At 40.9% G+C, this 68766-nt stretch overlaps 2 long non-coding RNA genes across 2 annotated transcripts; one reads left to right on the top strand and one right to left on the bottom strand.

The window, feature by feature from the left end:
• Positions 1-6941: 6941 nt before the first annotated feature.
• LOC141571892 (uncharacterized) lies at positions 6942-16331 on the bottom strand. The gene is made up of 3 exons (XR_012496946.2): positions 16180-16331; positions 10184-10347; positions 6942-8629 (listed from the first exon to the last, which is right to left on the bottom strand). It is a non-coding gene; the product is annotated as an uncharacterized LOC141571892 (long non-coding RNA).
• An 18410-nt stretch (positions 16332-34741) lies between these two features.
• LOC148758772 (uncharacterized) lies at positions 34742-68408 on the top strand. The gene is made up of 3 exons (XR_016019727.1): positions 34742-35141; positions 35517-35630; positions 68352-68408. It is a non-coding gene; the product is annotated as an uncharacterized LOC148758772 (long non-coding RNA).
• Positions 68409-68766: the final 358 nt, after the last annotated feature.

The raw sequence follows: 68766 nt of genomic DNA, 5'->3' as shown, positions 1-68766 counted from the left end.
AACAAATGTTTGTTGAATCACAAAAGGAATGAAAGAAGCAAAACTGTTGGACTCCCATACTTGGTTGCACTCCACGGAGGACTTCTCTTTCGGAATCATAGCACAAATCTTAGAGAGAGAAACTCTTTCTCTGCTGCCCCTGGAAGCATGGCTCAGCCTGCTCGCCACCAGTCCCTCTCTTGCCAGCATGGAATGGTAGATGTGGTCAGGCTGGTATCTAATTCTCCACTTGTCTTTTCTCCTCCTCCCTTCCTCTGGGACTCATCAGCCCCAGCCTTTCCCTCTCGGTCCCAAAGTTATTTTTGTAGGCACTCTGCAGAGCAGATGTCCCTGAATGGGCATCTGACTTCTCTTACTATAATGTCTTTTACTCAAACAGCCAATTATGTTGCTGACGTCCCTTGACTCCAAAGCTGGAAGAGGGAAAAAGATGAATCAGTGTAATGGGAGAATTCTGCCTCTCAGACATCACATGCTTCTCTTTCCTGTTAAATCCCCTCAGGTTCTTCCTCCCCATTGTCAACACTGACATCTGTCAGTTGGTGGCCAGACACTTGAAGAGACTTTGCCAATTGAGAAGTCACAGCTCTTGGTTGGCAAGCACATTATTGTACCTGGGCCCCTAGCAGGGAGCCATCTGGCTTTTGGGCAAAGGATTTGCCAGAGAGGAACAAGGGAGTATCCCTGATGGCAATTCCATGGGAGTTGTCACATGGGAGGCCCTCCTCTGAACGCTCCAGTCAGGTAAAGATGCAAGATGAGCTGTCTTTTTTCCTCAGGTTCAGTTTGAAGCTATTGTTGCTCCATGTCCAATCATCTTGCTTCATTCAAGGAGAGGGTACACTGAATTTGTCTTGGCAGCATTAAAACCATTCTGTTGTTATTTATTTCTCTCCATTTTCCCCCTCCCACTCCCTTCTTCTGTGAACTCTGAGTTTTGCCATGCTATACTGGGTAAACTTAACAATACTTATTATTTGAAAATAGTAACGTCTTACAGTTGCAAAGAGTTTTGCAAAGCCCTCTTCCCTCCCCAGGGTAATTCTGAATGCATTAGGAAAAGTAGGTCATTGTTCCCATTTTAGGGATAAAGACCCTGAGTTCCAGGAGAATTAAGTAATCGGTCTGCCACATGCTGGAGAAGAAGGCTGGATCGAGAACCTGGATTTTATTCCTGGTAGTCTGCAGGCTGGCTGTGTATCCTGGTCACTCACCCTCTTGGCACCAACGCTCTCATCCTCAATGCAAGGGAAAAAATAATCCCTGAGGTTTTGTTGGGCTCCAAGAGGCTTTATTTCCAAAGTCAAGCAGTTTCTAAGTGACCTAAATGGTATTCAATTACCACACACGGCAGTGTCCTGCCACAGAAATCGATCCTTAAGTGAGTTCATTTCCCCCCTTGATTTTAACAATGGAATATTTTCAAACACACACAAAAATAGAGAGAATAGTATAATGAACCCTCATAACCCATCCACCAGCTTCAACACCAACCAACATTTATTTGCCCATCTTGTTTCCTCTAGTCTTCTTTAAAAAGAAAAAATCTGCAGTATTTTAAAAGTAAAACCCAGATATCTTATTATTTCACCAGTACAAATTTTAGCATGCATTTCTAAATGATAGGGATGTTTTTAAAAAACAAAACCACCACGCCATTATCCCACCTGACGAAATTCATCAGCACTCCTTAATAGTATGTTTTATCCTTACATATTCAAATTTGCTGATTGCCTCAAAGATGTCTTTTTATAGTTGGTTCATTCGAATCGGAATGTGAACAAGTTCCACACAATGTATTTGGTTGTTAAGTCTCTTCTAAGGCTCTGCCATCTCACTTATTCCTCTTTTTTTCTTCTATTGCTTTGTGGGAGAAAACAAGTCGTTTTGTTTTGTAGAATGTCCACTATTCTGGATTTAGTTAATTGCTTCCCTATGGTGTCATTTAATTTGTACCTCTGTCCTCTATATTTCCTCTAAATGGGTAAGTCTAGAGGCTTGATCAGATCCATGTTCAATTTTTTAATTCTTTGGTGGTGCAAGGTAGGTTCTATTGTACATTTTGAGGCATGTGAGGTCTGATTGGCCATTTTTTGTGTGATTCTGAGACTGAGATCAATTACAGGGTTCAGATACTATCAAAGAGATCCCTCCATTATAAATGAACTCATTTTTTATTTGTATTCTTCTTTAGCCTACATATTAACAGAGCCATCAAATTTAGAAAAATGTATCTGTCTTTACCCTATTCTCTTTCATCTTTTCAGCCTTTTCCTATTTCCCATGGTAGTTACTTATTTTCTTCCTCTTCTACCACTGAAAAATGTAAGAAAAATAATAAGCAGTATTTTAAAAACAAAAAACCCAACAAACCCCCAAATGTTTGATCTGGTGATAGAACAATGTCCTGCTCATTCTAATAGTTATTGATACAAATGAATTTTGCATTGCAGTGTAGGAAGGCTCTCAGTGAAAATTCTTAAAAGTAATTGAAAATTTATACTTAGGTAAGTTATATAAATGAAGGGCCTGGAGAAAATTATCAATAACACTTTTAGGAATGCAGCTAAGAATTTTTTTTTTTCTTCATTTAAGGGTTTTTAAAATGTCCTTTTGCTCAGCCAGCATGTTTCTGCTTTTGTTTGCTCTTCACACTAAGAACATTCCTTGGGGGGGCAGCAGTCCAGAGGCAGGCAGGCCCCTCTGGACAGGAGTTCCTTCTTACTGGGGAGCATTGCTGCTCTCACCTGCAGTGGAAGCACACACATGAACGGCACAAAATGGCATCTGAGTGGTAGTTATCACATGTGCATTTATATTCATTTAGATCAAGGACACTGATAAATGTCATAGGGCATGTTATTATAAAGCAACAGGAACCTGTTAGAGTTATTTCTAGATCTCTGTAATTACAGTGGGTCTAACATGCAGTCCCATACATTTACACCCCTACAGAAAGGCAACACACTTTTTAAAGAAAGTCCATTACAATAATAGATAGTTGAAGTTGGCTTTTAAAATATAATACTGTCTTTTGTGTTGTCCTGCCAAACTGGTTCCCTACCTGTCACCCTTTTCTTTACTCCCCTCTTCCTTCTTTTCTTCTTTGTTTTTAAGCCTGGCTTCACCCCGTAACAAATAGTGTGGGACTTTGTGTGAGGCACAAAAACAAACACTTGGAATCTCGGTTGCCTGTCCCCTTCCAAAGGCGTTAATAATACCTACCTGGGGAACAATTGTAAGAATTAATCGTCAGATGGAGTAGTATCTTTGAAGGCCTGGCCAAGTGGGTAACACTATACATTCAAATGGTACCTGAATTCTGCCAAAACTTTGGAGTTGAAAACCCTTTGGTGGTTCCCCCTTGCTCTTGATGTAGCACAAATTCTTTAAAGGTGTCCCAAGGTCTGCAGAATCCAGCCTCTCTTTCCTCTCCAACCTTATCTCTCCCCACTGTGGACTCTCTCAATCCAAATCTCCAGAACTTCCTGAGCTTTATTCTGAACACTTGAATGTGCTGTGTTTTCTTGTCTTCCTGCTTCTTCACAGGCTATTTCCTTAGCTTAGATCATTGTCCCCCACCGCTTCCTCTTTGCTGGGCTAATGCCACCCCAACGTTTAGATATTTCTTTGTCTAGGAAGGTTTCCCTAATCTCCAAAAATTGTAGGGCACTATCAAAGAGCACTTATTACCCACGCTGTAGTTCTTTTGTTTACTCTCTGTTAAACTACATTTTTTTGAGGACAGAAATCATTGCTAAGACATTTGTTTTTGTAGCTCAATTTGCTAGCTCGGTATATAGCACATATTTGGTACTCAAATTATTTTTGTTGTTGTGTAGATAAATAAAGCACTGAGTTCCAACTCTACTTTCTTTTTGGAAACTTGATGTCTTTCTTCTCCAGCTTGTTTTCTGTACTTTAGAATTATCATCTCATTGTGCACAGTCTTGTTGCCTGTAGTATATAGTTTAGCACCTTATTCTCTATGTTTTTATTCTGTAATTTGTGTTTGTATCTGCCTTTAACCTATTGTATTATCTATTGCTATGCAACAAGTTTCCCCACATTTAGCAGCTTAAAACAACAAGCATTGTCTCACACAGTTTCCATGTGTCAGGAATCTAGACGCATCTTAGCTGGGTGGTTCTGGCTCAGAGTCTTTCAGGGTGTTGCAGTCAAGATGTCAGCCAAGACTGCAGTCATCTGAAGGGTCTGTTCTCAGGGTTTATCCACTCGGCTGTTGGCTGGAGGCCTCCATTCCTTACCATGTGTGCCTCTCCATAGGGCTTCTCAGGTATCCTTACAACATGGCAGCTGGCTTACTCCAGAGAGAACACAGGATGTCGCAGTGCCTTATGTGACCTAGTCTTCAAAGACTCACACCATCACTTTTGCTTTTCCCCCCCTGTTTTTTAGAAATGAGTCATTAAATCCAGTCCACACTCAAGAGGAAGGGAATTGTCTGTGAATATGGTTTGGATGGTTTCAGTCCTTTGAAATTTCATGAGACTTCTTTAACGGCCTATTATGTGTTCAATTTTGTAACTACTCCTCCTGTGCACTTAAAAAGACAGCTATTGGGTTCAGTGTTCTATGTGTGGGTTTCCCAATTGCTTGTTCAAATCTTATATGTGTTTATTAAATTATTTGTTTGCTTGATCTATTGAGTACTGAGAGAATTGTGTTAAAATCTCCTACAATGACTGTAAATGTGTCTATTTTTCCATGTAATTCTATCAATTTTTCTTTGTATACTTTAAGATAGTATTATTAGGTATACATTTAGAATTGTTATAGTTCTAGGTGAACTTAACCTTTTTTACTATACAGTGCTTTTCTTCATATTTAATTGTGCTTTTGCCTTCATGAATATTTTGGTGATGTGAACAGCACAGCTTTCTTTTGATTATAATTTGCCTGGCATACATTTTCATTCCTTTGCTTTCGACATTTTTGTATGCTTATATTTTAGAGGCATCTCTTCTTAGATTTTTAAAAATTGGGTCTGACTACTTTTGTCTTTTTATTGAAACATTTGATTTAATATAATTATTGATATACTTGGACTTATTAATCTTATATACTTTATAGTGTCTCTTTTTTTCTATGTTTCTTTTTCTCTTCTTTCTTGCCTTCTTTTAGATTGATTTTTTTTTTTTTCTCATCCATTCTCCCCCTATGAATTTGGAAGCTAAACACTGTATTTCTATTATTTTGGCACTTACCCTGGAAACTTTAACATATATATTTAACTAATTAAATTTGGTGTTCTGTAGTTTCAGTGTTTATTTCTAAGTGCATGTTTTTTATTTATTCTGCCTAGGTTTCATTGGGGCTCTTGAATAAGTAGTGTATTTTATTAATTCTGAAAACCCTCAGCTATTTTCTCTTCAAATATTACCTGTCCCACCATTGTCAATCAATCTCTTTTTCATTCTCCTTTTGATTACATATATGTTAGACATTATTACTGTATTTTCCATACTCAACCTTTTTTTTCTGTATTTTCCATCTCTTTATATCCCTGAGCTTCATTCTAGATAATTTATTTTGCTTCCAGTTCTCTAATTCTCTCTTTAACTTTCTCTTTTCTGCTATTAACCCTATCCATTGAATTTACAATTTCAGTTATTATACTTTTATTTTGAGAAATTCTATTTATTTATTTTAATTTTCTTGGTTATTTTAATAACCTCTTGCTTCAGTTTCAGTTTAAGGATCATCAGACTACCTTGGTAGTGTGAATTGGGGTTAAAAATCTAGGTGAGAATCAGATTGTAGCATGAATTCTCAGGGAGTAGTCCCTCATTTTAATCTGTGCGAAGTTTGAAACAGGTAATTTTCCTCTTAGTGTCCTGTATCAAGGGTGGGGGGATGAGTATATTTCTGGTTAAGCCTGACTGACACTGAAATTATTATCTATTTCCCAAAGACTTCCAGGCAACAAAAATTGAAGAAGAGGTTGATTGGTTTAACAGAAAAGAGAGAGAGAGAGAGAGAGAGAGAGAGAGAGAGAGAGAGAGAGAGAGAGAGAGAAAAGATGAACCTTCAAGACACTTTTTAAAAAAGAGCAATACACCAACTAGTTTAAGTGAGTAACAGTGCATATATTTAAATGCAGTAAAGTAATGCAGGGCAAAACACCACAGAAAACAAAAATTGCAATGCAGAAATTTCAGATGGCCAAGAATGATAATCAGGAAGTTTTTTTTTTTTAAAGACAGCTGCCAGCATTTATTGCAGCAACCAAGTTTCTCTTAGAAAGACGGACATGACAAGGCTAGTTTTAGATAAAGGGCTCAACAAATGAGAAATCATAAAGTAAATGATTCTGACCCCTCAAGCTTTTTATAATGTGACTGCTTCTATCAACAGAGACTATTTCTGTTTGATCAGTTCTTTTTGGAATTGCAAACCTGAGCATGTCATGTGATTTGGGTGGGGCTAAACACTCATAGAGCACAGGGGTCATTATGTTGGCTCTTCTAGAGACATTCATGAAGGAAACTTTCACTCAGCAGAGGCAGGGGTACCCAACCAAGCCCAGAGCTGCAGCACCCATGTGAGGGGCCCAGGTACGGTGGTGGGATCCAGGGATATGCCAGCAAGCTCCTCACTAGCAGATCTTGTGTGTGTATTTCCCATGGTTATACCACATTTCCCCGAAAATAAGACCTAGCCAACAAGCAGCTCTAATGCGTCCTTTAAAGCAAAATTAATATAAGACCCAGTATATATTATATTATATTATATTATATTATATTATATTATATTATATTATATTATATTATATTATTATATTGTCATATCATATCATATCATATCATATCATATCATATCATATCATTATTATGACTTGGTCTTATATTATAGTAAAATAAGACCAAGTCTTATATTAATTTTTGCTCCAAAAGACGCATTAGAGCTGATCATCTGGCTAGGTCTTATTTTCGGGGAAACACGGTAGTAGTCTTTGTTTTCTCAGCCCTGGAAGACCTGCCCATTGAGCTGATGTCTCCCATCAGTCCTTTCCTTTGTGAGCAAGGAATAGGTGCCCTCCCACCATTTAACCTGGAAGGGACTTCAGAGATAATAATGAAAGATAGCTAACACTTTTTGAGTGTACACCATGTCCCAAACACCGTTCTAAGTGCTCTGCTTGTGTTAACTCATCTGACCATCATAAAACTCTGAGATATCACCTCACATCTAAATGGTGAAACATATTCCAAAGTTAGGTTCATTTGAGGTCTCCTGAAAAAGGCCTAGAACCAAAACCCTAAGGTGTTTTCAGATTTATTTTTCCTTCCATGACAAGTGAATGACACTCCACAGAGTAGATAATGCACTTGGAGAACTTTGGCCCATATGTGTGCATATCTATTTACATTCAAATATAAATGTATAACAATTGTAATAGATGAAAACCATAGGCAAAATACTTCTTAACATCTGTAAAAAAAATTTGAAAAAAATTTTTAAAAAAGCAAATCCCCTTTCGAATTTACTTGGAAACTTGCTTAAACCCAATAGAAATTACCTTTGTTTTTTCCATTTTATTTAGGCACCTGTGCCATCCACCAGAGGTTTAAGTTAGAGGGTTGCTGGATTTTATTTTTTCCCCTCCCATTGACATAGTTATTTAATTAGACACAAATAGCACTTCTTATATATTAGGTACAGTTCTACCTTTATGAGCTTTATTAGCTCTCTATTGAATACTTTCATCCTCATAACAGTCCCATGAGAAGGCATCATCCTCATTTTATTGATGAGGAACTAAGCTGCAGGAAAGTTAAGTAACTTGCTAAGGTCACTCGACGTGAGGAACAGAACCAGGTACCCTGATTCCAGTGCCCGATGCTTGACATCCTCACCATGTCCCCTCTTCCATCTGTTCAGGCCAAGAAGTCAAAGCATGCAAACCTGCAAGTATCTTGGAATTCATGGATAAAATGAACCAAGATGTCTCATAGGTTTGGATAGGGAAAACAACCCTGCTCACTCTTTACAGTGGTAAGTTCTAGTCCTCTTCAATTAATGTGCACACCAATCCCAGTAAACACTCAGTATTGCTGAATGAACTGTGCTTTGTACTGGACAGTAGCAGACCATGAAAACAGCAGTCCCTTTACTCAGCCCTGTCTGCTCGTGGGCCAGACAGCTGGCATCTTACCTGTCTTCCCAGTAGTAATTACTACATAGCATCTTTAGAGGAGCTGGTGGAGGTCACTTTCAATAGTGGTAGTGCTAATCTCCCCTTCCCCTTTCATCTCCTTGATCCTCAATTATTATGTATTAAAATAACATTTACATTTAAAAGAGATATATGTCCTTCTGTGTCTACCTCTGATTACTGGCTGCTGCAGCCAGAGGGGGGCTGACTCCACTGAGATGCACAACAAGGTTAAGATTCCCAGAGCTTCAGTCCACAGGCATTTTGGTCATTTATCATAGACTCTTCCATGCACCAGTCACGAGTGTTCCTATCCAGCAGGTTTAACACCAAATATGCCTCAGGTGGTGGAAAAGAATGCCTCTTCGTAGATGGTGGAAGGAAATCTCCCCTGATTCTTAATACAAGTCTAATTCAGACCCATGACTCTTCTTTCTTCATACAGGTCTTCTGTGGAAGGTAAAGAAATTGATGTCAAAAGAGGCCAAAGGACTCTGTTAAGGACCACAAATTGGCAGCATAACCAGAAGTGTTGGATATCTATCTTCTTTCTGTTCACTGTTCAGATTCACTGTCCACCCTCCTCCTCCCTACTCTCAGCCCAGGAAACTGACCCATCTAGATTGTATCAATAGACACCCTCCCTCCTTGGCATAACCAGTGGGAGATCTGGTAGTGGATCAGCGGAGGTAGAGGGATAAGGTTAGGTTTTTATTTCCTTCTCTCTCCCTGTAAGTTTGCGTTGAAGTGGCTGTCCCTCCACTGAAGGCACTGCTCCTCTCAGGTGGCCTGTGATATTCTTAGGTTATTATCTCTTCTTATGAACTCTGCTTCCTCATTTTCTCATATTCAATGTGCAACTTTCACCCTCTCCCAAGAGATTCTTTGGACTACACGTATTTACACCATTTTTGTTCTCACTTCAGTATTTTCACGCACATTTCTAATTCCTCAAACATAACTTTCACTTCTATTTCTTAAGCCACATGCCTCACTTACAGATGTTCCCCTTTGTACCCTCTGACTGTAAACTCCCTAATTACAGATAAGACCTCTGCACTGTGGGGATTGGAACTGTGTCCATCTTGTTTCTGGTAACAGGCACAGCCTTGGTACCCAGTATGGATGGACATGAGTGAATCAGTCTTTGATTTTCTGCACCAACGCCTAATACAAAGTAGGACCACAAAATATGTCTATTAAATAAAATAATTGTTCTCTCAATGCCTTCAGCTCAATAAATGGAGAGATGTTCAGATACCACTGATAGCTGTACACTTTTGAGATAATTACATTTCTGTAGCTTCCTCAACTCTACAAGAAGATGAGTAATATCCAATCTCATGTTTTCCACTTAGAAATGCTGAGAGAATTTAAATGGAGTACGTGTTAAGAATGGAATGCCTTGAGGTTCTTGGAAGAGGAAGAATCTATTTTTCAGAAAAGATGGAATCTAGCAAGAATGCTACGTTGGAGAAGGGAACTGTTGCTTCATTAAACAGTGTATATTACGTTAAAGTGACATAATGTAAATGAAGGATTCAGTCTAGTGTCTGACGTACAGAAAGTACATAGTAAATGCTTCCTATTGTCTTTAGTGATTATTTTGCAAAATTCTGCTCTAGCACTAAGTAATGAGTTCCAGAATTTATTTGTTATTATATTGTTGAAATGGTGTTTTATGTGTCTATTTGTAGTGTTCTGTGTTCATTGTATTATTATGTTAATAAATAAGCACATAAAAATAATTCATGTGGATAAGTAGGTACGTGGGTGGGTGTGGGGTTATCGGGAAGGGATTTTTTGTAGAAGATGTGTAGCAAGGGGATATAAAAGAAAACAGGTTGTGGAAGAGCCCATTTGGGAACTTGGCAAGTTGTTTGCATTCTGAGGTTTCCGGAATTACATTAAAAATTTTTTTTCTTTGTTACAAAAGCAATATCTGTCTATGACAGAAGAATTAAAAAACTACAGATAAAGAAAATAAAAAGGGAAGTACTATACCTGAAATCCCATTATAGTGATTATCTGTTGATTTCACCTTTCCCCTGCTTCTTGCTCTGGGCACTGTGGCTCTCCCACAGCACTCAGAACGGCTGTAACTGCCAGGCATGATGCCCCATGACCTCGTCTGGGCCAATCAGACTGTCTCTTCTAGAGATCTGGATCTGAGTGGGATGAAAACAGGAGAGAGAGAGAGAGAGAGAGAGAGAGAGAGAGAGAGAGAGAGAGAGACTGAGTTGCCTTTTACGAATGGCACAGCTTAGCAGAGGCTGTCCTCTCTCATCTCTATTACCTGGATGCCAGATCCAGCAGGTTCCTGTCCTACCCAAAGCCTGGTTGTTAGCTTCCTTTCTTTCTCTGAGTTACTCCAGCTCTTTCCAGTAAATTCTCCCCATCCCACCAAGTTTACCAGAGTCGGTTCCTATTGATTCCTAGCTGGGGTATTCACCTAGAGACAATTACCGTTACCACCTTGGTTTAAATCCTTCCATTCTTGCTTCCTATGGATTAGTGTATCTGATTAGCAAAAGGTATTCACATCCGTGATACTGAATTTCATCTCATGTCAGCAAATAGAATTTCTCTATATCTTGATGGTTGCATGACATCCTATCACATGTGCTGTATCATAATTTAAGTAATTTCCTGTGGGACACAGGTGTGCTCAACTTTTCGGTATATGAAATAGCTAAAACCTTGCACACATTCATGGTTATTTCTTTAGGATAGATTCTCAGAGATGTAATTGTTGCACTAAAGCGTAGAAGCATTTCGGAGACTTTAGAATTTTTTAAAATGTCAAATTTAATCTTTCTGGAAGTCTATTTCCCATCCAGGTATATTCCAATGACTCTAATATTATGAAGGCAATAACTGTGACTATTTTTATCATTCTATGCTCAGCATCTAGCACAGGGCCTGACACACATTAAACACTCATATTTGTGAATAATGAATCATAAACACCTACTGAGTACTTACTATGTGCCAGAAACAGATCACGTATTAATTAACTACGGCAACCATTATTTACAGAGAAGTTAAATAACTCACCTAAAACCCTCCAGCTCTAAAACCAGTGTCAGAGCAGGGTTTGAATGCTGCCTGACAGTCCAGCTCCAGAGTCTGTGCTCCCAACCATGAAGCTGTTCAATAACTGACTTGAATGACTGATCCTTTATGTATTCTATCGAAATGTCACTTCCTCAGGGATGGTTTCCCTGGTTCATCAACCAGGTGAGGCCTTTCTCTTTTACGCTACTTAACATATGTTTTGTAGGACTTACCTTACTTGCAATTATTTATTTAACATCTCCCTTCTGTACTGTAAGATCTATGAAAGAGGGAACTGTGTATATCTTGTTCACAGCTGCATTTCTTGGACCTGGCACGAGGTCTGGTTATGTTCTCATAGTTATTGACTGGCTGATTGACAAGTGAAGGTGGGGAGTAAGAAAGGGTGCAGGTTACTTCTGGCTTCTACCTTGCAGAAATCTAAATAGCAGACTGGTGTGAGTTAGAGGTACTAATGGTTTAAGGGTGGTTAGCTTATTTTTCTGTCACAGGGTTCAAGTGGTGCGTACCAACCTCTGGGAAGGGAATGCTAGTTTTAATTTCTTTTTGAGGTAGAGAATGAAAGACAACAGGAAGAGCCCCAGCCCCAGGGATTGCTCAGCAAAGTGAAACCCCCTCTTGATTGATTTAACAGCAATTTGCCAAGCAATAAGGCTTATTTGCTAGGCCAAAAGGCACAGAAAACAATGAATATGTGATAGTTATTAACTTTTACACACACAAAAACAAAGTGTATAAAGCTCTTGTTTACTAGATTCAAGAATGAAACCACAGTTTTAATGGGAAGATTTAATAGACCTCTAAAAAGGTCTTTAACAGATTGCTACGATAAGATACCAACTCAAATCCATTAGGATGGCAACTATAAAAAAACCAAAAAACAAAATAAGTGATGTGAATGTGGAGCAATTGGAACACTTGTGCCCTGTTTTTGGGAATGTAAAATGGTACAGCTGCTGTGGAAAACAGTATGGTAGTTCCTCAAAAAATTAAACATAGAATTACCATATGATCCAGCAATTCCATTTCTGGGTATATATCCCAAAGAATTAAAAACAGGGACTCAAATAGAATTTGTGCACCAATGTTCAAATCAGCATTATTCCCATATCCAAGTGTTCGTTGATGGATAGATGGATAAAAAAAATGTGGTATGTACATACACTGGAATATTATTCAGACTTAAAAAGGAAGGAAATTCTGACACATGCTACATAAGAATGAACCTTGAGGACATTATGCTAAATGAAATAAGCCAGTCACAAAAGGATAAATCTGTATGATTTCAACTATATGTGGAACACAAAGTAGTCAAACTCACAGAGACAGAAAGCAGAATGACGATTGACAGGAGCTTAGAGGAGGGGAGAATGGGGAATTATTGTTTAACAAATAATACAAAGTTCAGTTTTTCAAGTTGAGGTATTCTGTGGATGGATGGTGGTGATGTGAGCACAACAATGTGATAATGTACTTAATACCACTGAACTGTACACTTAAAAATGGTTAAGATGGTAAGTTTTATGTGTATTTTACCACAATTAAAAATTTTTGAAAAGGTCTTTGGCAAATCCAGTTAGATGTTTTTAAAAATGAATTTAGAGGATTTAAATAAAATAAGTTTGTTAACTAGCCACATAGAAAATTTTGTATAGAAAATGGTATACCCTTACTTTCCCAATGTCCATGGAATATTTAATAAATCTGATCATATGGCAGACCACAAACTTCAATAAATTCCCCTAAGTGTTATTCAGGCTGCATTCCTTGACCACCACGTAAAATCACTAGGAGCTAATAATACATAAGATGATTTTTTTTTTTTTTTGTCTCTCATGTTGACAAAAACAAAACACAAAACAAAACAAAAACAAAAGAGAATTCCCACCAGTATTGATGAAGGCATTTTCAATACCCCTCTGGTCATCTCTCAGGATCGGACCAAGCCCTGGGCAGGTGGAGTTGTTCTATGTGTGTCTTCCCTAAGATAAGATGGTACATGGTTTTTCTTGCTGGGTGACAAGAGGTTGGTACTCAGTAACTGGGGAGGTGAGGATAATAAAGAATAAGTAGGCAGAGGGAAGGGTGGAAGGAATAAATCATTTCAGAAGAATTTGAAAGACAGGAAGGAACACAGTTTAAAAACTGAGGGACTACCTTCTAGGCAGAAGCAATGGCTTATGTCAGGAACGGATCAGTGGTGAGAACAGAGGTAAATGGAGTAGAGAAAGTCATTTCACAGGTCTTGGAGCAGTAATTCCATTTGCGCTCATCCTAACCACTACGTGTAGTATGACACATACATTTTTAAAGTGAATGAAATATAATTTCATTTTGACTTTGTAATTTTACAGGGTTTGTATCACTTCTTCTGGAGTGGCTCTGTTTCATTTTAAGTAGAACAGTTTCAGGCATGATTTGCTTTGGTCCTGTTTCCTCCACTATCTCCCAGTGTCTCTTTTGTTCTTCCCTCTCTCGCCAATTCTCCCAGTGAACTCTGCACAAAATGGGCACTTGGCAAATGCTGCCAACTGTACATTTTCCCCCCAAAGAAGTCTAACAAGGCATATAATTCAGTGATGTCTTCTTACTGTGAAAAGTATGAATGCTTCTATACAAAAGTGGGCTGTTCATTTATCACCATCACCATAAGAAAAGCTACCAAATATTCCTGAGGGCTTTTCTCCAAGAGTTGTGTTGATCACCTCAAAGAGAACCATTACTCTTGGCAGGCGACTTCACTTTTGACGTCTGCAAACTCAGAAGGACGATGCCTCCCAAATCCTGGTTTTCTTGGGAGTGGCAAAAAGGATGTGAAAATACCTTAATAAATCCAAAGAGTTTCTGCTTAGTTCTGGACAGCCGTCTACCAACCCTATTGTTGGGGGGCCTGCTAGAAACCCTATCCCTCGGAGGGACACATAGGGGAGCATACAAATCTCCAGTTCTTCAGAGGAAAACCAGACAACTCTCAGAAATGTAAGTGTTAATTAAAACAAGTTATAGTTCTATTGTTTTGATAGTGTCAACACCAGAGATTTTTAACCCAGGTGGAAAATACAAGGACAAAATATGAACACATACACCACGCTCATGGCTCCTCTTTGGCTCTTTACCTAACTTTAGCTGACTTGTCTTCCAGCTGTGCTGCAAGCGGTTCTCCTCTCTTCCCTTATTTCCCTCTTCAAGAAGGATTCCTCTTGTGATTTTGTCCATCTCCCAACAATCTTCCCCTCTCTCAGTGCAGCTGCTCAGATCCAGGTGCTGGTCCCTCTTCTATATGAGCTTGTCCCCTGTTCACAGCTGATTGATGGGGTAGACGCCTGACCCAAACTGACCAATCTGAATTTTTCTCCTGAGAACCTTCAGTGTGACAAGATAGATAGCACTAAAAGTTATGGAGCTGAGAGCCAGTGTGGCAGGCAGCATTTCTAATCCACTTCCCCTAAACTGTAATATGAGGAGATGATAAGACATCACTCCATGATTATTATGTTAAGTGGCAGAGTTGACCTTAAGATAGATAGGGAGATTATCTGACCGAGCCTCATCTAATCATCTGGTCTCTTAAAAGCAGCAGAAGCTGGAGAGATTCGAAGTGGGACAGAAGGGAATTTGACACCCCATTGCTGACTTGAAGCTGGAAGGGATAATGTGTGAAGAAACCCCAGTAGTCCCCTCCAGCCAGGAAGTGGGGAACTCACTCCTGGAATCACAAGGAAGTGGATTCATCCAACAACCTGAATTAGCTTAGAAATGGGCTCTCTCTTAGAGCTTCCAGATAGCTCAGCATAGCTGAGACTCTGGTTTTGACCTTGGGAGATCCTGAACAGAGAACCCAGCTGAGTCATGTCAGAGCTCTGACCTAAAGAGCTGTTAACTACGAAGTCCATGTTGCTTTCAGCCACTACATAGGCGATCATTTGCTATGGCAGCAATAGAAAACGAATGCACAGGGATATGGCAATGCATTTGGAGAGGGTGGTGACCTCCTGCAGCCCAGGACCTCAGCACCACCTTGTTCATTCCTTCCTTCACTTGATTCTATGAGCTATACACGTATTTTCCAATAAAATTCCCTTGTTCTGCTTACGTCAGTAGATTTGGTTTTCTGTTGCTTGTAACCAAACAGGCTTAACATAAGGGGGTATAGATTTAGGCAGCCTGCTATGTGTACCACAGTGTAAATCTGGTACTTGGAAATGTGGCTCTGTGAAGACTTATGAGATATTAAATGAACGTTGGGAAGTCTCAGAACCTTAAGTGGATTGAAAAAAATCTGCCATTTTTGTTGAGTATTTATAATTGCGTCTTAAAGACATTATTTAGATGTGATAACAATATCGACTTTGGTCTACAGATATGCCCACCCATATAAAGTCAAACTGCATTGTTCATTTATAGAAATACTTTGCAATAGGCCAGTTCATTTGGCTAGGGCACACACCCTGACGCTCCCTGGCAGCCTGAAGATTAGTTTACACTGGGTGAAAAGGTAGGTGAAGCCAAAGCGTGGCCCGCTGCTTTAGGCATGGTGGGACCAGAGGCTCCTCACGAGTTCTCTCCGCCCCCACCCAGCTCCAGCTGGCTGCATAGACCCCCGGCAAGACCATGCCAACCTGGCCTGTGACCAGGCAGAGGGAGGAAGCAGAATGACAGAGACATCCAGGTGCAGACAGCTGGCTTGGCAGAGACGAAGGGGCTGATTGACACAGAGGAAGAGGAGGGGCAGGCCGTGGGCACCATTTACAGCCTGGGAATCTTCCTGTGTCTGGACTCCCAGTCTGTGGTAGAGCAGCACCTTCCATCCTTGAAGGTCAGTCAGAGGGGAGGAGGGAGTGGACAGTGGGTGGGGCTGGGAGTGAAACAGCAGTAAGGGAGAGAGAACAAGCAGAGGGAAGACGCATCCCCTTAAAACTTACCCAAAGTGGAGGAAGTCCCTCTTGGCTTTACTTGCTTAGGGAGGAGAGCAAGAGTGAAGTCCACAAGCTTTCTTTTCAGCTGTTCCTGTAAATGCCACCAAGTATTATAATTTTTTTTTTTTTCCTAAAATGTCCTGGGTGCAGAAAGCATGACTGAGTTAGTTACAGACAATGAAATACAGTCCTTTCTGGGTGGGGTCAGTGGGAAAAGGAAGAGGATAAGGCCCAGGGCAGGGAGGAGGGAGTGATAAGCTGTGTGTAAGCAGGAACAAAGAGTAACTGGGTTTTGGACATTCTTCTGAAGGAGCAATTCTAAAAAGCAAAGTACACTTAGATTTTTGGAGGGGTCTGTTTCGGGCACAGGGACAGAAAACCAGGGTTGTCTATACATGGTTGATTTGGTGCTCTGTGACCGGCCCCTGTGCAGGTTCAGCCGGGGAGCCTGGGGACTGCGAGCTGATGTCAAGCTGCCAGCCAAGCCTCATGCGTAATTAGGTGGATTTGGATTGAAAACCCACAAACTGATCCTGCTTGTCTGCTTTTCTACACTTGGGTTTTGATTTTTCTTTCCCCTCTAAACAGTTTCGTTAGGGCTTAGTGTGTTCATTTTTAGTATTTTTTCACAATGGGAAAGAAGTAATAGATTGGCTGGGTTCCTAGCTGAAAGTCAATCTTGGTATTCCATTGATAGGAAAACCTCTTATCTCCCCTCCTCTTTCCCCAAGAGAGCCAATAGATTAGGCATTTTGCCATTTTTCAGATCTTTCCTCAAGCTGAAAGTAACTAGATAACCATCATGTGACATAAAGGATACACGGTCTCTGATGAACAGGCCAGGGGAATAAATGTTTGGGATTTTCTTTTTTCATTTTTGTTCATCTACTTAATAAGTTTCCACAATTTACTCCTGTAACATTGGTTCTTTGGCTGTAAAATGGAGAGCCTAATTCCATTTCCCTCATAGTTCCAGAGGAGATTTAATAAGTGTTTACAGACCATAGAATCTAGTTTATTACTACACCCCTCCCCCACTCCCATATCCACATATGCTTTTCAGACGATATTTGATGGAGCCTAAATATACTCATTCGGGCTTTTAGCTCTAGCACTTTGGTCTTTAAGGAAGACAAATTATTATTTATGGATGATTTGTGTCGTCTCTTGCTTTACGGTGCCTTTGATCTTTCAGCAGCCCTTCATTCTGCTGATCACAGCCTTCCCTTAACCATTTGAAAGGCTCAGTGGGTCTTCTGACACCTGGTTCAACTCAGATTTCTCCATGTGTTCTCAGATGGTGTCCTTGGGGACATGTTCCTCTGACCCACTGAGTCAGGCTTTCATCTGCCCCAGGGCTCTGCCAGGGAGCACACACGGTTCCTCTGCCTACTCCAGCTCTTACTCATTGAATTGAGAACAATGACAGCATGCATTTAGGGAGAAGAGATCTCTCAGGATTTAAAGAATGGTGATTACAAAATATTTTGGTATGCTGTATTACAGAAAGATTTTTCAGTTGTAAGGGAAACTAGTTTTGAGCTTTCTTTTCAGATGGGGAAGTAGAAAAGTTAGGAATAGATAGTCTCTGCTCTTTCTTGCTGAAGGAGGGGGCTAAGGCAGGGAAATGTGAGATCCTATATCCATTGCCTCCCTCCTCTGCCTGCAATATACATCAGTCGGGGTGTGCTAACCCAGTACATGTGTGGGGAGCCCGTGAGAGTGTGGCATCACAACCCTCAGGGCAGTGGGTGGATAGTCACGCTAGCACCTGTGCTGTGCCTGAGCCATTGCAGGCACTCAATACATATTTATTGAATTAATTTGAGTTAGAGCTAGCAAACCTGTCCTGACTCTCGTTTACTGAGCCCAAGATTCTTAATCTGTGTTACTTCATAAAGTGGTTGTGACGATAAACGTGAAAGTGCCTGGACCATAAAATGAACCACATATTTAAAGCGGTTCTCCCAAATATCGCTCTTGTTGGGAAGACAGTGAACATCATAATTAAAGGCAGTGTGTAAGCCCCTCCTAAAACGCCTAATCACCTGGGTGTATATCTTGTCTCCACTTCTCTACACAGTCTTGAGATTGTCCTCATAACTGGTTTCCCTGCCAGAGGTGGTACCACAGCTAATGGGGCTGGGTGAGAGTCAAATGCAAATCACATTCCTCCCATGTAGCCAGTTTTTGTCTCTCTGCATTACCTGTTTCTAATGTTTTGCCCTTGTCACATTTTTTTCTGCTCTAGACATATGTTTAAAGAGCTATAACATTATTTTTTATTGAATTAAATCTGTCCTTATTTAGGACACTTTCTTGTGAACCTTAGTTCGTAAATGAATATATGAAATCTGATCAAAAGAGTGCCTGGCACATAGCAAATGCTATATAAGACTTAGCTTCTACTATTATTGGTTGTTAATCTTCTTAAATGTTGCCTCCTCAGAAAGGCCTTCTTTGATTACCTTATCTTAAAAGAGTATGGCCCATCACTCTCTGCTGTTTACCCTGTTTTGTTTTGTTTACCCAGTTTGCAAGACGGTGTGTTTTTCTCAGCTACATTTAGCAAGAAGTGAGTTCAACTGGGATTGGAGCTTTGTCAGGCAATAAAATGAAGGGAGAAAGCAACAAAGGAGTTATGGATAGAGACGTAAATATAGATATAGATGTGTGTATGTGTATGTAAAATTGTGTACCATGGGATCAGAACATGGTCAAGAGCAAGGGCCAAGGTCAAGATCTGGAATTGGGCAGAAGTGCAGGCAGGGGGAGAGAGTGGGAAGAGGATGGGAACAATGAATTGGAAGCCCTAATGGGGTCTGAGAGTTGTTGGAGGGAGGATACTGGAGTAAGTGAGCTGGAAGGACATGATGTGATAGTCAGAGAGTGGAGGCTTTAAGCTGAGATGTCAGAGGTGGCACCATTACTGGTATCACCCTGATAATGGGTGGCTAAGGTGGGCTCGAAAAAGAGGTTTCGGAAGTGTGGAGATAAAGCCACTGCAAAGCCACAGTGATGGCAGATTGTTTCATAGATGTTGAAGTTTCCATTAATGATGACAGAAGTATCAGTAGAAGGGAAGATGGCTGAGCCAGATGCTAAAAATCAGTAAATGAAAGGGAGTGACCTGGGAGTCAGTGGTGAGAGCACCGAGGAGGGGTCATGGGTGCTATAGTCTGATGACCTGTACTTCAGGAAAAGCTGAGATTTTTAATAGAGGAGATTGCAGACATGGTGTGGAGATAACAGTGGAGGACCAGCTTGAGAGAGGGTGAGAGGAAAATCAGTCTCCACTTGCAAGAGCTACATGGAGAGCCTGGTGATCATTTCTATTAGAATTAGAGAGAGCCAATGCTCTCCTTTTATAGCAAATCTTTTGTAACACCCTAGCTGGAATATAATGCAAAGGTAAAAGGAAAGTAACTTATAATAAAATAATTTCATTTTGACATGGAAAAAATGTTTGGTCATGACTACACTAAAAGGCCAAATGAAGTTTTTCTCTATTTAGACCCATTAAGGGAACACTGTGAATGCTGCAGTGACACAGGCAGACTGTTAGAGGTGTGTTGCCTTCCTGGATGTGAATTTCCAAAGTGTTGTACAACCCTTAGAAAATGCACAAAACAAAGCGTGATGTTACTCTCATTGATATGGAAGTTTTATTTCTGGAAAACTCAGTGTATTTTAAAACCATGAGAAATATACTTTGGGTTTAGATGTAAAATAGAGTCAAATTCTAACTTCAGATCATTATAAATAGTTTCCTAAATCGTGTGACTGTCTGGCAGGATTCAGAGCGATTCTTCATTGTGAAGCGCTGTTAGGATCATTGCAGCAAATCCTATTACCCTGGCAGAAGCAGCACCCAATCATTTTGATGACTAACATTTCGAATTTCCAAAATGCTTTCTAATCACTGAGTTAGAGTGACAAGGTAAGGCTCAGAGAGAAAGTTGGAGATACAGGAGTTTTCTTGATGACACCTCATCATAGGTTCCAGAGAGCAGACTGCAAAGCTTTGGGGGATGAGAGGGTAGAAGGCTCAGTGAGATTAGGGGATGTTCAAAGCTCTGGGGATAAGAGTGCAGGTAGCAAGAGGCTGGGCTCCCCATCTTGATGAACAGAAACAGCTATGGAGCTGCTCCTGGTGGTTTCTCAAGGGAAGCTGGGAAATCAGGTCAAATTACAGCTTTCTTCTTTGATGGTCCTGAAGGCAGTTTGCTGAGGAGCCTGGGCACGGCCCCCTCAAGGAAGCGTTTTTTTTTCCATGTTTCCTTACTTACATCCTTCATCGTTGTCAGCTTAATGACTGCGCAGTGTGCTGTAGTGCTGGTGTACCATGAATTATTAAACCATTACCCTGATGTTGGAAATTTAGGTTGTTTCCAATTTTTTTTTTTGCTATTTAGAATTCATTGCAGAGATTAGTTTCAATGTATTATCTTTTTGCTTCAGTTTCAGTACCTCTTGAAGCTAAACCTCTAGTAGTCCATAAAGGTCCAAACACCTTTATAATTTTTTTATTATTTCCATTTGGTATCCAGGAGTTTTTGAAAACCAATTTACAAAACCATCAGAATTTGTGAGTATATTGATTTCACTGCAATCTCAAGAAAATTAAGTGTCATTTAAGCTTTTTCCTCTTACACTAGCAGATATACAATGCAATCTCAAGATTGCTTTTAATTTAGATTTTTTGATTATCAGCAAAAAGCATTTTTCTATGTTTGTTTACTCTATGTGAATTGTTCATGACCTTTGTGCATTTCCCTTGTAAGGTCTCAATGTTTTTGTCCTAAATTTGAATGAGCTCTTCAGAGAACAAATGCATGCACACACACACACACACACACACACACACACACACACACACACACGCTGTCTGTCATTATTGATACAAAATTTTACCTTTTGTATTCCATCCCTGCCCTATTCCTGCCAGTATGTGTGTGTTTTGTTTTTTGTTTTCTTTGATACTCTGCTTTTGATGAAAAGCTAGGCAGTATTCAATTTATTATTAATAAGTTGTGTTCCTAAGGCAGAGGTTCTCAACTTTGGCTACACACTGGAATCACCAGGAGAGCTTTAAAGTCTACAGATGCCTGGGTTTCACTTCTGATTTAATTGGCTTGGGCATTGGGGTTTTTAAAAACTCCCCAGGTAATTCTAATATGCTGCCAAGGTTGAGAGCCACAATACTGAAATTTGTAAATTGGTTGTTGGGTTAAAATGAAGTGGGAGGAGGTGGTGGGTGGATTCAGGGGTGAAAATGGGCCTGTAAGGGTTGTGGTAGAACAAGATGCTATTGAGGGTGGAAGGTGGGGGTGGGAGTCCAGGCTTCTGCTGGCGTAAATACATCCAGGTGTACTTCTTGGTCCTAGTCAATGCCTGCTTTTTTCTGACTTTATCCAGAACAAGGTTTCCTGTTTCTTCTGATTTCCTAACACTATCTCTTCTAACCAAGTCCTTTCCTCTAAGACCCACTGTGGAATTGAGCCTACCCAATTTTGTCAGATACCCTACTGTGAAGCAGTCATGTGGCTTTTTAAAAAGAGAATTAGAGAGTAAATTGCTCTCTCTGAGGATTTTTCCATAGTCCTCTCCCAATCCCTTTTATGTTTTTGACTTACATTTTGGAGACAGGAAGACAACATGTGTTCTGAATGTCCCAGTTCTCACTAGTTTTGGATAACAATGAGATTGCATTAACCTTGAAGCCCACCTTTTGCTGGTTTGTTGTTCCCACTGACTGATAAGGACCTCAGCCTCCCAGCTGAAACTTCCTCTAGTTATTTTTAGAAATCCTCAGGATGTGTCTGTCTCCTATGTGCTTATAAACACTTAAAATTCTTCTAGCCTTCTAACTGATATCAACCCTTGCAAACCCATTTGGGGATGGCACTGCCTCTGTCAGAAGAACCTCTGCTGTCTTGAGTACTATAATGTCACATAAGACCATCCATGTAGGTATCCATATTTCAGAACTAAGCCTGACTTAGGCTCTACTGGGCTCTTCATCACAGACTCCAATGTATGAGCTCTGGGATGAGGCACAGAAAGGGCTTCTAGAGAGGGAATAGGACCAGGCTGGTATCTTGGTCAACAACGCAAAGGCTGGGGTGATGGGACCTCCTAGTTCCCATTGTATTCCCCAAAACTGCACCCTGTGTTGGGATTGGAGCAGTGGCAATTTCAGAGAGTAACCAGAAGATGAAGGGGAGGGGAAGTGGTGGAGAAGAAAAAGCTAGTGTCCCATTGGCCATTTATAAGGGTCTTAGACTGCCTTAGGAGACAAAGTTCCTTGAGGGCAGAGACTCTGCATTGTTCACAGGGTGTCTACAATGTCTAGTGCTCTGGAGTAGGGGCACAGTAAATAATTACTGAATGAATCCATTGAGTCAGAGGATTTCCCGAGTATTACTCCACTGCTTATATGTTGGATTTTCTTGCCAATTGAAATACCACTCAATCCTTCTTTCACGGTTTTTTAAATGATTGAATTTTGCTCCAAAGCTGTGTCAGGGGAAATAAAAGCACAGCTCAACTATCTAAACATCGAACTGATCACTTACTACTTGAATCAATCAGTAACATTCTGTTTGCTGCTCTGGGAAAGAGGGATAAAACTGGCCATTTTCACAATGTTGTGTAAAAAGTAAGAATTGTTTGGAAATAAAAACCAGAATTAACTGAAGCACACCTAATTTACTATCCTGAATTAACCAAATACTATTTGCTCTTTCTCACCTTTTGACTTGACTTGGATGACAGACAAATAGCCAATAAACATTAGATGTGTTTGTGTATTGAATGTATATTGTTTACATTTTTTGAACCACTTCTAGAGGATACTGTGGAATAAATAAAGATTTTAAAATACCTCTGATAGTTTCTAATAACAGAAATATTATAAGAATCTGAATTTTTAAACAGTATTTTGCACATTTAACTAATGTACACTTACACATTTAAGAAGATTTTAATAACAAATGACATTTTCCCCTTGGCCACTATTGCTACAAATATGTAACTACCCAGAATACTTTATTTTCTACATATTCCAGGAAGTTTAGATTTTATTATAAAAAATAATTTTTTGTGTCTGGTTTTCTGGGATTTGTCAGAACACATACCTATTACTGAGATCATTGGGTGCATTTTAAATAAGAAGTTTTGTAATTGATAGTAAACAATTTTAGATATTTATGGATTAGAAAATTTTAACCAACTAACTTTTGTAATTTTTTATTTTAAATAGAATGATCATATGGTATCTGAGAAGTTGTTGCAGTTAGTGTGTAATTAGAGTTCTATTTCTTAAAGTACATTGGGTTAGGTATTGGTGTACTCATATAAAAAGCAATTAGAAAATCTTGATAATATGTATATGAAAATATTTTTAAAGCATTAAAAATATAGTAAACAATTATCAGGCCAATCTCAGTGAAGGCAAAAAATCTGGTAGAAAAAATATTTTTGCCCTAAATCATTTGCCAAACTGCTGAACCCAGCAAATTTGGATTTGTTTTAATAGTCCAAGGGGCAGAGGAGACAGAAAATAAAGTCTAGGGCTTGAACAAAGTAAGGGTCTAATGGGAGAACCCACTCATAAAACTGAGGTTAGACCCTTAGTGTAAGAGCTAGACCCTCAGGGTAAGGGTCAACCAAAACATATCACTCTTACCTCACACCTCTAGGGGACTGTAAGGAAAGTGTCCTAGGTTCTGAGCAGAGCCAATGTTGGGGGACTGGCCCTGACACATCTTAGCCACAAAAATCTGCCCTTGTGCATTTTTTTTTAGCACAAATTTCTTATCATTTGGGGAGTTAAATTTGAAGCCTAAATTTAGATTAAAGTGGTATGGGCCTCGCAGAGGCCTCAGACAACTGGATAGAAGCAACAACAAATTTTTTCTGGATGAAAGCGTCTTTATAATAGGCCATAAAATATTCCACAAATAAGTTTCCATTAAAAATGAGCAGCTCACAGTAAAAAATAACTAAGCACACAAGGAAATCGGCACCATGAAGGAAACCCAATAGGAAAACAGACAGTAGAAACAGATCTAGAAAGCCTTCAAATAATGGATTATTATTGAAGGATAAAACCATCATGCTCACTATGTTTAAGGAAATAAAAAATAAACTTGAAAATATCTATATAAAATAAGAAATTTTAAAGAACAGACAAAAAATTTTGAAAAAGAAGCAAGTAGAGCTTGTAGGAAAAACCTAATTGAAACTAAAGCTCATCATATGGGTTAAAAATAATAGATGAAGATAAAGAGAGAATTAGTAAATTGGAAGATGGGTCAGAAGATATGACTCAAGATGATGTATTTTATTTTGTTGTTGTTGTTGTTGTTTTAGTATTTATAGCATCAAATAGTGTTCTAGGTTTTGTGTGGAAAGGATAAATGATATCAATAGATTTTTCTGCATTAGAAATTAAACGTGGTGCTTATGTGTATAATATCTTCATGAATATGTGTGATCCTGGTGAATTTGCAGTTAGATGAAAAATTTAACTTTATTTTATATTAGATGAATTCAGTTTTAAACTTTTACCAGTTGTCTTCTGAGACACTACATGTCCAGATTTTACTCAGTCTGCAAGTCTTCCTCCATAAAGTTTTCTAGTCACTTTATAACTTTCTTACATTTGCACTATGTTGAATTATACCTACATGTATTATGTACCCATTTCTTACTAGACTGAGGTCTAGTAAGGGACTAGACTTCAGGGACTCAACACAGGGACTCTACAGGTACATTTTTTGGTCTAACAGGTGCTACAAAACATATCTGTCGAGAGAGAGAGAGAGAGAGAGAGAGAGAGAGAGACAGACAGACAGACAGAGGCAAGGAGAGAGGAAGTATGGAAACTTTCAAACTAAATATAGGATGACTATAAATTAATTTCTTTGAAAAGGATGTTTCTAGAAGAGGATAAAGAGAATATAAAATAAATTCAGAATTATAAACTTGGCAAAACAATGAAAGAAACATAGTTTAAATGAAGTTTGTAGATGCTGCAGGTTGGGAGGGAATGCAAACATCAAGAAGAAGAGTCAATTAGATCTAAATTAAAAAGATGGATAGGAAAGAATGAAATCAGGGGGGTTAGTAGAAGAGGATAAAGGGAATCAAATATATGGTGATGGAGGGAGAACTGACTCTGGGCAGTAAACACACAATGTAATATGCAGATGATGTATTATAGAATTGTGTACTTGAAACCTATGTAATTTTACTAACCATTGTCACTCCAATAAATTTTAATTTAAAAAAATCACTTTTCACTTTGGAGAAACACAAAATTATGTGTCTGTAGAAAATAATTTAGGAGATGCAATTATCTAAGTGTGGGTAAAACCTGCAGAGAAATGAAAGCCTGAAAAAAATGATGTTAATAATGTTAATAATAACTACCACTTACCTGAGCACTTATTATATGTCAGGTACTGCGCTAGTCACTTTGCATACATCACTCCCTGAATACTCACAACCACCCTATGTGTCAGGGATTAGAATCTTTTTTTTTTTTTTAATTGAGGAAACTAAAGCTCGGAGATTTAAGAAAATGTGCTCAAGTTTGCATAAAGTCAACCCAGTTCTGTGTGGCTCCTAAGCCTGCCCTTTTTCCCTCATCTCATACTTTCATCACATAAAACTATAGATAGTTACCAAATGGTGACACTTAAGAACAGTTTCCCAATAAAAGTTAATCCAATTTAGAAAATTGATTTAAGATGTTTAGAAAAGAAAGTCCAACCCATACAAAAACTGAAAATCTCACTCCCATGACCACTTCTGGAACTGCCTCTCAGGAGATGTAGATTCACACTTGACCAAGCAGACAACATATATTGTAGGAGGAAAGAGTACTGGCATTAGAAAGGCAAGAATGACTTAGTAGGTTAAAACAACAACAACAACAACACCCTTTAATATGGAAAGAGTTATAATGAATAATGGCAAAAATGAATTATAACAAATTAAATTTAAAAAATCCATAACTCCTGACTAAAAAGTTTATAAACAGTGGGGAGGACAAGTGCTCTACAGAAGAAAACCAGCTAGTAAATGTGGAAGCAGTAATGGAAACAGTAAAGTACCACGTTACATCCTTAATAGTATTAATGGATTCAGAAAAGAATCATCAATGGATAATAAAGTAATTGGGTGAAAGACTGTTGGCAAACAGAATATTTACACAGTCGGAAAGCATCCCCCACAAATTTCTTATTAATTAATAAAAAGAAAAAATGCCTTTGCAATGGAGAAATCAAGTGGATTCAACATTAACCACATGATCAAAATTATCACCAATAACAGAGAAAACAAACATCATATGATGTAATAAGAAGGACACAATGTTCCTTATGTATTAAGTTGAACCATATGAAATTGCTGACATTTGATTGTTTTGGTGTATCTATATAACAATGTCATATGAGTCAACCTAACTATTTCTGTCATGTAATGTGAATTTAATTATGAATAAGCAATCAGATAAATCCAGAGTAGAGGACATTCTGCAAAACAACTGGCCTAGATTTTTAAAGCAATGTAAATATCATGTTAGAATAAAACAAAAAAGAAGCTGAGGGACTCTTGTAGATTAAAGGAGGCTAAAGAGACATGACAAACAAATATAATGATTGCTGTTTGTTAAATCCTGGACTGGAGGGGAAAACTCAGCTATAATGAATATTAGTGCAATAAATGGAGAAATTTGAACATAGACTATATATTAGATAATCGTATTATATCAGTTGTGAAATTTTATGAGTATGATAATTGTACTGTGGTTATGAAAGAGGGTGTCTTTATTATTAGGAGCTATATGATGAAATATCAGGAGTAAAGGGTTATAATTTTTGAGGTTTGCAAGTACCTCTCCGAAGGTTCACAGGTTCTGCAAAAAATGAGTGTGTATGTACATGCATCACACACACACGGCACAAATATGGCAAAATATTAAGAACTGGCCAATATAGGTGAGTGGCAAATGCATATTCATTGTACATTTCTTGAAACCATCTTGTATGTTTGAAATTTTTCAAAATAAAACATTGGCAGGGAGAAAAAAGAATTGTCATTAATTTCATTCCAGGTGTGAATGCTGGACTTTTGGGTACTTTCCTGAACTGAATCTTTTTACTCTATGACTAGCTGTGTACTGACTGGGATTATTTTTTTTTAAAAAAGACCTCGTTGAAATAGAGATTGTCCCCTACCCACAGGAAAATGATGAGTTTTCACTTTGCAGCGAATGGAACCATTGCAGGATGTGCTCAGCATTGGTTCATTTGTGGCGAGTCTCACTTAGCGCAGCTGTCCATTGGCACCTGACAGTCCACAAATCCATCTTCATCTGTGTGGTAGCGGAAAGCTTCCTCAGGGATTTAGAGATTTTAAAACAATATTGAGTTTTCCTTGGATCTTGAAGTTTTGGAAAGTTAAGATTCTGTAGAACAACTACATCACTGGAGATGCAGGGAAAAACTCATTATTAAAAATAGAAATCAATAATGGGATCTCCAATTTTTAAAATGTAAGAGTTGGGTTACAGCTGGAGTGTTGAGGGCTGAGGGCAGGCACTGTGCTCCTCACTAGGCTTTGCCACCCCCTGCCCAGTGTCCAGACCCAGAGGTGGGGAGGGAGGAGGGGTCAAAAGGCCTTCCTTCTTTCTCTCCTTAGAACTGCATCTTTTCCTGAGAACCATGTTGTTATTTTCACTCTAGTTTGTCAATTTTTATGGCAGGTTTCCTGCCAGAATTAACTTTGTTTTGTTCCTGGCCTTCAGTCAGGTTTTCAGTTCTTTGCAAGTGCCTCTTCCCGTCTGTTCTCCAGCATTCACCCTTTTCCTTCTGTCTTGTCAGCTTTCCCTTTGTCCTTTTGGCTTTCCTGCTTGCTCTTTCTGCCAGCAAGTCTGTACTATTTCCCTCCATTCCTGATCTCATTTTCAATGTAATTACTTTTCTTTGGGAAATGGATGAAGGGGAAAGTCATCCTTCATAACACACACACACCCAAGACGATGGTAAAGCAAGGGATTGTTAAGAGAAGGAAATGTCTGTTGGCTGGAGTTCTAATTTCGCTAAAAGATTTTAATGGCCCATTTTTAAAGCATCATATTAACCTTAACCTACTGGCTGTAGTGTATAGCAAATAGATTTGGGTTGAAAACCAGTTTTACTACTCTCAGTATAAACTTGGGTAAGTTACTTTATCCCTCTATTTATCTCTGTTTTTTTTCATCTGAGAAATGGATATGATGATAGTGCCTTCCTCAAAGTGTTGCTATGAAGATTAAATGAGATAATCCATTTAAAGCACCAAGCAGAACAAACTTATAGATGCAGACAGCAGTGGTTACCCTAGAGGAGGGAAGTGAGGGGAGGGCGGAATAGGTAAAGGGGGTCAAATATATGGTGACAAATGGAAACATATGGTGAGCATGCAATAGAGTATAGAGTATACAGATATTGTACTATAATATTATACACCTGAAATTTATATAATGTTATAATCAATGTTATTTTGATAAAAAATAAATGAATTCAAATAATGAATAAATAAAAACAAAGCACCTGACAGAGGGCCCACAGAGTGCAGGCTATAAGAACTTGCTATTATCATTAACTTTGCAGGCCTTTGCTGACCAGCCCAATCAGATATACGGTGATCTCTTCCTCATAAGACCCCTGTGGCACAGCTCTTACACCATTTATTAGGCTGCCCTTTATTGTCTCTCTGCCTGCCTTCTTTCCCTCCCACCATTTTCTCTCTCTTCCTACTTTTATCTTTTCTTTGTCTGCCCTTTCTTACCTTTCTTTTTCCGCTTTACACTCTCCCACAAAAACTTGAAAAATATATCCAATACAGAAAGTAAAAATTAATAAAAGCATACTATAGTGAGGCATAATTGCTAGTTGGGGCTATCATTTTACTGAGCTTCCTAGCAGCCAAAGGAAAGATGGAGACAAATAATTAAGGGCAGTGAGGTCCATCAGATTAAGAAAATATATTAGGTTGGTGCAAAGGTAATTGTGGTTTTTGCGTTTATTTTTAACCTTTTAAACCAGGATTACTTTTGCACCAACCTAATATAAAAATCGTGGTTCTTTTCCTGAGCACCTTCATGGATTCTCATAAAAGGAATGCTGAGTGATATAAATAAATGGTGTCTAGCATAATAACATGTCTACTTTCATAATAGATATGATAAAAAAAACTTCAGAAAACTGTTTTTTATGATGCCCCTTCAATATAGGTGATGATATACAGCTGAATTTCAATCCAGTAAAATAATTTTTTGCAAGGAACTTAAAGAGTGTGCTCTGTGTATGCAATCCTCCAAGGTCTGGCATGCTGCAAGGATAAATTTTAGAATACATAGGGGAATAAATAGACTCATGTCCTTCAGGCAATCCTCTATAGATATTATTTCTGGCAACCAGGCTTTTGTAAAATACATGAAAGTAGAGTTCAAGGCAAGTCCCTGAGTATGGATACCCTCTGTTGCTGATGCAGAACAAAGAGATGTGATTGGTTAATTAGTCAGGTAGAGAATAAGACCAAGGCCTTTTTGAGGAAGCAAACATACCTACCTGAACAGAACTATCATATTTCTGCAAGTGAAGGGCTGAGAGATTATCTAAGACACAGTCAAAAGAGTCCTTAATTCTAACACTGGATAGTTCTTTATAGTACATTATTAAATGACAAGAAAGTTGGATACCATTTTGGGACAAAGAACACAAACATATACAAGGAAAGAAAATACACCAAAATGTTGATAGATCTCTGGGAAGAGAGATTTTGGGTGATGTTTCTCTTTTCTACATATTATTATATAATGAACAAATGTGTTTTTGGTTATAAGGAAAAAAATAAAGCAATGAAAGATATTTTCAGAGAAAAGAAGCTACCCTGAGCTTCTTTGAGTAGGTAAGGGCAGCAACAAAGTTCCACAGCACTGGTTCACAGCCCTTGCTGCATTGTAGAATCCTTTAGGGACCTTTTAAAAGATAATAATGCCTCAGCTATACCCCAGATCAATTAAATTAGGATCTCTGAGGGTAGTTATAATGTGCAGCTGGGTTGACAGTCACCATTCTACACTATAGCACATACCTGACATAATTTAACACGGGACAATGCTTCAAGCAGGCATACTCTTTACGGTGGCATGCAGTGGCCCTCCATGATCTGGCCCTGCCTTTTCTCTCCAACATCAGTTGATTCCATAGCCTTATTCATTCAGGTCCCAGAAAAGTGCCTGGCACATAGTAGTTCTGAATTTAAAACAAAATAGAACTGCATGAATCCATGGCTAAAGTTTGCTGACTGTAGCCCCAGAAAAAAATAAACATCTATGTTTAAACAACATAGTTTTCTATGAATTATTTACCAATCGTATTGTCATCAATTGGTTTTGATGTCTCAATGGACCCTTTGGCTATGATTGAGAACAGAAAGGGTGATAACTTTGATTTTTCAATAGTTGATCTTAATCATTCTTCTTGTAATTGTTGGGTATGAGGACCATTTATTTGTTAGGTCGATGTTTTAATACATACAAAAATGTATGCTCCATGAGGACAGAATCTTTCTCACCATTGTATCTCCTTAACCTAGGAAAGTGCCTAGCTCATAGTAGACACCCCATAAATACTTATTGAGTGCATATTCAAAAAGTGAATAACAATAAAAGCATAATATTAATATAGAGGAAAGTATTTCTATTTCTATTTCCCATATGATGAGTGAGAGTGTTTGGGGAACAGGAGAGGTATGCACACACTCATGCAAAGTAGTATCAAATTAGACAATTGTTGAACAAAGAAATGACTGAAAAGCTATAAAATCATACAAGATGTGGTTTGGGACTGCACCTTTTGGTGTGTAAAAGGATGGAATGAAGCACAGCTGGTAGCATATTGGTCCCAAGACAGCCACCAGAGTGGTCTTCTAAAAATGGAAGTCAGATCATGTTTCTACTGTATTTAAAACGCTCCAATGACCTTATCTCACATCATATACAAAAATTCATTCAAAATAGATCCAAGACCTAAATGTAAGAGCTAAAACTATAAAACTCTTAGAAGAAAACATAGGGGGAAAGCTTCATGACTTTGGATTTGACGATGATACCAAAAGCACAGTATTTTGGTGTCTATGACACCAAAAGCACAGAGAACAAGAGAAAAAGTAGATAAATTGGACTTCATCAAAATTAAAGCTTTTGTTTATAAAAGAACATTATCAAGAGAGCGACAAGGCAACATATAAAATGGGAGAAAATGTTAGCAAATCATATATCTGATAAGGTATTGATATCCAGAATATATAAAGAACTCTTATGACAAAAAACCAAACAACCAAATTAAAAAATAGGCAAAGGACTTCAATAGACATTTCTTTAAAGAAGATAGACAAATGGCAATAAGCACATGAAAAGATGTTCAACATCACTAATCATTAGGGAAATGCAAATCAAAACCACAGTGAGATACCACTGTACACCCATTAGGAGGCTATTGTCAAAAAAAAAAAAAAAAAAAAAAAAAAAAAATATATATATATATTTGGGGGGGGACTGTGAAGCTGGGGAAATCCCAGCTGAGCCAAACACATCACATTTCATTGTCCTCCCAGCCCTTCGACCCTCCCCTGAAGACTTTCAATAAAATAGTTTGATTTGTCGTCCCCCCCTCCCCCCAAAAAAACCCTCAGAAAATAGCAAGTGTTGGCAAAGATGGGGAGAAATTGGAACACTTGTGTATTGCTGGTAGGAATATAAAATGGTGCAGCCACTATGGAAAACAGTAGAGTGATTCCTTAAAATAGTAAACATAGAATTACCATATGATCTAGCAATTACATTTCTGGGTATATATCCAGAATAATTGAAAACGGAACTCAAAGAGATATTTGTACGGCTGTATTCATAGCAGCATTATTTGCAATAGCTAAAAGGTGGAAGCAATCCAGGTGCACATTGACAGATGACTGGATAAACAAAATGTGGTATATACAGGCAATGGAATGTTATTCAGCCTTAAAAAGGAAGGAAATTTGACACATGCTACAACATGGATGAACCTTAAGAACATTAAGTGAAATAAGCCAGTCAAAAAGGACAAATATTGTATGATTCTACTTACAGGAGGTACCCGGAGGAGTGAAAATCATAAAGGCAGAAAGTAGAACAATGGTTGCCAGGGACTGGGTGGGGGGAGGGGCTAAGAGGGAATGGGACATTACTGTCTAATGAGTACAGAGTTTAAGTCTGTGATGATGATAAAGTTCCAGAAGTGGATACTGGTGATGGTTGAACACCAATGTGAAGGTACTTCATGCCACTGAATTGTACACTTAAAATGATACATTTTATGTATATTTTACCACAGTAAAAAAGTCTTTACAATTATGCTTGGAATAGGTACTATTGTTCTATTACTGCACCCATTTGACAGGTGAGGAATCTGAGGCTCAGTGTGGTTAATTGATTTGGCCAAGTTTGCATAGCTAGTGAGCAGCAAACAAAACAAAACAAAACAAACCCTTCAGAACTCCCGATTTCAGAATAAAGGCCAGAAATCCTTAGCATGTCTTTAAATGACCCTCCATAATCTGGCTCATGCCTGCCCAATCCATACCTCTCTTATACTTTCCCTATGGTTTGCTTTGCTCCAACACACATGTCAGAGACACACCTGTCACAGGACATTTGCACTTGCTATTCCCTCCGCCAGGAATGCTCTTCCTATTTTACCTTGGCTCCCTCCTCTAGTGCTTTCATGTTTTTGCTCAACAGTCACCTTCTCAGCAAGGCTTCTGCAATGACCCTGTTTAAATTTCAAACCCCTCCTCCACCATACACATGCCTGGCACTTTCCATTGCTTGTCCTGCTTCATTTTGCTCCATATCACTTATCTCCATATGATACAATTTATCTATGTATATTTTACTTTTTACTGTCTGACTTAATCCATTAGAGTGTAATAACCATGAAGGCTGGGATTGTTATTCTACTAGGTTCTCTGCTTTATTCCCAGCACCTTGAATAGTGCCTGACATGTAATAGGTGCTAAATTAATATTAGTTGAAAAAATGAACAAATTAAAAATGAAAATATTATATGCTTATACCCTGATGAGTTATGATATCTCACTCCGGTTACCTTTATATTTTCAGTTTTCATTCACATGTATATCAACTCTAATCTCTGCTACCTATCAGTATGAGAAGGCTTATAAGTTTTTCCCTCCCCAAAATGTGTACAAAACAGAAGTCGCGTATTTGTGCATGTTTATTGAGTATTTGTGAAAATCAAACCTCGGATGCTAAAGTCCCTCACTGTGTCCCCATCGATACACCCCATCAAAAAGTTTCCCAAATAAATTCATGTTCTACTCTTGGGACAAATGAAAATGCACATTACCTATCAATGTGGTCCTACTCTTGTGGTCTCTCTTCAGATTTCAAAAGTGAAGTTAATTGAGCGAGAAGTTTAATTACAAACAACTTTTCTGAATTCTTGCATCTTGAGTCTCAGAGGGAGACAGATCAAGGGAGACACAGCATCATTTTCTACAGGGCTCAGGCTCAGTTACTGCTTATCTAAGTAGGGTTTCCGGCAACAGTCCAGATTTTTCTTCATTTCAGAAATCCTCAGTGGTGCTATTGGGAAACCCTCGGCATTTGTTTCCCCACCAGTGATTGGGTCCAACACCAAGAAAAGGAAGGTACTTGGTAAGAAGGACCTGGGATCTGGAAGAGATTTGCTCCATCTGCCAGGTCATTTTCCGCAAATGGCTGGGTGTGTGTGTGTGTGTGTGTGTGTTTTCCTACTTTAAAACAACAACAACAACAACAACAACAAAACCACTTGCCCAACAAACTGTACAGCAGGTCATTTGTGCCAATAAAATGACATTAGTTCAGGGCCACAGACTAAGAATACCAGTATCTACTAGGAATTAGCTCTAGGATGAATATATATTTTCTTTCCTTATTCTTTCCCAAAGTCACACACACACACACACACACACACACACACACACACTTGCACACTTGCAAAATGTGGATTTTCCAAAATTTTCCACTTGCCTAAGAGGCAAAACACAAAGTTGAATGAGGAAAAGTGACTCAGCCCCATAGGTTTGGTATTTACTGCCAAAAAACAGATTTTCAGGAAGAAAAACCATATTTCCCAAAACCTCACCATAGTATTAAAAGGAATCCGGTCCCCACTGTCGGCCTCAGAATTTCCATGAGGCTGTGGTCTGTGAGGGCCAGTGGCTGGTGGTTGGGTGAGCCCCAGAATGCTTTGCTTCTTCTCGTAGGACAACATTTTCTGACAGTTACCGACTATTTTCATTTTCGTGTGATAGACAGAGTCCATATGGTCAAAACAACTTGACCCAAGCTTTATAAAGGCAATGGTATGATGCTTTTATCTGAAAGCATGCTCTGTTCAGAGTAATCTTAGAGGAACCAAGTTTAGTGGGCTGTGGTACAAATAACCACACTTACATGATATTTTAGAAGCAACACAGCTTTCTCTGAAGTAAGAGGATAGTCTGGGCTCTAGGAAGTCCAATCTGAACAAGGATTCTGAGATATGCATTTCTATGACTCTCTTTGGGTCTCATTTCTTACCTGCGGAATCAAATGTCAATACTTAGAACTGTCAAAAGGATTAGCATTTTTGAAATGCTACGTGCTGTTTTCTTCAGCCCCAGCAACAACTGGACTCCGTGACTTTCTGCTGGACTTTGAAAAATGTTGGTATGATAATCGCAGGAAAGAACCTCTGCCGCTGGAAACCATATGTTACTGCACATCCGTGGAGCTTCACTCTGATTCCAAGTCCAGAAGCTCTACCATGTAACTCAAGGGGACATTTAAAACTGTTCCCACTTCTTCAGGGATCACCTTTGAGGTGAGAAATATGAATATCTGAGAGAATAAATACAATGCTTTGTGGAAGTCAGTCTTGTGTTTTCCATAGTGTAGACTTATAAAACAACTCCATTTCTTTTAGCACTAGACAGCCTATTCAGTTGATGGGGGGGGGGGAGGGAACGAGTGAGGGGGGAGAGAGGGGGGCATGCAATTTTAGTTTTGAAGATGTTGCACTTTAAATTATGTTTACAGAGAGGTTTGTTCCTGGGGGTACCACAGAACAATGTGGCTAGGTTATCCAAGGAAGAAAAACGTTAACAGGGCCATCCTCTGCTCTCTCCTCTAAACCACTGCCTGTGTGTTCAAGGTAAGGAATCTCAGCTTATTTGCAAGTGGCTCTATCTTTCCACAGGATCGTCATTGTTTTGAAAATAGAAGAAAACCTCAACAGCTCCGAAGCATATAATTATGCTTTCTTATTACCCAACAGGAATGTTCTCTGGAGTGTTGTTGTGATGATACACTGGTGAGTGACTTGCAAGGAGGGACGGGTGGCTGAGGAGAAGAGTGGGAGGCTGGGAGCAGAGCTGGTTGCCGGCTCACTTTCTATTCTACTTATCCGGCCTTTGTTGTCTAACAGCTCTCCCAGATCTGTGGCTTGCCTCAAATAAGCTAGGTGGATGTTTTTGGTTGTGGGTTCTCAGACTCCCTCCAGTTATCAGTGTAATAAGTGATTTCAGAGTCTTAGGGCAGATTCCACCACCACTGAATCATATGCAGACTCAAGGCCAGATGATGACATCAGAAACATATGTGTGAGTCTGAAAGCAGAACTTGGCCTAGGAAACTGAGAGCAGACCCCCAGGGGGAGAATTAGCCTTTCATTGGCTTAGAAAGGCCGCCAAGAAGCGAGCTTCCTTATCTTTCACCTCCAGGCGGAAAGTCTCTTGAAAATTCCCTTCACATGGTTGACTTGATGTGCTGTTCTCACATATTTTTAGGAAAGCTCTTTTAGCAAGTTAGGACTTAAGTGCTTCACAAACAAGGCAAAGCTTGTGTGTGAGAGATAAACTCTGCATGCTGTAACTCATAATTACCATGATTTTATGAACCTGGAATTTCCTAACCAAGCTTTATTTTCTTTCAGAGTAGCATCTTTGAGATATTTCTTCATTAATCATGTTTGTCCACCCAAATGCCCAACCACATTAAAAAATAAAGGCATATTACCAGATATGCATTTTATATAGACACATCTCTATGTTGGGATATGTTAATTCCCTCAAATGCTTTTTATCAAGCCATGGATAAACTCCAAATCATTTTATAAGTTCACATCATATTTGAGCTTTATGTAGACCCTGTGGTTTCCATAGTAACAAAAGCAGTTCACAGTATAAGAAACATGCGGAAGATTATAGAAAAAAAAGGGAATCTGAATGGAACAAAAGGCAGGAGCTAAAGTCAGAATTCTTGGGATGCTGGAAAATTTTTATTACTGCTTTATTTATCTCAAAAGACAAGTACAAATCCTCTTGATGCTTCTAGGTGTAAATTGTGTCCGTGTTCACATAATCTATCAAGATCTGAGATTATCTTACTCCTAGCTATGGTCTTAGAGATGCCTACATTTCCCATTGAGGGAGTGTGTGTGTGTGTGTGTGTGTGTGTGTGTGTGTGTGTGTAGACACACAATGAAGATCTGTGGTATCTTTAAAATCTGGTTTCCATCTTATATCAGGAACTGGAAGTACGATAACTTTCCAAAGGACTTACCTCATCTTCTCTATTACCCATAAAAAAGCACCCAAGACAAGTTGAACTCCTACTTGTATAAATTATATGGTTACTTAGCAATGCCTTCCATTCATTCACTTCCTCATTTGTTAGACATATTTATTGAGCATGTTTTATGACAGGGTCCTCGTACCAGATACAGAGCCAGAAGTTGACAATTATCATACCTGTAAGTGCTATGTGGGTAATGTATGAGGGCTTAGTGGGAATTTTCATGGTCTCCTCTGTGATCATAGCTCACTTTCCCAAACTCTCAGGTCTATGGGCCGCTCAGCTGGCAATTTGGGTCACTTACCTCATGGGTTGCAGGTTCTTTTGTTAGAGGGTTGGGCTGCTGGGTCTTTCACTTATTAACTTTCATGGTTGAGGACACTTGTGTTCTTCACCCTGTTTCTCTTACTATTCTGATTAGATGAATACCACATAATCCCAGCACTTTGGGCACTTTGGCTTCAAAGCGGTGAGAACTAGAACAGGATTAGCTGGGAATTTTAAGGCAGCATCTATGTTAGTGATGCATCGTTAAGCAAATACCAGCTTTCCTGGGTGATAAATTTCTCCTTTTTGGTTGTGTTAGAAACTGGAACCAAAGGGAAATCCTTTGCCCCAAATCTTCTCAGTGTTAAGAGTTGGGACCATTAGTTCCAGGGCCAGAGGAAATGTCTATACATCTCCCCACAGACTGACAACCTGAGTGAATTCTGATACCTTCCTGCAATTCTCACCTAACAACCTGTTTCTGAGTTCTTTCCAAGGAGATGGCTCTTCTTGTGAGGGTGAGCCAGTAATCCTGGTGGAGAGGCCTTAGTTGTGATGCTGCAGCCTGTGAAACAGGTATGCCCAACAATACATCAAAGGTATTAGAACTGATGTCTGGAAAGTATTTCTGGTAATTAAAATTTCTGCCATCTTTCTCTTTGAGAAGAATTTTTGTCCCATGACAACATAATAGCCCTAATAAATGTGGTCTGAGTGCATGGTTGGAAGTGTACATGATGGTTAGGGACATAAAACTGCCTTTAGATAGCCACCTCCTTCCCTTTGTCTGGAGCAATCTTCTATGCACTTAAGTCTGCTACTTCTACCTCCTTCAGGCCCAGCTCTCTCAATAATTCCTTTTGTCTTGTATCTCCAATTTCTTTTCTCTGGCTTCTTCTTTTTATATACAAATATGTGAAAATCCCCCCAAACATTAGAAAACAAAGTACACAAACAAACAAAATCTTGCTGTCAGCCATTTTTCAGCCTCTATAGTTGAGCTCTTATCTCATCATTCACCTGAAGTTCCTGCTGAGGTGACAGTCACCTCCCAACTGCCAGCTTCCTATTTTCTGTCCTCCTACTTGTACTCTCTGCAGCATCTGAGGCTCTTGAACACCCACTCTGTTTTGATAAGTGCTCTGGCTTCTACACTATTACTCCTTCTTAAATGTTCCCTATAGCTCTTATCTTCTACGAATTCTTTGCAATTTTCTTCACAGTTTCTCCTTCTCTGCCCCCCCTTAGAAGTCAACATTTCCCAGATAATAGCCTATCTTTGGTACTCATCTCTTCTATTTCACTCTGTATATTTCCCGGTATGAAATATTCTCCCATGAAATTGACATTTCTGTGATAAAATGTTGGAAATTTCATGTGATTCAATTCGTGGTAATCCCCATATCTCTATTTCCAACCCTGATCATTCTCTTAAGCTTGACTAACATTTCCAAAGACCAACCAGACATTGCCAACTGGACCATGTTTAGTCACCTCAGAATTAATACATCTCAAGTGGAATCCTTTTATTCTTAACCGGAAGTATTCTTGATCTTGGTTCATGGTGTCACCACCTCCTCAGTTTCCTAGGTTAGAAAACTTGGAGTCATTCTTGAACTCTTCTTCTCTTTAACTTCCATAGCTAGTCAGTCACAAAGCCAGAGAATTCCACTTCAGAAATATTCCCACTGTACTCCCTTAAATCAGGCCTTCACCGCTGTTGACCTGGGCAATTACAATGGTTCCATCTACGGAATCTCTGCTTCTACTTGCACTGAATTCCAGTTCACCCTTTATACTGTCACCAGAAATGTCTTTCTAAAAAGCAAACCTGACCATGTGACTCCAAGACTCTTCACAGTCCAGTTCCAACCTACAGCTATTGCTCAGTTCCTATCACTCTGACCTTTAAACTCTTCACCACAGTCATTCTGATGGAATGGATTGTTATTTTCTGAAATACCAGACTCTTTCACAATCTTGTGCTTTCTTCTATCTGAAATTTTCTCCACATTCTCTAAGAAACTCAGCCTTTGAGAGTCACCTCAAGAGCCTCCTTTTATATCAAGCCTTTCCCAACTCTCCCATCCATGTTGTCCGCTCTTCCTATAGGCTTTGCCCATATTTGCTTTGTAGAACTTTACGGGTCATCTAGAAGTTTAATTTATCCATTTACATATTGGTCTTCTCTAATAGATTACAAATTCAGTTCATGTCTCTCTTGTGACCCATACTAAGTGCTTAATAAACAATTACTGAGTAATTGAATAATTACTGATTGAAATAGACTTGGGCCCAGGCCCAAATTCTAGGTGGAAAGAAATTAGGGAGTTCTTAGGTCTAGGGTTGTGTTTTGTATATAAACTGTGCATTGTTGCCCTGGAAATTTATCCACTCTGATTCTGCTTATTGCAAAATGAAAAAATAAATATTCACTAAGCCTGTGGCATTTGATTAATAAAACACTAAATATGAGTTGCATCTCCAAAACACAGTTGTAACTGAGAATATCCGCATTGCTGTGAAGTAATATGTTTCATTTTCAGTGGAATTGCACCATGTGAGCTGCGTACACTGTTATGGCAGTAGTATTTCTATATTAGAGGTACCTATTTCTTCTTTTGTTGAAGTGATGTCAGTAAGGCCTCCTCCTGACATTTCAGAGGAAGTTATAGATGAAGTAAGGTACAAAGAATTTAACTTTTCATTTAGTTTTCCTTGACAAATTAGAAAGACTTCCTCTTGACACAGGGTCCCAGTCTAATCCTAATGACCAGAAAAAGTGGGAGAACAAAGTTGTTCGATCACTAGTCCTTGGGGTGCCAGCTGTTAGCAATACTCTCTGAAACCCCAGAGTAGAACAGAGGAGGAAGAGAAAACCATATTCAAGTCAGTATCTCAGAATCAGCATAGCATAAAGACTTGAACCTGTGGCCATCTTCCCTGAGACAAGGTGGGCTGCTGTTTACATGGTGGACATGTCCCGATCTTGCTTAGTCCTTGCCTAACACACTGACTGCCATTCCCTGCCTCGTGCTTGAGGCAGTATCAAATTATTTGTATTTCCCTGCATATAATGTACTTTTTCCTGCCTGTTGGCTTTTTTTCATTCTGTTTTCTCTGCGTAGAATGCCACTTCAGGTTCCCCTACTTTTTTGAAGGATAAATCCCTAATCTGGAGAAATTCAGCCATCACTTCGCTAAACCTATTTCTGACCCATTCCTTTTCTTTCCCGGGGAAGGTGAGAGGTTGTTCTGTAGTGCCGCCATGTACAGTTGTGTAGGTTTTTCACTGCACAACATCACCCAGCTGAGGAAATAAATTCCTGAATTCCAGCCCAAGTTCTACTGCCTTGTATGTGCCTTTGGGGCTAGAATTGTTTCCTAATTCAGACAAAGGCAGACTCATAATGCCCTGTGTATATCTCCATCACTGCCATGACCACAGTGTTCTATGAATATCAACCTCTTTATCCATTTCTCCTACTAGACCCTGGGGGGCAAGCTCCTGTACCTGGTACAGTGTTTGGCACTGAGTAGCTGTTCGTTGAAAAAAATGTTGGATTCTAACAATTATTAAGAAGTAGACACTGTTCTAAGAATGTTAGATGTCTTAAATCATTTATTTCTCACGAAAATCCTGAGGAGGAAGTACAATTTTAGCCAATTTACAGAAGAGTGAACTGAAGCACCAAATGATGAAGAAAGTTGCAGAAGTCACACAGCTGCCAAGTGAGGAGCTAGGATTTGCTCTCAGACAGTCGGGCTTCATAGCCCATTCTCTTAGCCACTGCACCATACTGTCTCTTAATGAATGAAAACTTGTCGAGACTCCACTTCTTCCTCCTCCTTCAGGAAAAAGTATGTCCCTGTTTGCAACATCTGGGAACCCCACTCTCAATCAAGACACTTTCCTGGACATCCGTGTGTGTCCTGTACATGGTATGATCTCCCATGCCCTGAGAGCTGGTTTCCACGGAGTCGGTTCCTGGCTTCCTTTTCTAGAGAGTGCCAGAATGGTTCCATATACAGGAGGTGCGCTGGAGGGCCAGGCCTTCTAGGAAAATGTGTGGGGGTCTGGAGTTTTGCAGATGGAGGCATGTGTTGTATAAAGAAGAAAGGAAAGGGAAGGGACTGATCACAAGCAACGTGAGAGGAAGAAAAGGATGAGGACTGAAAACATTCATCATGCCACTTAGAACAATTAAATATGTATGGTCATCTCAGAAAGGATTGAAGAGGGTTGGCTGGCTAGAGTCAGGAGGAGAACAGCACTGTGGGTGTCTGTGTGAGTAGGGGATGGGGAAGAAAGGAAATCAACAGCCTCACCACATTAGTCAGGTTCCTTCCTCCAACATCTCTGATGCTGAGCATGAAGATGGATAGAGTGTGAGAACTTTCACTGGGTTCAGGGAGGGACACGGTTCGAAGTTCTCAGAGGAAGAACTGCCAGCAGGAAAGGGTGTGCTGGGGTGGAGATGTTTCCAGAAGGATGATACAGGATTGAAGTAATAATGTAAGAATTGGGGCTCTAGGGAGGCATGGACCAAGCGTGCTCTGAGAATAGCAAGAGGTATCTGCAAGGCTCAGGGAAAGTGATGGCGCTTCGTGGTTTAATGTTCGTGAGAAAAACTCCCAGATCAGGCCTAGATTCTTGACCATGTCTGAGGTCCTCAGATGCTTTCTGATGTGTGTTCAACCATTTCTCAATCCTGTTCTCCACCTCTTTGGGGTGGAGACATCCTTGTGAGCTGTGGAAAGAGAATGAGACCTCAGGGGAGGCATCCATCTGGCTCTGGACTGAAGCGAGCAGCTACAAATAAGAACTGCCCAGCAGTGGGTGTGAGGCCAGGCCAGTGGTGCAGACAGTTGGTAGTCAGGAATTTGGACTGTCCCTCTCACACTGAGTCAGCCTGTGGCCTGGGTCACAGCCTGTGGGTAACTCGGTTTCTTAAACGTTGACACAGGGATAATGATGCTCGCTACTTTGTGAGGGGGTATTAATTAAGGGTTTGCAAATTGCTTGGCAATGCAGGGATGAAAGGGGTTAAAAACAAAGTGCAATTGTGATGTGTGGTACTTTGTGTCACTTGCAGGAAACCGTGCCATCTGTGTTGTGATTAGAATTGAAGTAGACAGATAGAATTCATCTTAGAGCACAGACACTGGGGAGAATGGGTCTCATTTCACAATGTGTCTGAGAAGTTATATTAGTCCCCAAACTAAAGTCAAGAGGAAAATGTGATTTGCATGTGGGACATGTGTTCATAGGCTGATGCTTTTCCCTGTAATTTTGTAAACAGGGAAGAGAGCTGATTCTCAAGTGTCATGTATTTCAAGGTTTCTTCAGAGTCTTTACTCTTTTACCATTCAAACCTCGCAGAGATCTTGGTGCCAGAAAACATAGCCCAGGTGAGCACAGCTGGGCAGTGGGTAGGGGATAAGGGATGCCCAGTGAAGGAAACCCGGCACTTGTCCCCTCTCCAGATCAGCTTTTCTTCAAAGACTGGAGAATGTGAACTTGATTACTCTGATCCTCAGAGGTGTGCCACCAGCACTACTTCCTCCTGGCCCCTGACCCCATTCCACTGCCTGGAGCACCTTAGGACAAGAAGCAACAATGATATGCTGTGTCAGAGCTGTGATTACAAAGTGCTGTCCTCTCTCTTTGTGTTACCTGCACTGGCTGAGATCTTGAAGCAGCTTCTACTGAATTGGTCAAAATGATGACATACGTGAGGCTGATTTTCTGGAAATGAAAATCAAAGTCTCTTAGAGAAACTATAGAGAAACTCTAATGCCTTAGAGAGCACAGAGGAATGCTACAGACATCACATCGCTGTGTATGCAGAGACGTAAGCCATGGCATGCATGATAGATATGCTGGCCTCTGTGCCTTGATGTCTAAAGAGAATGGATGATTAAGAAAAAAAGTGTCAGAACAGTGAAGTCCTGAAAAGCTTTAGCTTCCTCCAGGTTAGGGAATTCATGCCTTTATTCAAGAGCTGTATTGATTTACTGAGTACTTTCTCTGTGCCAAGCACGGTTCTGGGTGCTGGAAAACAGCAGTGCACAAACCAGACAAAAATTCCTATCCTCTTGGATGTCATTAGACATCATTCTGGTAGAGAGGTGTCCCAAGTGGAGGAAAATGCATATAGCAAGCATCACCATTTGGTGATTAATTCTGTTTCTGGCTGTCCTGCCTCTGTATGGGATTGGGACTTTGGTCCAATCCCAATCCCACTGCATCCTTCTCTATAAATTATCAAGGATAAAAATAAAAATGTCTAAGATGAGGGAGATGGGGTTGTTGTTTTTAACTTAAAGCAAGGGGTTGGAAATATTTAAAATGTTTAACAACTGGTATAGCGCAGGTGCTGATCTATCACAATGGATACTTGGTCCCTGCTAGGCCAGCATTAACGTTTTAGTTTCTGGGTCATGCCAAGGTCCAGATGTCTCAGAGGAGTGGCTGAGGGAGTTGAGATGGCAGGGGACTTCAGAATGGGGATGCTTGGGGCATTTGTTATTTATCAAGTGGTACAGAAGTATTTCAGTACCTAAACTTCAGGATGGCTGTACCAGATAGATGAAAAATCAATCCTACTCTAGAAAGGATCTAGAAAAAGGATATGCCCATGTAAGATCTTATTCAATACTCATTGCTAAAATATCCAATAGCAAACAGAGCACCTATTGTTAATTTAAAATTTTGAATCTGAATTAGAACTTACAGCTACTGAGTCTCCAGAACCTTATGAAATGATTCTGAAAACAAGGTGGACGTGTAGATTGTCATAAGTGATAGCTAGATAGAGCAGAGCTGTCAGGGCACCCAGCCCTTGTGAGCATAAACGATTGTTACTGAAAAGAATGCAACAACCCTGGGATATGCTTTGATGTGATGATGTTTTCTTCTGGCTCTGCCCTTGCTTGGTCAGTACTTGGTTTACACAGGAGTTGGCCCAGGAAGAAGCCACACCCCTTTGGCAGGTAGACTAGAAATACTATTGGCAAAGAGCATATGCCAAGAAATCCTGGTTGTGATTGCCAGGCTGCTAGCATATTACTACTGGTCCGTCAGGTTCCTAACTTGTCATCATGGCTGGCAACATCCCCTGGCTTTTATTGAAGGCCTAATTGGAGAGTATGTGATGCCCAAAGGGCTTTGCCGGTTGACAACCTTGAAAATGGTAGAATAAAGAGATTTAAACAAGTTAAGCTGCTCCCTATGCATTCTCTCCTCCCTCACAGGTAGAGTCTGGCAAAAACCATGTCTTCTTTATGGGATGCACAACAACTGCAAAGATGGTTGGCTGGAATGATTACAGGCTGCCAGGGGGAGTTACCCATCCACTTAAAATTAAACAGCGCCTAATCTCATCAAATTTGCTAACAAATTGTTTGCATGGTAAAAGAGGGATGTAAATCCCTCACACCACTTTCTAAGGGAAATGCCCACCTTTGGCCCCTGTTGGGTGCCCTGTTTTGTACCACATGACCCATGGTAATCATAGGGTCCCGGGGAAGTTAATTCACAGACTTACCATAATAATGTGACATGGCATACAGAGAGTTGAGCCAATCTGGTTTTGACCCTTGGGAATGTGACCAAGGAATTATTGAGAACCTGGGAGGGGGACAAGTGAGTGGTGTGGCTGACAATCATTGGGTGGAGTCAGAGTAGGGGTGCTTGGGGCATTCATGGCTGTGTAGTTCAGTTGATGGGGGAAGTTGTAGGGAATAAAACAGGTGACATTGTGGTATAACTACTTCATTGCTTCATTCAGTCATTATTAATGAGCATCTACTATGCGTCAGGCATTCTTGTGGTATTAGGGATATAGCAGTGAATTAAAAACAGGCACAAATCCCAGCCCTCCTGGAGCTGACATTCGGGTGGGGGAGACATAAAATAACAAAGAAAAATAAGAAATATATGTTAGATAATGATACATGGGATGGTTTCGAGATAATGCAAGAAAAAAGTGGAGAGGGAACAGATGAAATAAAACCGGTAAAATTTAGACCTCCGATTAATGATGGATAGAAGGGAGTTCACTACACTATTTTTGAGTACGTTTAAATTTTTTCATAAAAAAAAATTATAATGCAGTTAAGTTGGATAGAAGTGTTGGGGTGGGGTGGGAAGGCCTCACTGAGAAGATAACATTTGAACAAAGACCTAAAATAAATGACAAGCAGATATCAGGGGATGAGCATTGCAGGCACAGGGAACAGCAAGTGTAAAATCCCTGAGGCCAGAGTGATCCTGGAGTGTCAAAGGACCACAACTGGGTATCATGGCAAAGCACAGTGCCTGAGGGGGAGGCACTGGGTGAGGAGGGGAATCACAGAGGGTCTGTGGGTCATGGAAAAGATTTTGTCTTTTACTTTGACTGAGATAGGGAGGCCCTGGAGTATTCTGAGAAGAGGAGTGACACGATCTGACATGAGTTTTAGTAGTAGACCTTGGAGCTTTTGGAGTGAAGATCCACTAATTTCTACCTTGGGGTCCACTGAGTGTCCTTGAAGCCAGGACCACACCTCGATGCTTTCAAGACCTAGCTCCTGTTCTTGGATGTCCCTGGGATGTCATTCCTGTTTCATTCCCCACGTACTTTCACAATGTATCTCCTTTATTTGACCTAGCTTCAGTGAGACTCTATTTCTCAAACTGAAACAAACCAGAGGGACAGCCACTTTTTCTCATTATGTGGCTTCCACTCTTGGAGCCCAAGTGAGGTGTGTAGCAGGAGAACACGGACTGTTCTTCACCTCAGCTCAGGAGGTGAGGGGACAATACCACAGCTGAGGAGGTGAGGGGAGAATGCCACAGCTTAGGAATTGAGAGAGAATGTCACAACTCGGGAAGTGAGGAGACAACACCACAAAGTCTATTCAAGGTTACAATTCTCTCTGAATTCATAAGTTCTCAGGTGGTCTAAATTTTTACGGTATTTTTATCTGGAAACTTTAAAACAAAAAGTAAACTTTAATCAAAAACAAATTTAGATATACTATTTATTTTAAAATCTCACATCATGAGAAATAGTAAAATCCAAAGACATTCCCTGTGTTCCTCATGAATCACTACCCAGAAGTTAAGATATACAACTGAGTAAAGGTGGCCATTAAGGAGAAGAGCTTTCCATTATTATTCTCTGCTGCATTTGATGGTGAAATCACACACCTCCCTATAGGGGCTTATTTTACTGGGCATTTATCATGTCAATAAGGCTGAAGAACTACTATCTAAAAATAGCACCTAGTGCTGAGTTGGTCAAGTCTCCAAGCTCCCCAGTCCCCAAAGCCAAATTCTCTCCTCACTCCCGTCCAAATCCACAAAAGCCAACACTTCCATTGCTTTCATGTGGGTCTTGCCCACATATAACTCCACCAAAGCCAGGACTCACACATGTAAATGGCCAAAGGTGCCCATGTAACTTCCTCAAACGAGAATGTCACCAAACCAGTTTGGCGGAGAGCTCTCATGCTCTTACTGATGAATGAACAAGTCTGAGCTGGATAGCTTCCTCTAATAACATTATTTGCCTGTGGAATCCTTTTGTACTCAGGATGGATGAGCCAAATGCTACATTCTTTTTCCATTGTAAAAGTTTTACTAAGATAGGAAAATAGAAAAAAGATTTGTAAAAATCCACTGGACTATTTTTACCTTGTAACGGGAAGAAATGTCCTAGCATTGAAGCTAATTAGCACATATGTGGTGTTTATATCAAGTGCTCTGTATTTCCCTCATATTTATAGTCTATAATCATTTAATGTCTATAAACTACCCCTCCCTCATGAAATTGGCTAATTTTATCCATCTTATTCTATAGAAAATGGTGGGGCAGGTGGAAAAGGTGGTCAAATGCCTTCCCGTGGATCATATGGTTACAAGGATGGAGTCAGAATTAGAATGCACACTGCTTAGCGTGGGTGCACACAGAATAGCAGTGTTCTTGGGCTGGAGCCCACCCAAACAACACAGCTAAACCCTCTTAGAGTGTTATTCCAGGCAACCTAGCATGCAGTTTGTGTCTGGATCAACATTAAGTCCTTTCTATAACATGACAGGAACATTGGGAGAAGAGGACTCACACCTATCCTTGTGGAAATGTCTACTTGTTTTTCTTTGACTCAGGCTGAACACCTACACTTAGAAAGGGAAAAATCACAGGATAGTCCTTGAAAGTGAGGGCTCCTTTATGGCAAGAGCATTAGTTCTTCCAGGCCATGAGGGTATCGAGAAGGGCACTGGGAGAAGTTATTCTCCTGATTCTGCAGAAAACTCAGCTAAAGTAAGAATGACCTGGGGATTCTGGCTCAAATGTGACTTTGCCCTTATCTTTCTTTCCATCTGAAGAATAGTTTCAGTATATCACAATGAGTGGAGAAACAGTGAGAACTATCAGCCTATTCACAACTGCCAAAACTTTTCCCAAGAAGCAAACTGGTTCTCCAAGCATGATCGGTTAATGACTCCTTCTATAAATACCTGCTGCTTTATTAATATGCCAAAAGCCAAATTAATTTGTTCTGGTTTTTCATCAAGGACACCCCAAGCTTGAACCTGGTGTTCTTTACTGGGGTGTTTCATCTCAAAGCAATGAATGGAGATCATTTTCTTCTGACTCCATATGGGAGTGTTATTATCATTTTACTTCCTGTATTAGCTGCTATAACAAGTAGGCCAAACACTTTTTCATGGTTAATACAATAGGAATTTATTTCTCCCTCAGTTCTTGCATGGCAGGTGGCTTTCGCCCATTTGATGATCCTGGGACCCAGGCTTCTCTTATCTTACCTGGTGTCCCCTTTGCCTTACCATTATCTGCATCAAGCTGGCAGAAGGGTAAGAAGAATATGAAGAAGGTACACACACTTCTTAAAAGCCCTGCCCTAGGACAGATGCCATTTCTGCTTTTTCTCCATTGTGAGAATCAGCCACATGGCCTCACTTAGAGGCAAGCAAACCTGAAAAAGGTGGTCCCTGGCTGGGCAGCCAATGTTCATTGACAATGCAATACTGTGAAAGGGGGAGTAAAAATGTTGGGGAACATCTGAACCTCTCGCCTTCTCTGCCCCATTTCCTTCAGTAATGAAATTAATCAATGTGGATCATGTTCTGTGATGCTTTTAAACTTGGTGCCACTTTAGAACATGCTCCAATTTCCTCCTGTACAAAATCTTCAAGCATCTGTGAACACTGTGGAGGAGGGGCCAATACTGCACACCTACTGCATAGGAATCCAGGCCCACCAGCAACTTTCCAGGAGGCTGGAAGGAATTCTGTTTGCATGAGATCTGGATGAGCTTCAAAGAGAGAGAGTGTGTGGCTGAACTGAGCGTGAAAATAAGAATCCTTCCCCTTGCGACAGTGAACTGGGTGAGGAAGAGGCCCCTATGAGAGAAGATGGGCTGACCCTTATTGGTCTGCAGATTCTGCATAGGAAGGGTGGGGCTTCTGTATGAGATTGGAGTAGCAGGAGACAATTAGGGAGAGTCCTCTTGGGTCTTACTACTATTGAGAATCAAACCTCCTACACAACTTATTGTTTGCACATGACTTCATTATTCTGTCTTCATCATATAACTTTGGTATTCTAGGAAACTCTTGCCAAGGTTGAAAGAAGTTCCAGATTACTTATTGACCATTGTAGGAACTTCCAGAAAGACCTATCATTTCTTTTTTTAATAAAAAAGCATTGAAATGACAGTTTATACCCTAAGACTCTTTGAACCTTTTGCCTTAAAATCCTTGCCTTGTTTTGTCCACCAATCCTAAATTATAATATCATGATCTTTCCTCTGTCCTGACTATGAGTATGCCCCCACATTGAAACACCTGCCTTAAAAGCCAGACTTCAAAATCTCAGTAAGTATATCTCCTTAGCCCTTTCCGCTCCCAGATGCTTTGAAGACTCCGAGGAGCAGTACTCTCCTTTGCTACCGTAAGCAATCAGCTCAGCTTTGACTTACCAGCAGGTTGTTTGGGCGACATTTTGCACAGCCAGTGTCATGCGGGGGACCCTGCTCGCTGCGCCATGTGTCATGCAGGGAGTCACGCAGGGTTTCTGGTCCCGCTCCACACATAAGAACGCAGGATATGGTGAGGCCAAAAAGGAACAGCCATGGAGCCATAAGTAGGGGAGTCATATCACTATAGTCTCACTGGCAGCTGGGTTGGAGACACAGGAGGCAGGAGCTACAGAATCCGCAATCCACACTCTGCCATACTCCACCGTGCTAACTGCAATCTGCTATTGCTAGCTCAGCCACCATCTTCTTGCTAGCCCCCCATTCTTTGTTAGCGTAGCCACAGCAGTTACATTAGTGGCCAATGGCTCACTGGTTACAGCTGACGGCCAACTAGCCACAGCTGATGGACATCCAATCACAGTTGATGGCCATTTACTACATGAGCCAGCACCTTTCCACGTGAGGCCGAGAGCCTGGAAACTGCTCTCGGGGGCTCTGTCCCCATAGCCAGCATTCCACAATATCTCCTGGTCTAGAGGATTTGTGCCAACTTCCAAAGGGAAGGGAAACTGTAATAAAATAAAAGGTGTGTTCAATGAAAAACGGTCCCATTGGCAGCTCCAAACCACTAAGTAGGCCCAATTGGCTCATACTTTTGTACTAAAGGTCATTTATCAATGATGGGAGAAAGACCCTACTGCTAGATTGTGACTGAGAGAAAGACTGTGATTCAGAGAAACACAACAAAGTAACTAGAGTTGTTGCAGGACAGCCGGGAGACAGAAGTTGCTGCGGTGGGGTGGGGAGCTTGAGGGTAGAGAGTGGCAGAAGGTAGGAGGAGAGTAAATGCTGCTCAAGAGCACACTCAAGACACCTGACAGGCCCCTAAACAGGCAGCAATCATGATGTTACGGACAGGGCTCGTAGCCCACATCCTAGTTACTTTTCTCTACATTGTGCTCCCCAAGTCTGGGGATGCGTCGTTATGCCTGGAAGATTGGCATCTGGGAGACTGTGGTCACAAGAGTAGAGGGGTGTAGGGGTGTTGTGGGAAGGAGAGGGAAAGGCTGTGTAGAGCTTGGCACACTTCAGAAGAAATCAGGTGTCACAGGATGTCATAATGGGGCCCTGAAGCCAGAGGAAGTAGGATGACATTCAATGTGTGTATGTGTGGGATGTTCATAGGAGACAGGGGACCAAACAATCCCACTTGTACATTTATTTCCTAGGCCAAAAATGTTGCATCTTTGAGCTGCTATTGGCTGGAGTTTTTAATCTGTGCGCTAGAAATAATTGATTAGAACTGACGTGCATGTCTGAAAAGCCCATATTTTATTTTAAAGTTAGTTAAGAAAAGAAATATTAAGAATAAAACAGAAACTACAAAGTTCTGAGTTTTACATATAAGGACAAACACTTTTTCTGTAAGTGAAGCAGGTTGCCTGCTTGCGGAGCAGAGCCCCTTCACTCTGAAACCCCACTGCTGAGAGGCCTATGTTGAAAACTGAGAAGTTGGATTTATGTCCCTAGAGAACCCTGGTGATGTTGAGCCAAGCACTCGGCTAAATGTTTTGAGACCTGGTGAGAACTGTAAATTCTCCTTTCTCCTAGTTTCTCTGCTGTAAAACAGAGAAAAAATAAAAACAAGGGTCAGAGAGTTATTTCACTTGGAGAAGATCCCAGGGAGGACCAAGTAATTCATCAAGTGGAGCAGATGTGGTCAGAAAACAAAGGCTGGCCAGAGGAAATCCATCTGAGGAGACGGATGCTTGTTGATGGCTGACCTGAAAGACATTCTGGGATCCCTCCACCCTCTGAAAGTGACCCATCATCACCTGCATCATCAGCCTTATCACAGTAAATATTTATGTATTTAACAGATAAGTGTAGAATACAGAATGTTTGCATTAAAATAGCATTTACTGAATTTACCTTTAATATAGAGAAGTATGAGGAGGTATACAAATAAAAGGACAGGCTATAATCTCACTTTTGGTAAAATAGATCAATAAATAAACGTATCCATGGTCACAAAATACAAATACACAGAGAGCCATAATCTATGATTTATTTAATCAGTGTCTGATTGATGGACACATTCTATTTGTTCCCTTCCCCCTCTCTTTTGAGTATTTCAAATTTTGTAGTTTATGAATATCCTTGTATCTTGGTGAATTTTCACTCAGACACTCATGGGTTAAATTCCTAGCACTAGCATGGCTGATACATAAAAATCATGGTCATATCTATCCTTTTCTGAACAATGACTTTGGGCAGAGAAAAGTTCTAAATATTAATTTAAATTCTCTAGGTTCAGACCCAAGGCCTTACTTCCAGGACAGTGAGCTTTCAAGTACACTAGCAAGTTTGTATGTTTGGGGCCACAGAAACCCTTTTCCCAAACAAAAGCTTGTATAAAATGTAAAAGCTCAGAGCTGTTCTGCTTGAATTCAGGGAGGAGGCCCAGAACTTGGTTCTCCTTTGTTTACTTCTCTCTCTCTCTCTCTCTCTCTCTCTCTCTCTCTCTCTCTCTCTCTCCTCCTCCTCCTCCTCCTCCTCTTCTTCCTCCACCTCTTCCTCCTCTGTACCTCTGGAAAGCAGAAAGCATAGTTTGAAAATCACCAGTCTAGGGAGAGATCCAAGATGGTGGAGTAGATAAAAACTGTGCCTGAGTTCTTTAGTGAACACATTAAAATTACAACTAAATTATAGAAAAATCAACCTGGAGAACCATCTGAAGTCTAGCTGAACACAAATCCTATAACTGAAAACATAAAGAAGAAGCCATGTTGAGACTGGTAGGAGAGGCAGAGATGAGAAACAGGCCCCAAAACTCCATGTAGCAGTTGAGAATCTGGAGGGATATCTCGGCCACAGAGGTTCCCCCTAGAAGAGCGAGGGACCCCAGCCCCACACCAAGCTCCCCAGCCTGGAGTACTGGTGCCTGGATGAGGAGCCCTCACAACATCTGGCTGTGAAAAACAGGGGGCATTCCAACCATCCCGGTGGCAAGGAAGGCTGGGGGAAACCCAGACATCCTCTCAAAGGGCCCATATACAGACTCACTTACTCACAGGCACTCACCCTGGGTTCCAATGAAGGGATTGTGACTTGGGGGGCGGGGGGTGTCAGAAGCATATGGGGGACAGACTGTGGTTTGTGGTTTCAAGGTGAGGGCTGGAGGACAGTCACCATTGTCCCTGTGAGGGGGCCTTCTCCAGTGCAGCTGGCAGGCAGGCACCATCTTTCCTGTGTTGAGCTCTCCCCCACATGGCCAAATATGACTCACTTGGACCCCACCCCACCCAACTCTCCCAATGCTGGAGGCACTTTCTCAGCTTGTAGCCAGCCCCACCCACATTACACTCTATCTTGGAAAACTATCAGAGTCTGCAGACCCCAAGTGGGCTGGTGACTGGCCTCAGTGTGCTCTGAGACTTTTGCTGAGTGGCTCCAGGCTTAGCACTGGCACCAAACCAGAATTTACATTAACCTGGTGACCACAATTCTTCCCACTCTTAGTGACTCCCTAAGACCCTGCCTCAAACAACTCATGTACTGCACGAGGCTTTATCAGTAGCTGAACCTTAAGGGAGCCAGCAGGTGGCAGCAGGTCTGTGTTCTGGCCTTTTGCGGAGCTACACCACGCCTGGTACTGGTGGTAGCCATCCTCAGTTTGCTGTGTGTCCTCTCCTACATGCCTCCAACTTTAGCACAGGCAGTGAACAACTTCAGATAGCTTTGTAACTCCTACCAGGTAGCTCCTGGCTGGTCACAGGCAGTGGGTGACCTGTGCCTGCACTGGGCCCCTCTCAAGAGACCCTAGAACCAACACATTTGGAGGGTGGCTTCAGACCACAGAGCACCGTCCAATTAGTTCCACAAGTGGCATACACAAAGGGCAGTCTCCACAGGTACCAGAGCTCGCTAGGGTAAATCTCACTCAGTGGAGTAGTCCCCTACATAGCAGCCCATAAGCTATGGATGTGGCCAAACCCCACAACCAATCGGCCTGAGGGTCAATCCCACCCAATTACATGCCAATAGCAATCAAGGCTCAACTATAACAGGAGGGCACACACAACCCACACAAAGGGCACTCCTGGAGCACCCAGAGCAGGTGACCAGGGAGACTATGCCAGGGCCCCACAGGGCCCCACATTAGGCCACCCAGCCAAGACTGGGAAACATAGCAGATCTATGTACCTAATGTATACCGTGTTCCTCCGAAAATAAGACCTAGCCGGACAATCAGCTCTAATGCATCTTTTGGAGTAAAAATTAATTGAAGACCTGGTATCATATCATATATCATATCATATCATATCATATCATATCATATCATATCATATCATATTAAAGACCCAGTCTTATATTATAGTAAAATAAGACTGGGTCTTATATTAATTTTTGCTCCAAAAGATGCATTAGAGCTGATTGTCCGGCTAGGTCTTATTTTTGGGAAAACATGGTAGAAACAAACACAGAGAGGCAGCAAAAATGAGGAAACAAAGAAATGCATCCCAAATGAAAGAACTGGAGAAAAATTCCCTCCCTCCAAAAAAAGAACTGAATGAAATGGCGGCAAGCCCTCTATCAGAGACAGAGTTCAAAACAATGGTTATAAGGATGCTCAAAGAACTTAGTGAGAACTTCAACAAAGAGATAGCAGGCATAAAAAAAGGATATAGAAACCTTAAGAAAGAAGCAGTCAGAAATAAAGAATACAATAACTAAAATGAAAAATGCACTAGAAGGAATCACAGACTAGATGGAGCAAAGGATCAAGTCAGTGATTTGGAAGACAAGGTAGCAGAAAACACTCAATCAGAACAGAAAAAGAAAAATGAATCCAAAAAAATGAGGATAGTTTAATAGAACTCTGGGAAAACATCAAGTGTAACAACATTCACATCATAGGGGCACCAGAAGGAGAAGAGAGAAAGCAAGAGATTGAGAACCTATTTGAAGAAATGATGACTGAACACTTTCTAACCTGGTGAAGGAAATAGACATACAAGTCCAGGAAGCACAGAGTCCCAAACAAGATCAACCCAAACAGGCCTACACCAAGACACATTATAATTAAAATGGCAAAGTTTAAAGACAAAGAGAGAATTCTAAAAGCAGCAAGAGAAAGGCAACTAGTAACTTAAAAAGCCCCCATAAGACTGTCAGATGATTTCTCAACAGAAAATTTGAGGGCCAAAAGGGATTGGCAGGAAATAGTCAACGTGATAAAAAGCAAGGACCTACAACCAAGACTACTGTATACAGCAAGGCTATCATTTAAAATCGAAGGTCAGATAAAGAGCTTCCCAGACAAGAAAAAGCTAACGGAGTTAATCACCATCAAACCAGTATTTCAAAGAATGTTAGAGGGACTTCTTTAAGAAGGTGTGGGGAGCCATGGTTTCTTGCAACCCTGAACCTTGCAGATTGGCTCGGTTTCTGCCCCCATAACATTGTCTCTGCCTTATCTGAGAGGCGCCTAACGGCTGCTGAGGAATGTGGTGGAAACGGCCAGTTCCCGGACACAGAAGACTAAGGGCTTTCTGGACAATTGGTAGGTTCTGTCTCCTTGAGATATTTACTTTTGTGAGTTTCAGTGACCTTGTATCTTCTATGTCAAAGTAAAAGATTTACTTTCGCTGAGATTTAACTGCACGTACTCAAACTGTATATATTGGTTAGAGATAATAAACTCAGGGCTTCAGCATGACTGAAGACCGGCCGCATTAGCATTTGTGTGTGTCTTTTATTCATTCCCACTCCCCCATTCAGGTACTGATCGACTTGTGGCGGCTGGCCCGTCATAGAAGGAAAAAAAAAATCAAAACTGTGAATAATAAAATGACAATAGCTACATATCTATCAACAATTACTTTCAATGTAAATGAATTAAATGCTCCAATCAAATGACATAGGAGGACTGAATGGATAAGAAAACAAAACCCTTACATATGCTGCCTACAAGAAACTCACTTCAGATTGAAAGACACACAGAGACAGAAAGTAAAAGGATGGGAAAAGATACTTCATGAAAATGAAAAAAAAAAAAAAAAAGCTGGGGTAGCAATACTTATACTAGACAAAATAGACTTTACAACAAAGCCTATAAGAAGAGACACTGAAGGGTATTTATCCAAAGAAATCCAAAATACTACTTTGAGAAGATGTGTGTATCCATATGTTCATTATAGCATTGTTTACAATGGCCAAGATGTGGAGGCAGCCTGAGTGTCCCTTGATGGAAGAATGGATAAAGAGGAGGTGTTACATATATACAATGGAATATTGCTCGGCCATGGAAGGGAATGGGTTCTTGCCATCTGCCGTGGCATGGATGGACCTGGAGGATATCATGATGAGTGGAGTGTAAGGCAGAGAAAGAGAGATGCAATGTGATTTCTCTTATATAAGGAATCTAAAGAACAAAATTAAGAAATAAGACAGAAACAAACCCGTAGATACAGAAAACATTTTGATGGTTGCCTGAAGCTGGGGGTTTGGGGTTGTCAGTGAAGAAAGGTGAAGGGATTAAAAAGTACAAATTGGTAGTTACAAAATAGTCATGGGGATGTAAAGCATAGGGAATACAGGCAATGATATGGTAATAGCTATGTATAGTACGAGTTGGGTACTAGACTAGTCAGAGGGATCACATTTTAAATTGTGTAAATGTCTAACCATTATGCTGTACATCTGAAATGAATATAACATAATATTGAATGTCAACTATAATTGAAAAAAAGGAGGAACAGGTGAAGGGGAATAAGAGGTTCAAATTTCCAGGTATAAAACAAGTAAGTCATGGGGATGTAATGTACAGCCTGAGGAATATAATCAATAATATTGTGATGATAGCATAGTACGGTGTCAGATGGTTGCTGGACTTGTCATAGTGATCACTTCCTTAGGTATATAAATGTTGAATGACTATGGTGTGCCCCTGAAACTAATATGATTTTGTATGTTAACTATATTTTTAATAAAAATCTTAAAAAAAAAAAAAAAAAGGAAAGGAAAAAAGAAAACCACCAGTCTACAACACAGCTGCTTTCTACGTGTGCTGTTAATCATCCTTGGGCTGCTGGGCAAACCCAAAAGCTCTGACTTCTTCCTCCAAATGGCTCAGCAGGGCCTTTGAGGCCACTTTTCATGCTGCAGGTTTCCTTGGCTTCATCCTCGTGCCAAAGGGAGGCCTTGGTGACGGGCCTGTTAGTGCTTCTTTCTCATCAGACATGCTATTACAGAAGACATCTCTGGGACCCTGAGATTATAAAATCCCACGATCATTGGAACTAGAAGAAAAGAGGAAAAGCAGAAGGAAGAAGAAATGATGAAAACATTTTAAAAATGTGAATCTGTCTTCTCCTGCCTGGGGTAGCGTTGGTGGAGAAATACAGCTGCTAAACGGACAAGTATGATAAGCGTTCTTGGGCCGGATGCACCTCGAGAAGATGGGTGAAAACATCAGGAGCGATGCATCTATAAAGGAAACCAAACAGGAAACGTGATGTGAATCATCGGAAGGCAGACCATACAGAGAGGGGCCATGCAGCTGAGTCAGTGATGAAGTAAGTGCACATTGCATTGTTTAGGGGCGGTGGACAGCAGAAATCATGTTAGCCGAATCTAAGATAGAGACACAGAGCATCCGGGTTTATGTAAAACTGATATTAATGGGTTCTGCTGCTGGAGGCAGGACAGTTTAGGAAACTGGAAATAAACTTCAGCTTCAGGCACTATGAGGAGAGACCACATTGATTCATCAGCGATGCCAGGTGGTCTCTTTCTGAGGTGCTGTAAAAATCTTAGGCAGGCCGTGTAGCCTCAGCTCATTTTCTGTCCATTTATCCACCTATTTCTGTGTCACCTGCCACTGTGGGGGCTGGGAGGCAGCTAGCATTTTCATACTTGTTGGCTGGCACAGAGGTACACAAGGAAAAGTAGGGTTCCTTTCCGTAAGGCCATCGTCTGAAGTGAGTGAGGTTGCCTGCACCCTTGGCCCTTTTGTGGGGATCCCAAGTCATCTCTCTAGGAGAGAGAGTCCCATAGCCCCACATCTTTTACTATAATTGGCGTCTCCCACATATGTAGGAGGTAAGAGGTAAAGGTGGGAGACTGTCATTAAGAACTGTGATGCTGACTGAGAGCTGGTACAGCTGGAATACTGAGGAAAGCCTGTCGCTTCTTTTTGCCGAAGGGGAATTTTGGAGGCAAAACTGCCTGTTGCTCATACCAGCCACGCCTCGATCCTCAGAGTGACAGAGTGACAACATTTGCAGACCCATGGATACAAGTTTGTGATGCCAATCAGAGGACATCGAGGTAGTTTGGAAGATGTCCAAGTCTTACCCCAGGAGGAAATTAACAAAATGCTGCAGGTTGAAGAGGAAGAGAGACAGTGTGGTAGAAAAAGTACTGGGCTTGGACTCTGGAGGTGTGGCTTCAAGGGCCTCTTCTGCCACTGGCTCTTGGGTTTAACTTTTTGTCTCTTTCCTTTACTGTTATATAAAAGGGATAGACTAGAGAATCTCTGAGGCCATTCCCACAATAGTGGTGGCAGGACACTGTCTCCTAACCTCTCCCCTATACGCAGTCTCTCCCCTTCCCAAGCCACCTCATGTATTAATAATCCAACATTTACTGCATATCTACTATAGCACTATTCAAAGTGCTTTACAGATGCAAACACACTCAGTTTTCATACAGTCCGATGAGGTAGATCCTATTATTTTTATCTTATAGATGAAGGAACTGAGGCACCGAAAAATTATGTAACTAGCTCAGGGTCACACAGCTAAGGAAGTGGCCAAACCAGGACAGAAATATCATACTGCCTCAAAAGTGTAAGGTCGTTCAGAAATGGGCAAAGGACTTGAACAGATATTTCCCCAAATAAGATATACATGTGGCCAATAAGCACATGGAAAGATGTTCGGTATCACTAATCACTAAGGAAATGCAAATCAAAACCACAATGAGGTACCACTTTACACCCATTAGAATGGCTATTGTAAAAAAAAAACCAAACAAACAAACAAACAAACAAACAGAAAATATCAAGTGTTGGTGAGGATGTGGAGAAATTGGAATCCTTGTGCTTTATGGTGGGAATATAAAATGCAACCTGTAGAAAACAGTTTGGCAGTTCCTCAAAAACTTAAACACAGAATTACCATATTGATCTAGCAATTCCATTCAGGTATAAATCCAAAAGAATTGAAAGCTGGGACTCAAAACTGATACTTGTGCACCAATATTCATAGCAACTTTATTTACAATAGTCAAAAGGTAGAAACAACCCAATTGTCCATTGACAGATGAATGGATAAGCAAAACGTAGCATATACAGACAATGGAATATTATTCAGCCTTAAAAAGTTATGACACAAGCTACAACGTGGATGAACCTTAAAGACATTATGCTTAGTGAAATAAGCCAGACAGAAAATGAAAAATATTGGATGATTCCATTTATATGCAGTACCTAGAAGAGACAAATTCATAGAGACAGAAAGTAGATTAGAGGTTACTAGGGGCTGGAGGGAGGAAGACATGGGGAGTTATTGTTTAATGGGCACAGAGTGTCTGAGATGATGAAAAAGTTCTGGACATAGAGAGTGGTGACAGTTGCACAAAAATGTGAATATATTAATGCCATTTAATTCCACATGTAAAATGATTAAAATGGTAAATTTTACATTGTGGGGACAGAGCCAGGAGAGCAGTTTCCATGCTCTCGGCCTCACGTGGAAAGGTGCTGGCTCAGGTAGTAGATGGCCATCAGCTGTGACCAGTTAGCCATTGGCCACTGATATAACTGCCGTGGCTATGCTAGGGGGGTGGGTTGGTTGGTTGGTGGGCAGAGCAGCGAACGACCGATTGTGGATTGTGTGGCTCCTGCTCCCTGTGTCTCCAACCCAGCCGCCAGCGAGACTATAGTGGTGTGACTCCCCTATCTATGGCCCCGTGGGTTTTCCTTTTTCGCCTCACCATAGCCTGTGTTCTTATGCGGGGAACGGGAGCTGAGACCCTGCATGACATATGTATATTAACACAGTTTTTTAAAAAAGCGTACAGCCAGACTGCTCCCCAATAATGGCACACGCATAATGTCACTCCTGCTCTAGCATCATTCGTGGTTTTCCTCTTCCTCTTCTACTCAGCGATAGTACCTCAGCCGCGGACAAGAACACCACTTTGGCCACAGGGTAGGCCACTCTCCTCACAAAAGCCGTGCTCGTGACTATTTCTCTGGCCCTGCTATGCTGCTCCCCATGTGCTTCCAGCCTCTGCATGCTGCCCGCTGCCCGCCTGTAGAAGGGTCTAAACTTCACTCTTCAGCAAGAAACCTTTGCCATCTACAGCAATGCTTGGGCTCTCTCTTTTAGGAATTTCCCTAAGGCTCGATCTTAATGCTGAATTATACATTGTACCAGTGTCTGCATGTGTAATAACCCTGCATCCCCAGCTAGATTCTGCTTTGGATCTAGAGTAAAGGACAGAAGTGGAAATGCACCAAACAATAAATAAATGTTCGTGACTTGCCTTGAAATGATAATACCGCTGATTTTTCTGTCAACTCTGGCCTCTGTATCGCCTTAGGGATTGGTCTGTGTTGAAAGCTCTGCAATTTCCAAAGTTAGGACTACAGAAAGAACAGATGGACATAATTAGGAGAATTAGGAAAGAAATAATAGGAGTCAGCCAGCCTGAGCTCTGGTTCATTAATAATGGCTTTGATTAGAATACTGCTCTTAGAGTAGCATCTCTAAAAATCTCAGCCATCAGGAGAGGCTGTAATTGCTTACAGTGTTATCAGCTCTGTTGTCTTGTCATTTTATTTCTTAGCTGTTTATATTCTGGGCACAGAACTAGCTGGGAAGGATACCAACCCTGGGGTGTCAGTGGTAGTGGTTAGCGGCAAGTATGGTCTGTATTTAAACCTGGCCTTGTATTCAAGGCCTTCTTGTTGTACGTTCCTCAAATCAACTGATGAGTCACCCGGAAAGAGGTGATATGTTGGATAGTAATAGTGGGGGGAAGCATAGTAATAGGGGAAATATTTAAAGGTCACAAACTATGCAATATTAGAAACAAATCATAATTAATTTGAAGCACCTTTGATGATTTGCTTTACTCCTCCCTCTATACTTGTCTGTGTAATGAAGGGCAGTTGTAGCTGCAGGCCAATGCATTCTGAGCCTACTGGCCTGGGTGTGACCAGTTTTCTTACGCCAAAGCCTTCAGGTTGCGCCCTCTGAGGTGAAGAGAGGCGGTCCGGCCTTTCCTCTCCGGTCTCGGGAGGTGAAATCGGATTGTGATAAACAGCGACCTCTAGCGTGTGCTTCCGAATTTGCACTTGTCTAAGCGTACAGAAGAAAACAGTGGAGATGGAAATTCTAATCAAATTTCCAACAAAGGCGAGATAGACATCTTCTCATTGTTTTCCCTGGTGGAGAAGCTCAGGATTGACGGCTGAAGATTTCATTTGCACTGCTCACCATCCTCAGTGCTAGAAATGCTATTAAAAACGTTGCTTTTATATTTTTCTCCAACATGTTTCCTACAGAAATAGCACTGGGATTTGTTTTTTTAAAGCCTTCTCGGTTGCCTTTAGGGCTTAAAGTATAGAGTTCACCCAGGATAGCATCAACTTCTCTAACTGCGGGGTGTGTGTGTGAACACTGGGGAGCGGGAGCTCACAGAGGGCGAACAGGCCGTGCCCCCTAGAGCTGTGGGGAAGTTCAGAAGCTCTGGCTCACCCATCCTCAGTGACAGCGACTCTCAGAGGGTGGCCAGCTTTTCATTTCTACTTGAATCTGTTGGCTGTTGAAGACTTCCTTCCCCTGACCTGGTATTTCCATGAGAGGTAATCAGCTGGAGAGGGTTCTCGCCCTGTCTCCGTTCCGCTTGCCTTCTGCCCTTCCCACTATCTGAAGCCAGGTTCTGAGTCTCCAGGGTGATGTTTAGGCCAAGCTTGCTCACAGGCTGATGGTGTTCATTCCCTCTGAAGAATGGGGTCAGCAGGTGACCTCCAAGCTCTGCCAGGTTCCAGGAGGACATTCTTCCGTGAAAGGCTAAATCAGTTTCTGACCCATGACTGCTATTTTGTGATGGGAATAGGGATTTTGGGGTTGGGAAGAGGATATATTTTCCTGTAACTTCAACCCATTGAAGGCTAGACTCACAGTAACATTTGCTGCAATACCTGGATTTGCCATCCTGCTGCTGCCTTCTAACGAAGCTTCAAAGTAGAAATGCTTTTTTTTTTTTTGCTGTTGTTTTTTAAGCTATGACTACATCATTGTGCTTGGGCTCTCCTGGCTTCCTCTTCCCTGCATTATTAGATCAAGGACCTAAGCAGGAGCCATCCTTAGAGTTGACAAACCAAAGCCATAGACTCACATCATGTGTAGCTATGTGTTCCCCTAACATCAACTTTATATGCCAGGAGTGAGGATTTACTGGTGGGGATGAGCACACAAAGGTGGTGACAAGAAAGTGAAGGGAATGGCAGAAATGACATGACCGGAGAGAGCCAGGGAGGTCTGTGGCCTGTACTGGGTTGATTCAGCAAGTTTTCCCAGATGGCATGACTGCACATGTGGCACAGCTTAGGAAGCAGTTTGGGACAAGGAGCGGGACAAGTTTCGAAGGCCAAAGGGGAGGGACACAATGAAGCTGCTAAGCCAGAGAGAGCTCCCTGGTCTTTGCTACAAGGCTCGACGCCTCTCTTTGATGATGTAGAAAGCTGTTAGAATCCCAGCCCAAGAAGGATAAGAAAAGTAAAATACAAATGATGGTTCAATCAAACAATATTGATTGGGGAAGAGAATTCTGGCTGAGGTGGTGAGGGTCAGTGAAGGAGGGTCACAGATTTAGAGGGAAGAAGTCAAGGAGGAAGACGGTTCCCATGGGAAATGACCAGTGACTGTTGTCCATCTGTGACAGTACAAAAAGATGGACAGGTGGAAGAGGCTGACTATCAAGATAGGAAAGGGGGAGCAGGATTTGCTAATGAACAGGATGAAAAAATAAAGACTAAACATGAACCAAAGATGTCTCAGAAGTTCTCTGTGATAGAGTTGGTAAAACGGTGGCATTGACAAACTGGCCACTCAGGAAGGACCAGCTTTTTCTGGAGGTAGATGGTAAACTAAGTAAGGATTGTGCCCTGGAAGCAGAGTCCCTGCTGCAGAAAGACTGGGCTCACTTCCGATTCTTGCTGTCTCCCTCCTACAGCACCTCTGCCTCCGCCCGGCGTGGTTTCTTTCCATGCATCCGTCACGCACTCTCACCCAGCAGATACCAGTGGCTGTTTCAGGCCTTCTCTCCTTCCTCAAATCTCCAAACTGCCTCTCCTTGTTCATCTCATGCTCTCACCACTTATATCCCTGAGCAGGTTAAGGCACCCGGGGGGAAGCTACCATGCTCTCCCCTAGCTGGATATTTCCAGACACTTTCCCAGATGTTTACATGACTTGCTCCCTGACTTTACCCAGCATTTTGCTCAACTATCACTTACATGGTAAGGCTTTTCCTAGCCATCCTGTCTAAGATAACACTCCTGCCTTCATCTATCCCCTTACCCCACTTTATTTTTTCTTTATAGCACCTCACTGCCACCTAATAAACACCTACCTGTGCTTTCTCTTCCTCCCCACTGGGCTGTAACTCTTTAGGGACTCTGTTATGTTTAACACTGAATTTCCAGCACATCCAACAGTGCCTGGAACATAGTAGGTGTTCAGGAAACATTCATTCAGTTAGATGTCTCTATATTTCACATTGTTAACACCTCTTCCTTCTGAAAATGCTGTCCTTTTTACAATGTTAGTTCTTGTCTCCTACTCTCTGATTGCGGTTTCTTTGTTTTCTCAGGCTCAGGTTCTTAACCTGTACTTTTATCTTTCTCCACTTTATTCACCAGGGATTGTATGTACTCTCAGAGACTTGTCTCTCACATCTATGCTCTTGGTTTGACATCTCATCTGAATTCCAGTCCCATATTTCCAGTTACCTGATGGCCATTTCCATTTAGATGTCTTATTTTCACCAAAAACCCCCAAATCAAATTCCACTGTCAGTCATTATCCTTACCAGTGTCACTATTTTTCATCTACTCAGTTAAGTTGGAAATCTTTCAAGTTCTTTTTATTCCTCTCTTTTTAAAATACTTCACAAATCTGCACCAAATCCTATAGTTTCTACCTTCAGAATTCATCAATTAAAGAAATATTTATTGCATAATATCTGCAAAACACTGTGCTAACTGCTTTGGGGTTGGTGCTATAAAGATTCACATTCTACCGTTAAAGAGTTTTTAATCTAGTCTGAGAGATAAAACGTGTTCCGGAATAATAATTTAGGTGTAAAATAATGAGTTTCAAATTAGGGTTTTGAGAATGCAGAAGAGGAGAAATTCCACTTGGATTACAGAAGACTTCAAGTAAGAAGGACATTCGAGGTGCCGGCCCGGTGGCTCAGGCGGTTAGAGCTCCATGCTCCTAACTCTGAAGGCTGCCTGTTTGATTCCCACATGGGCCAGTGGGCTCTCAACCACAAGGTTGCCAATTCGATACCTTGACTCCCTCAAGGGATGGTGGGCAGCGCCCCCTGCAACTGAAATTGAACACGGCACTTTGAGCTGAGCTGCCGCTGAGCTCCCGGATGGCTCAGTTGATTGGAGCACGTCCTCTCAACCACAAGGCTGCCAGTTCAATCCCTCGAGTCCCGCAAGGGATGGTGGGCAGCGCCCCCTGCAACTAGAAAACGGCAACTGGACCTGGAGCTGAGCTGCGCCCTCCACAACTAAGACTGAAAGGACAACAACTTGAAGCTGAACGGCACCCTCCACAACTAAGATTGAGAGGACAACACCTTAACTTGGAAAAAAGTCCTGGAAGTACACACTGTTCCCCAATAAAGTCCTGTTTAAAAAAAAATAAAAAAGAAGTACATTTGAGGTGAGCCTTGAAAATTAAGTAATATTTGGACATTCCAACTTGGGGGGAGGCCTTTCAGATAGAGGAAACAGCACGAATAGAACACCAGAAGCAAGACAACTATGAGTGAGGAGGGCAAAAGTGAGAGCTGAGTTGGGGTAGAGCCCAGAGTGTTTAGGAGGAATACTGGGAAGGAAAGTGGAGAAGATAGGATGGTGACTTTTTATTTCATTTTGAAGGCATTGGAAAAAGATTTAGGACTGCTGAGCAGATAAATAATGCATCAGAGCTATATTTCAGGAATGTTAATCTAGTTATAGCCTCAAAAATGGGTTGGAGATGAGAAATATAAGGCAGGGCAAATGTGAGCAGTAGAAATAGATGTAGAGATGCTGGCACAGGGAGATGGAAGATATATTGGTAGGATGAACAGAATTAGCATTCAATTGAACATGGAGAGCAAAGAGGGAAAAATAGCAAAAACGTATGCCGAGATGCTGAGGCCAAGTGTCTGATTCTCAAGTCAGAAACAGGGAAGACCAGAGGCTCAGGTGTGAGAAGGAAATGCTGCACTGAGTTAAAGTTGCCAATGGGACATTTAGGTGAAGCTTTCCAGTGGGTAGAATAGCAGGTGAGGCTGAAACTCATGACAATGGTCAGACCTAGAAACAGACAGGCCATTACCAAGGTGAGAGTTAAGGTCAAGAGATGGACCACATTTGCCAAGACATTGTTAAAAAGAAAAGACAAGATGGCCAGAGATGGTTCCTTGTGAAATGACTACACTTACGAGACAGAAGGAAGAAGGCTCCAGAAAAGGAACATAAAGAGAGGAGGGAGGAGAGGAAAGTGTCAGAGGAGACAAGGATGGCAATATAGAAAGGAGTTGCTGACAGTGTAAAATGCTGCTAAGACATAGGAAATGGTGAAGGTTGAGAAGAAGCTGTTGGGTTTATGTGATCTCATGCCTTCCCTTCATTCTACTCTCACGTGTACTCCCCTAGTGGAGACCCTCACTTCATACCCCTAGGACCCTTCTAACTTCTGCTCCCTGCCCCTATAGTCCGCCAGTAAGACAATCTCTCTATGACACCACTTTCATAATATCTCTCTATTCTATATAGAGGCAGAGTGGTGTAGTGGGAACAAAGTTAGATCGAAGGGTCAAGAAGCCTAGTTCTCTGGCTCTGCCACTAACTAGCCATGAGTGCTTGCATGAGGTACTCAAATTTAAGTCAATCTAAAAATTCTCTTTCTCTCTAAATTTTAGGATCTTTTTCCACCACATCAAGGTCTAAGCAATACTCCCAGAGTTTATTTGGGTCTCTCCAAAACCTGTCTTAGTTTGCCCGTCAAACATTGCTTTCCAAGATCTCTGAAAATACTCTGCTCTAGTCCATCTGGTCTCCTTCTGGCCCTGTGACAACACTGCACTGCCTCTGTGCCTTCGTGTACTTTGCTTGTCTTGCCTGGGTGTCTTCTGATCTCTCTCGTGCCTGTGAAAATCCTCAAATCTCCCCCAGGCCATCTCAACACTCACTTTTTCCATGAAATGTTCCTTGACTCCTCACTGATCTTTCTTTCTACTGAGCTCCTGGGCATCTACATGGAACATCTAAATCTTATTTTTTATTATTTGCAACAATCTGCTGTTGTTTCAGGCACAGTTAGTCTTGTTTCTCATGTAAACTCTTGAGAGGAAATGGATCACAAGTGCTGTGTCCTTTGTATTTCTCCCAGTATATTGCTCAGCATGTCACTGAACACTTAGTGTGTTCTTTATGTGCATGTGTCAGTCAGGATTCTTTCAAGAAATGTAATACACACACACACACACACACACACACACACACTGATTTATTTCAGGGATTGGCTAATGTGTTATTGGGACTCTGGAATTCCGAAATCTGTAGGGCAGGCAGGAGGCTGGAAACTAAGGTGGAAAGTAATTCATGCTCCAGTCTTGAGGCAGCATTTCTTCTTCGAGCAACCTTAGTTTTCACTTTTAGGCCTTCAACTAATTGGATGAGGTCCACCACATCATTGAGGATCTTCTACTTAATGTCAACTATTGTAGATGTTTACCACATCTGCCAACTGCCTCCATAGAAACACCTAGATTAGTGTTCTATTAAACAACTAGGTACTATAGTCCACCCAAATTGACACAGACTATTTTATGTTATATTTTATGGCATCACACTTGCTAATGGAGTTATACTGAGGAACAAATAATTTGTTGTACAGGATTCAACAAGGTAGAGTCTTCAGAATAAGAATGGAGACGGGTTACTGAGAGACCTTGATAAGAAGCAGTGGATCTGCAGGTTGTGCTGAGAGTGAAAGCCACGTGGCGGTCTAGCTGGTTGGCAAGAAGTTCATGAATCAGCAGAAATGTGCAGATTCTGGATATTTGAAGGTTAAAAGGAAAAAAGGAAGAGATAAATGTTAGAAGGTACTGGAAATATCTCTATGCAAAAAAAGGAGTGAGGAGGGGTTGGGGGAGAGATTTGGATTGAGAGAGAGAGAGAGAGAGAGAGAGAGAGAGAGAGAGAGAGACCCAGAGTTCTAAAATCCCATCATCGTTTGTTGTATATGGTTAAGTGAACCTGAGGTGAATTTAAGTGGCTTCAAAATTAGAAAGAATTTTGCTTTCTTCTCAGTCAATAGACAGAAACTAATGATAGACTCTGGAAATACGAGAATAAAGTCAATAGAAACCTAAGAAAGGCAAAATAGATGCCTTTAGTGAGCAGAGAGTGTTCTTGACAGATTTTCAGATGACAAAAGGCAATTTTTATCAGGAAATTGGTTTATTTCAAATAAATTAGTGTAGATAAAACATTGAGGCAGTAGAAAACAAACAAATAGAAAAGCCAAACAAAACCACTTACAGCAGAAATCCAGATATTTGTTGCAAAACAATCAGTATTATAACTGCTTAGGCATTCTCGAAATAGATGAGCTTCACCATTTGCCTTCTGTGAATTCAAGCAAAGAGGAGTCATTATACAAACGATATGCCTGGAGAAGGGGCCTCTTCACCAGGATGAACTTGTAAAAAGAGCATTTAAACCAAAGGCAATTTTGCCTATCTGTAATTTGCTCTATTCCCCTTGCTATCATTGAAGATATTTATGCTTAAGCAAATTTCTCACTCTCAGTCTGATTTCTCCTTTTTCTTAATGCAGCCATGAAGTCATAAAATCCCCTGTTTGGGACAATATGATTTGCTGCCATGGAAACAATTACGATATCATACATTTATATTGCCCCCTGAGATCAAAGAGGAAATGCAGTAACACTAATAATTTGCAGTTCAGTAGTGTCATTCATCCATTTACTGACATCCAGTCAGTAAATGATATTTGCTGACTAGTAAATATCATTGATTTGCAGATGGGGAAACTGAAGCAGCAAACTCTCCTGCCTTGGTCTACACCTCCTGAATTTTAGACTGCGGCAAGAGTGTCCAGATATTTCTAATTCCCACCCAGAGCAGCAGCGAAGGAGCCAAACTCTTGGTCTCCAGGACTCTTTTTGGATGAGGATGGAGAGTCGGCTCCTCTCCCAGAGCCTGTACTTCACCAACTGTTCCTAATTATAAGAGTATTTGATGAAACCTAGTTTGATAAAATAAACAAACAAAAAGCCCTTGGCAATTGTTAGGGTGGTGAAAGCATTTATATACATAGGAACAGAAAAGAGTTTCTGGAAAGTGCATTAAAACGTAAGCACTCATATCCAGCCCCATCCCTGGCTTGACACCCTCCTCCAGTCCCACCTACCACTCATTCTCTTGGCTCCCAGCCACGAGTGAATTTACCTAGAAACTAATGATGCTTAAACTCCAGGGCCCCTTGCAATTCTCTGGGAGGAGCCCTAACAATGTATTTACTTGGACACACTTTTAAAAAAAATTTACACTCTAACTTCCTCTTGTGTTGGGTGGTGTTGGAGTAATCTTTTGGGATCCCGGTAAGGGAAAGTGAGTTAGGGATACATTTGGATTAAGTGGTTCACAGTCACTTCTGTTTATAGTTAAATTATTGCTAGGCATTTATTTCTAAGTAGCAGTGGCTTCCAGGAATACTCTTATTGCCCACTTTCCTTGACCCCCATGCATGGGGAGAGGTAGGAATGTGTCTCAGGTACCCATTACTAGAACTAGGCATTTTGGACCTCTTTTCTTCATGGAGAGATGTGCAAGTTGCAATAATTTTTTAATTTTATTTTTTTTGCAGGGGATGCCCTGGCGTTCCTCAGATCACTGGATATCTAAAATTTTTACTGATGTGGTAGGTTCCTGAATATTCCATAGGTTTTATCTCCCACTCTCCAGAGTACATGTGTCTTAGCTAGGCCTGCAATGTACTAGCTACTTCTTGCTCATTCAATCCAATTAGCATTATGCCTTTAGTGTGATGGACCAGTGTGATATTCTGTGGGATACCTAACCACTCCAGTTTTTTTTTTTTTTATGAGCTGTATTGTGACAGAAGGTGGGAGAATTAATATAGTCCTCAGACCAGTGTTATCTACTTCTGATCCTCTTTTTTGATAGTGATGGAAAATAATGCGTTTGCCAGATCAGTGGCTGCCTTCCATGTCCCCAAGGCCATGGGCATCTGCTCTAGCAAAGAGACTACATCTGGGACC

Source organism: Rhinolophus sinicus, chromosome 2 (assembly GCF_057876585.1).
Source record: "Rhinolophus sinicus isolate RSI-liver-muscle chromosome 2, RSI-T2T, whole genome shotgun sequence".
Lineage (NCBI taxonomy): Eukaryota > Metazoa > Chordata > Mammalia > Chiroptera > Rhinolophidae > Rhinolophus > Rhinolophus sinicus.
This window is presented reverse-complemented; position numbering and strand designations above follow the sequence as displayed.